Here is a 63353-nt window from a genome sequence, read left to right on the forward strand (position 1 = left end):
TTCTCTGTAGGTTTGGTGATGGTTCCATCAACAAACACAAATTTCCTCCTAGATCGAAGAGATAGTGTAATCGCCCTCGACCATGCCAAGTAGTTATCACCTGTGAAGATGACGTGTGTAATCAAATTACCCGGTTGATCACCGGAGCCAAGGTAAAACGGAGAAGCAGGATCAATCTTTCCGTCCTCCATTGTTGATGATTAAGCGTTGAAAAAAAAAAAAACAGTGTTTTAGGTTTTAGAGTTTTAGGCCTGATACCATGTCAAGAATGTGAATCCTTAGTCAGTGTATTACGTATAAGGGTATATTTATACAACCTATCGGGCTAAAACATAAGCCCAATATAAGCTAAATACATAAGCCTAGCTCAACAATGTTCAATTAATCAATCAATTAAACAATGTGTACACCAACTTGTACATTTCACTTTGATGCTGAAGTCGATGCTACTTGGCAATCTAATAGGAGTAACACGTATTCTTAATCATATTCAAGGCATTTCTATGAAAAAAAACATCAAATAAGGGAAACATTTATATCAAAAATAATATTAAAGTTTGAGTGATTAGGGAGAAAAGATCTAGGTTTTACGGATTACTTTGACTATTGTAATTTATAAGTATTGTTTAATCATATGTTATAGTTGATTGAAAGTGGACAGCCCCTAATTAATCTATCAGGTTGATGAGTATGTAAGGTCTACCAAAACCTTAATATACTATTATATTCCACGTTTGTTTATTTATTTCTTTCCTTTTAACTAAATTTCGCCTAACTACTTGGGATTTTGCAAGGACGTATATAGCGTCACATGTATATAAAATGTAAATTATTTTGAATCGATAGTATATAATTATCAATGAATGATTGAACTACGTTTTCTGTTTTATCGCAAAATAGTCAACTAATTTACGTACCTAAATTTATATTTTTCGAATTAATTCCACTTTGTAGGAGGGGTGGATGAGATTCGAACTCGAGACCTCTATGTGACATTGGCTACGATACCATGTTAGAGGACTAGGCCATCTCAACCAAAAGGTTAAGCTCATGGTTAAAGCTCAGGAATATGTTATATACTCTATCACTTTGTTTATATAATACGTGCATAAGTGCATTGGCAAGGATTTTCGTCCAACATTGTAGACCATTCTCTTCCAAGTTCCTAATTAAATTAAGGCATGATACAATTAAGCTCACCAATATTAGGGATACATATATAATCACTCTAATGCGTTGTCTCTTTGTATATAAGTACTCTATGCATTTCTCGCTTCGATGACTCCCAATTGCCTTGAGTAGTATATGGTGTAATTGGTAGGAGTTTCACCTTATGATGCATGCTTGGCTCAACTCCTACAATTTGTGGCTCTTGTGAGTGAGGATTCCTTATTCCCCCCCCCCCCCAAAAAAATTCTCAATGACTTGTATAACTAGGTTGAATCACTTGTGAGAGGTTTCGGTCTAGTAAGGTTGTTCTCCTTACCCACCATTTTTTTTTTTGTGTTGGTCAGCAATTCATTGTAAAACATACTCCCATAATATAGTGTTTATTTATGTTTGCACGATTTGCAATTAAGATGTTTCTTTAACCTAATTTCACAATAACAAAAATTACTAAAACTTTTTTTTTAAAAGAATAAAAATTATAAAAAATTAATATTGCACATTGAAACGAATTTAACAACATATAATATGATTACGTTTTGCATGTTTTGGTTTATGTTAATGAGAATTCTTGGTCATACTTTGTAAATTTTGGCCATGAAATTAAAATTAAAATTAAAATTGAAATTGAGCATTATATTATAAGACAAAGGGAGTGCTTTTCAGTTGCGAGTGGTATGATTAAGTTGGAGTAGACTCGGCCAATGTTTTCGGGCACTCACATGATTAGTTCCACAGATTTCACTTTAATGACCTTAATTAACTCCTTTCGTTGTACCAATTATCTTAAAATAAAATTATGTACCAAGTGCAAAGGTAAAGGAGGTCTTTATCGATCCAAATCATTTCATCAAGGAAAATTTACACTTTGGTGTCCCAACGTTTAAGTAAATTCCACTTTAGTGACCCATGGTTTCAATATTCCCATTTTAGTGTCCTGTCATTAGATAATTGTTCAATATTAGTGCCTAATAGTTAACGGTGTTAAATTCTCCATAAACAAAAAAAGAAAAGAAAAAAAAAAAAAACTAAAGTTGTATAAGCAATTAATTATATTAAGGTCTCTAAAATTTTCCCCAAAACCCATTTACCTCATCTCTCTCAAAATTTCCCTCTAACTTCTACGCCTCTAGGTTCTACACTACTACCCATTTCCATAATTCATCACAAACTAAGTATCTCCTCTAATAAAATAAAATTTGTCTCATTCATTGGTGAAGATAATGCCGCAATCGTAAAACTCAATCCAAGCGACAAGATCTTACAACAGTTGCATCAATGCAATACGCCAAGTTCCTCACTGAACAATAGTATTCTAGGGTTTTTATTTTTTTATTTTTATTTTATTAACATTACTTTTTGGGCATGCATGTAGTCATGAAATTTTTTAGGTTACAAAAAATGATGTTAAAAGTGCAGTACATTGACTTTTTAATTGTTTTTAATCAATTTATGCATGCCTAAGGATATATTTTTGTTTAATTAGCTGTAATCTTAGTTTCATGGCTCTTAGTTTCATGAGGAGAAAGAAGTTCCACTACTATTGACATATTTTACACGTAGTATATATATATATATATATATATATATATATATATATATATCATGGTCTGGTTATGTTTTAATGCTAATATTTAACTTTAGTACTTTAGTTTAATAAAAAAAATATTGATATTTTTCAAAAAAAAAAAAAAATAACGAAGAGTTTAACACCGTTAACTATTAGGCATTAATATTGAACAACTATCTAATGACAGGACACTAAAGTGGGAATATTAAAACCATGGATCACCAAAGTGGAATTTACTTAAACGTTGGGACACTAAAATGTAAATTTTCCTTTCATCATTATGAACATCAACGTCAAGCATAGGGACATAGGGAGGGGACAACTTTCTTGCCTTTCTCATCAAAATTAAATACTCCGTATCATGCAAGGCTAAGATAGGCCGTTATAAACTTATAAATTATAGTAATTGTTTAGATTATTTTAATTTTGAATTTTAGATCAATACTTTTCTTCCATGGGCAAGACTTTTTTTTTTTTTTTTTTTTTTTAATAGATGAGTAAGACTAACCTTCTTTTTTTTTGAAGCAGAGTAAGACTAAGCTAGATACTCGTATAGAGTAATTAACTGAAAATAATAAAATAGCTTATCATCCTGTCAAAAAATCAAAACTGAACTAAATAGAGCTGAAATGAAGATTTTGTGAGAGAAGGAAATTAGGAGCTAAATTGAAATGATTAGAGCTGAACTGAACTGATGAACTGATTATAGCTGAAGTGAACAGACCCTAAGTTATGTTAAAGTTGTAAATGGAGTATTGAATTGATTTAAGGACTTAGGGCCTGTTCTCATTTACTGAACTCAGCTGAGCTGAACTGAACTGAACTGAACTCAGCTGAACTGAACTGAATATTTTATAAAAGAAGGAAATTGGGAGCTGAATTGAACTGAACTGAACTGAATTGAGCTGAACTGAACTGAACTGAACTCAGCTGCACTGAACTGAATTTCAACGTGAGAGAACACATTTACTGAACTGAGCTCACCGAATTGAACTGAACTGATTGGAGCTGAATTGAACTGAATAGTGAAATTAATATTTTGAGAGGGAAATTAAGAGCTGAACTGAACTGATTGGAGCTGAATTGAACTGAACTGATTGGAGCTGAACTGAACTGAAATTAAGTAAATGTGAACATACCATTATCCTTCAATCTCTTTCACCCCAAAAAATAAAATAAAATAAAAAAAATTGAATTGATTTAGTCTAAGAAAGAAATTGCCAAATTAGAATCAGTTGTCCCCGGGGATTGAAAATATGGGGTGCAGTCAATTTTGAAGGAACGCAATAATCATTCCACTATAGATTATCACTAGTTTAAGTCCCGTGCAATGCACGGTTATTATTAAATTTTATAAAGAGTTATTGTATTGAATTTTATAAAAAAATTAAACTCATAATACTAATTCAAAAATAAATATAACTTTAATTTTATATGTAACTCTATCAATGTCAAGATTAGTAACACTTAGACTTGATTTAAAAAAAAGAGGTCTTTGAAGTTTTTATTTTTTGTAAAAAAATTCTAAGGATAGTACCCGCATATGTTGCGTTAGTATTGATACGACTTTTAAGAGTGGAAAATAAAGTATATATATATATATATATATATATATATCTTAACAAAATGATTTTATTTTTAATTGAATTAAACATTATTGCAAAAGTATCAAAATTGGAAGAAAAAAAAAGTTAATAATATTATCGAAGACTAAAATAATATATAGTAGTATTGTTTAATAATATTTACCTCATTTTTTTTACAAAAATAATACCAAATAAAAGACTACTTATATGTAAAAATATATTAGTTGGGTTTATATGGAGAATTATTATTGTTAAGAATTTTAATTGGAAGAAAGGTATTTTAAATTATTATAAAATGATTTTCTTAAAGAATTTTGCGTAAAAACGGAAAGTAAAATGGGCGGGAAAATTGTTAATGAGATTGTGACAAGTGTCATTTTTGATTCGCTTTTAGTATAGGTTAATTGATTTGCAAAATTTCCACAAGTATCATATTCATGTTAGGTATCTTAATACATAACATAAAATCATCTACTTTTATTGCATTGGTATATCCTAATCGAAATTTAAGCATATTCAAAACCATAGAATAAAGGGTGTACTCGAATATTTAACATATAATTTTTAGGGAATTTTGACTTTTACCACCTTCAAATAACCACTTAATTGAATTTACCACCTCAAAAAAAAAAAAAAGATTTACTTTACCACCAACAAAAATTCCAAAACTTTGATTTTACCACCAACTAACGGATTCCGTCCATGAATCCGTTAGTAGGGCCCACCTTTTTGATGTTTCTTCTTCATCTTCCCCGATTTCCATATCAACCCAGCCGGCAACGAAATTAACTCACCGTGGTTGGTCGGAATTTCGTGTAGGGGCAAGGGAGGGGTCGGAGTTTGGTGTAGACTGGGGAGGTGGTCGGAATTAGGTGGTAGTTAGGGTTTTAGGAATGCGGATTGGTGGTGGCTAGGGTTTTAAGAGTTGTTGGAATTAGGGAGGGGGGGCCTATATGGGTGGTCGGAATTTGGTGGCTAGGGTTTTGAGGTCGGAAATTGGTGGAGAGGGGGGTCGAAATCGATGCGGTGGTTGTGGCTGTGCGGTGCGGTTGGGGGGTTTCGGGGGTCCTTTGGCAGGTGCGGTGCGGTGGTAGTGGTTAGGTGGTGGGTTGGTCGTAGCGGTTAGGTGGTGGCTAGTGTTTTGAGGTCGGAAATTGGTGGAAAGGGGGTCGAAATTGGTGCGGTGGCTGTGGATGTGCGGTGCGGTGGTAGCTGTTAGGTGGTGGGGTTGGTCGTAGCGGCTAGGTGGTGGGGGCTGGTAGCGGCTAGGTGGTGGGGGCTGGTCGTAGCGGTTAGGTGGCGAGGCTGGTCGTAGCCGGTTTGGTGGTGGGGGTCCCGACGGTGGCAGCAACCACCGGTTGATGGATGAGGATTTTTTAATTTTTGTTTAAAACTTACCCAATAATATGGCGACACGTGTGCAAGGTAGGCCCCACTAACGGATTTATGGACGGAATCCGTTAGTTGGAGGTGGTTGGTGGGAAACTTGATGTTTTATTTTTTTATGAGGTGGTATTTTTTTTGGAGGTGGTAAATTCAATAAAGTCGTTATTTGAAGGTGGTAAAAATCAAAATTTCCTAATTTTTATATATACATCACAATCTATCGTAGATGATTAGAAGTGCTCTTAATTTTGTCAATAACCTTATTAGTATTTTTTTAATTGATACATAATATTAAGCTAGGGTAGGGTAGGTAGCGTTTATTAAATGAGCTTTCGCGTATGTCATATTACAATTTGTGATATTTCTAAGAGCCACCCTTTTACATATCCACCATTGAAGTTGTTATTGAATAGTAGGCTAGTATCTAACAGGCTAATACTACAAGTCTACAAGACCACAACTATTATCTGCCACTTTATTGGTGGTCACTCGTCACCAAACAAATTACTGTACATAGATACAAGCTAAGGGGCCGATTTTATTGGCCATATTTGCTAATTTATGTTCCATTTGACAAAATTCCGTGGACCGTGCTCATACTACAAGACACATTACAATTCTGAGCTTACAAATGCGATTGATAAAAATGCCAAATGTGTTCCTAATTAAGGACCATCAATTTGATTTGATGATTTGTGTTCTCACACAAGCCAATCCATCATAAACAGTCTTAGATGATATCGAGTATGCAATGGCTAACGTTTGTGTATCCGGCGATACTATTTAAAATAGTCCTTATAAAATTAACCTTGTATCTAGATTTGTATCCGTTGACAGTAAAGTAATCCATACAAAAACTATTTTCTTGTAATCAGATAAAGACGTTTTTATTTTGCTCATTATTTAATTCGTTCAAATGAATGAGTATAATATGGTTAACTAAGAAAAAAGAAAAAAATAACCCGAATTTAAGTGCACACTAGTACTATGGTACCTGAAGGGCGGATGGTATCTGATATAGCTAGTAATCTATTTTTCCATTAGCTTATTATTTACTTCCCCCGTCCCTGAAAGAACGACCCATTTGGCCTAATTTTAGTCCCAAAAAGAATGACCCATTTGCATTAAAACACCCACCAATTTGCAACAATGTTTGTGCAAAATTAGCTTTCCCATATAAAAATTTGATTTTTCATGTAATTTTATTACTTTCCCTCTCTATTTTTTTACAAACCTCATGTAAATTTATCTTTCCAACATGCTTTTACTTCTTTTTATTTAACTTTCTTAATACCCGCGTAATCAACCCAAATGGGTCGCTCTTTCTGGGACGGAGGGAGTAATAAATAGTACGATTAAATTAATAACTAGAATAAATAAGCTTCAATAATTTCCGAGTTTTGACAGAACATGAATGACAATAATCTAAATAGCATGGATATGTCCTTCCCATAACTCACAAGTAGTAACATATTTTTGGTTGAGAAAATGAAAAGCTGGTAATCCAGTTATCGATATGATTGGCTAGCAATTGCATCACCTCATACATTATATGGTGTCTCCGTGTATGTTTGTAATGATCTTTCCTACAATAAAATGGGTCATATTCAACTAAGACATGCAACTATGCAAGCACATGTACGTAGTTATCATTTATCAATAGTGATTGTGAAATAATTAAAAGATGGATTTGAGATTTTACTTCATTATTAAGGATTAAAACAATAAAGATAAATTGAGTAACAATCATGAATATTGTTCATAATAAAATATTAATCTGTTCACACTTAATTCAAATTTCAACTCTAAAGCTTTAACTATTATTCTTAATTCATTTTGAGACGGAAGAAGAGTACGTATATGTTATACATGTTCAAATACGGAAAAAAAAATAATCGAAAAATGCAAGTATCGATTTCGCCTTGTTTATTCGCGTCACCTACAGTAAACGATTGGCCATGCTCTTAGGGTAAAAACTAACAAGTGATAATAATGCCTCGTTCAACATAGAATTAAAAATGTCGGCTCTTTGGAGTTTGGACTGATCTGATATAAACAATTCAATCTTTCTGCTTGATCCAAAACAAATTATAAATATAGTCAAGCTTGCTTTCTGGACCGTAACATGCCACGCTCTACCGCATCTTCGTACTTACTAATTTAATCTAATTGCATTATCAAGTTAATTATTTAATTAAATGAACTAAATTTTATAACTCATCCTTTTCTCTCCTCCAATCAACAATAATACAAAATTTGTATAATATGATGGGGAGATGTGAGATCAAAACTAACTTAGATTATACTCATAATATCATTATATTGGTATATATAAAAATAAAATTAAGATAATGGTTTGACATCTAGGGTATTTAAATAGATTAGTGAGCTAAATTAATCAAATGGAATAATACATTAATGTTAGTTTTCTGTTTTTCGTGTTATAAACAAATTAGAAGCAAAATACGGAGTACAACATGCACAATTTTGACGAGCAAATCAGATATCGGAACTAGGGATGAGGGCAGCGTACTTCACAGTGTACGTGCTGTTACGGCCTCATGGGGGTTCAAGCACTGACTTATCCCAAACTTTTGCCTTATCTTATCCTTTTGGGCGATCCATTCATTACAAAATAATTTTACTACGGAGTTTTTTTTTTTTTTTTCATGATCATTATATTACTCGTAATAAATAGACAATAATTTTAAAAATTTAACAGTGTGAGAAAAATATTAGTAGCACAACATGATCAACACGCCAAAAAATAATGATGAATGAAATCTAGTCTAGGCACACAAGTACGATACAATGACACAGAGTTAAACATTATATACGTAGTTTCACTGTGGCATGAAGTGATCTTAAACATGAGCACGATTTGTATATGGGTATGATATCTCTTCTTTCCCTCTTAGGTTTTTGAATATACGTAGGAGATAATGTTTACTTATGGGGATAAATAGAGAATGGATAGAATAGAGATGATGTGATAAGGATGACATAAATGTAATTTTTGTTTAGAGGGATTGAATAATGGGGATTAGAGGTGATATGAGAATAAAGAGAGTATCCCCTCGTTATCTCATAGATCCTATACTTGTAGAGGGGTGAAGGATGATACATGGAGGGATATGGATTGTGAATACTTGCATCAAGACTAGATCATAGAGAAAAGGGAACCAAGTACGTTCAAATCAGTCTAACTTATAGTCCTTAAATAATTTAATTCTATTCAATTCAATAACAATAAGTCAATAACAATTTAAAGATTAAATTATCAACGAACAACCGTAGCAATAAAACCTTGATAAAAAACGCGTCTACTCCGTATAACACTATTACCATTTCCAAAACTTACAAGTAAAACAAAAGTGATTAGCATGAACACAACACATTATACATTAATTAATTAAATTAAACAATAGTTAAAAAGTTTTTTAAAAAAAATTGCCAAAAAAATGTTAACGAGAAGGGCCCACACCTTTGATGACCGTAGTACGTACCTGTCGTCCACCCTGTGAAAAAAAAAACCCAAACCCCCCTTTATAAATATCCTTCTTCATTTCTCCTCTAAATTCTCAAATCCTCTCAAAAAAACAAAAAAAGAAATAACAAAAAACTTCATCTTCAAGATTGTTTTCCGCCATTAATCGCCATTAATCCTTTCTTCAAGCTTGTTCACTTTCTCTCTCTTCTGTAGTGTATGGCAGTACAACTATTCTCTCATGAAATATCTGACCTGTGTCTCGGGAAGCCGCCGCTGAGGCCTCTCCCTGCCTCCGCCACCGTCGCCGACGCACTTTCACTTTTCCGGCGATCTTCCGGCGATCCTTCGCTCAGCGTTTGGTCTTCTCCGGTCGCCGGAGAAGCTTCCAAGTGCATTGGCAAGATTTCGATTGTTGATGTTTTGTGTTTTCTTTGTAAAGAAGAGAATATCTCGACTCCTTCTGTTGCTCTGATTTCTCCGGTTTCTCTCCTTCTTCCTGAAGGTCCTCCTCTCGTCAAGCAATTGGACCCTACCTCTAGGTATATTGATTTTCAATTTCCTTTTTTTTTTTTTTTAATTTTTTTTTTTTAATTTTTGAGATTTGTTATGAATTGAATTTGATGATGATTAATTTTTGTGATTACGATGTTAGATTTCATTGGATTTGATTTTTCGAAGTATTATGAATTAAGAATTATTAAATGCGTTGTACTTGTATATGACATTGATCGGCTCTTATTTTGTGTGATTTTGATATAAATTACTGTATACATAAAAATAAATTTTACTCCGTAATATATTTCTTAAATTAACACTTGTATTGATTTAGGAATGCATGACAAAATTATGATGGCTGATTAGTGATTTAATATTTGATCTAGCTACTGATTTTGATTTTACACTGATTTTGCATATCAAGACCTATGTTTTTATGTTAAAATTTGTTACAATTATAGATTCAAGCAGTCATGAATTTAGGCAAATTTTGTTGCTATTGATTGGTTAATTAGATATAGTGTGTCGATTGTTAAATGGATTAATTTTTTTTAATAGATTAAATGGATTAATTGATTAGGCTTTTTATGGACGTAATTATACTACCTCTGTTACAATATATATGACTGTTACAGTTTGTAGAGTTAATATGGTTACCAAAGTAGCTTTAGACCTAATTGATAGTGATTTGAGGTTATATAACTTTTTATGTGCAAACATGCAATGGATCAAGATTAGTTGTACTTGTTCAAAATAAATGTCATTTTTAGCTTTTGACAATACATTCCCTTTAGTGCAAGTTAGATTCATACTTCGTATATAAATGTACTTTCTAATTACAATGTACGAGTACTTGTTTTAATTTAATGATTTTAAAAAAAATTTAAGAGCTATTTAGATTCAAGTTATTACGACACTTATTTAGACTCAAATTTATTATGAAACTTATTTAGATTTATGATAGAGCGTACGCTCTAGGTACACCCACTTATTATTACGTACCTTCTTATAACTTGTGGTCTCAAGTTCAACCTTATATACTCTTATATCTTTTAATTGGCTTTTCAAGGCATTTTTGGGTCAAAATTATCACAATTCGAATTATTGTTGTCGCTTTTTGGTGACTTTTGGGTCAAATCAGTGATAAATATTGTAATTTTGGATGTGGTACCACAAATAATAAAGTTCACATGATGGAACAGAAAAGAAAAAAAAAAGAACATACAATCTCAAAAAAAATCAGTGACTTTGTCTTATGAACATGAATGCATCATGTTCCCTGTCAACTGTCTCCCAAGTTTCATATAAAGTCCATAATGACAGCTGTGTATCATACCAGAAGAAGACAATTCTTTGATGTATGATTTGAAATTTTGCAACATTTTTGACTCTGAGAAACAAAATTTCATTTCATCTGTGTATGGAAGTTTTATGCTAGCTTTAATGGGAGTTTTCCTCTTCATTTCCATCAGATAGTAACCAAATATGAGAGAAGCCATCAGGCTAGTTTATGAAAGTCTGGTGGTGCATCCTACATTGGTTCAAGTACGTCTTCTTTGCATACTTCTCGTACGTAGTACTTGAATTTCAATTACCCCATCTGTCCCGAAGTAATTGTCACTTGTACAGTTATCTAATTTCTTGAAAATTAAGGCGATATTTCATAGATTTATCACTAATCGGATCTTGGATTCCCATGACACCCGAACTTGGAATAAGTGAGGAGTATACTGTGGGAAGGGACACGCCGACACACAAATTGTATATTGAAACTTTTTAGGTAAACTTTTAAAATTATGATCAATTGGGACAATGTGACAATTATTTCGGATGGAGGGACCAGTTATCATCCTTTGAAATATTGTGCTAAATTATTCCGACCTTTAATTGTGAAGATAACATTCACCAAATTTATCCTGGATCACCATGTTTATACCTGTATACACGGAATTTTTATCCTGACATTTCTCTTGTTTATCCTTTGAACTTGCAGTATTCTCGATGCTGTAGATTACATCCTCGAAGGAGCTCAGAGTCTCATAGTTCCAAGGAAGAGCCGCAACTCCGGCAGCCCGAGGCAGAAGCTTTCTCAGAAACCTTCTGCAGGCCGCACATACTGCTGGATCAGCCAAGAAGATATAATTCGCTTCATCTTCAATTCCATCAACCACTTCTCTCCCATCCCATTTAACTCAATCCAATCTGTCAACATAATTGAGAAGAAAATCCCATCAGTACATTACGACGATCCAGCCTTGTCTGCCCTCAGAGCAATCAACAACTCACTCTCCGGTCAAACTGCTGTGGCAGTGGTAGATGACGAGGGTAGATTGGTTGGTGAGATTTCACTGTACACTCTCACTTGCTGTGACGAGACTGTTGCTCCTGCAGTTGCAACCCTTTCAGCTGGTGATCTGATGGCTTACATTGACTATGGCGGTGCGCCAGATGATCTGATTCAGTTGGTGAAGGCAAGGTTGGAAGAGAAGAAATTAGATGGATTCTTGGAGCTCTTAGAAGATGATCATTCGACATGGTCAGTTTCTTCCTGTTTAAGTTCAACGTCTTCTTCCTCATCTGATGATGAAGCTGTTGTAAAAAGCATGCGCTCCAGATCAAATTCAGCACGATTTGCTAGGGGTACTGAGCCCATTGTTTGCCATCCAGGGAGCTCTTTGATCGCAGTGATGATACAGGCTTTGTCACATCGGTTGAATCACGTATGGGTTGTCGAAGAAGATTATAGCCTGGTTGGCATTGTCACTTTTACTAGTATGTTAAAAGTTTTCCGGGATCGTGTTAATTCCTTTTCCTGATTTACATTATGACTTATCAACCGTTAATCCTGTCATATTATGACAACGAGATTTATTGTATTATTAATATGGTTTGATTATTATTTGTTCGAATTAAGGACGATATGATTGTAATATTGTGCTGTTGCTGTTGAAGAGTTCATCCGTAAAAGCTTTTGTCGTCATTTTAGAAGTAACTCAAAATGTCAATCTCGTTTCTAAATTCATCTTACTCTCGTTTTCTTTGTTAGGTTTCTGTCATACTCGTAACTGATTGACAATAGTACAAAACTGAATTGTCATCTTCAACAAAAAAAAAGCCCATTTTACGGCTACACAATAACACAACTACCCCAGAAAATTCGAGATATTCCTAGAGCATTTTACGAGAATATTCCTAAATACATCTCAGTCTTCTTAAAAATAGTGTATCCCGAGGCTTACATTCAGATATCAGATAGATACCATCTGCATCAAGACCCTTGGAGCTTAAGCTAAAAGAAAATGGTGTAATCGACATTTGATAGAACTACTCGGCTACTAAACAAGTAAATCGGAAAAGAGTGATTTAAATTGGATAATCTATAGTGTATCAAACCAATCTATGTATAATTTAAAAATAACAAGCAACTTATAACACACCAATGCAATGTTTACTTGCAAGATCAGGCAAGATGTGTACTCACTGTTCACCATTCAATTTGCTATAACAATATTTAACCAAAAAATTATTTCTGCACAAAAGAAATCCAATCTTGTTATGGAGTAATTAAATTATCTTGAGGCTCGAGCAGCAGCCAGAACTTGATTTGTCCAGCAGTAGTAGTGCTCAAGATATGTCCATCTTATTCTACAGTATACTTGTTACCTATGTTTATGTGTATATGATGTATATCTCTAGCTTCATACCATGCTAGTATGGAGATCTCGACAAATACTGACTGGAATTGAAGAATGGGAAAGAAGTTTGGAGGTCTTGGCAGACGGAGACTCATGGGAGAGTGGTAAAAGATATAGCTCAATACTAACTACGGGCTGGTGATCTGAACGAAGATCACTTGTCAGTAAAATTGATCTCGGATATGCATGAAGATAAGGCTTTTCTTACTTGGAGATTATTGGACCCCATATTGACAGCATCCTCATAAAGCCTCTTAGCTTGCTGTAATAGCTTCACCTTGTCTCTAATGTTGTCTGATCGCAAGCGAGACCTTTGCTGCAAGGCCATACCCCATCTGAACAGAGCTGCAGCGTTTTTGCAAATTAATTAGAAACTAAGAATTATTTGTAAATAAATGTTCTTGGTAATTTGAGACGAACATTCAACCAAACCTCACAGAATTTGAACGTAACATTATAAGCTTGTTTACAGAGGTTGCCTAATTAGTGTCAAAGCCCCACAGCAAACATTGTCATGAAAGTTTTCAAAATTATCTTCACGAGCAATCTTGAGACGAGACTAAAGGATTCAAATACCCCAGCAACAGAAGTACCCATCAGTCCATCACACTAAAGAGGTCATCTAGTTTTTTGACTGGTTGATTCTCACTTCTTGAGCGCCTATGAGCAATCGCAGCAGCATGTATATGCAGAATGCCAACACTACTAAAGACTCACAGAGATGCACAAAAGAGAACATGTTTTACTCAATCATAATCTAATTATTCAATAAGTAAGAAACGCTCTAATTTGTAGGTTATGACAATCATAGACATTATTATGATCTTTAAGTTAATGTACAAAACCAAACAGAGCACACATGTGTCACAAAAAAAAAAAAAAAAAAAAAAAAAGAAGTGGTAATTAGGAGCCCATCTAGATATCTAACCTGCATAATCCACACACATTGTGACTAATAACATATAGAACTCAAAAGATATACAGTAATAATAACATTGTGACTGAACAATAACAATAACAAAAAAGATGAAAGCTAATATATACATGCATGCGGCATGTAAATATATATGAACCACACAAACATGCAGACTCACACTTGAGAGGCTCCAAGATCTACTATAGGAAACAGAACCTTTACTTACCTTCTGGAGCATAGTCATTGCTTCTCGACATCATAGCATTAAATTTGTCAATAGCAGCCAAGAACAACTTGTCAGCATCAAGAGCTGCTTCCTGAATTTGGGGCAGAAAAGACAAACCCATTTTAAAATCTTAATAGAATACAAAAATCTATAATCAGTGATCTACCTAATAGCAAAATGCATGTTCAATTTCACATTTTTAGGACCTATTGCCCAATTGTTGAGAAGTTGTAATTCACACCTCAGCAAATAAGATAGGTTTTAGTTTGCATATGTTTAAATAAGGATTTCCAAGTTCATTCAATAGCCAAAATAAGTCCAGATATGTCATACTCTTGTTAGAATACAAAGTAGAGTATCTTGAGGTGAAATAAAAGGTGTGTATTATAGAGCAACAAACTTGTAGAAATAGATAGAGGAGTGAGATAAATGCACAAAAATGGTTGACTTATGAGAGAGTTCTTACTGGACCAACGTCAGCAATCAGTTGTGCGCGGAAGGAAAGAGCAAGCCCCCAATTATACAAGGCTCTCACATCATTTCCATCAATTGACAGAGCCATCCTGTATTTCCTTCCTGCTTCAACAAGAAGTGATTCACACTCTTCACATGCACTAATGAGACTATCTTCAATACGATCTTTGTTCTCCTCTAAAATGAATAAATTACTCCTTTGTACATCAAAATCATTGCTACTAGACAGATGCGCTCTCAATTCTCTGTTAATCTTCAATTTCAGCTCTCCATGAAGAAGGTAAGTATTTCCCAGCTGACCTATAGCCAGTAAACTCATAGGTTTCAATGCAATAGCTTGACCGAGCAACTTGGCAGACTCTTGAAGCATTTCCTCTGCGAGGATTTCATCATCTCTAGCCCTCAAACACTCCTTGGCTTGTTTCAAAAGATCTGTAGCTTTTCTGAGGCATTTATCAAACAACATATCGTCTGAAACTGCTGATGAAGAATAGGAACTCGTGTTATTCCGTGATTGAGAACGATATTTTCTCGAATAAAGTTCATCATCTACGTTCATCCTTTCTTCGTGCAACCTTTCTCTAAAACGGCCAAAGTTAATATCTTCCTTTCCTTCATAAGATTCATAAGCTCCATTTTGATTTTCGAAAATCTGTTGATTCTTCAAGGAACCCTCATTTTCTAGATGTTCTTTTGTGAAGTCAAATTCTGTGTTTCTACTCATACTATCCTCTGACACCCAATTTTGAAATTCTGACATATTAAAACTGAACTGCTGATTACTAGTGAACCTTACATTTTGGTAATTATACTCATTAGAATTGAGAAGATCTTTAGTATCCATATATGCATCCATTGTATTTGTCATCCCCCTTCGCAAATTTCTCTTTGTTTCTTGGTCTTTACCATCTAATCCATTCTTTCTACTATTACTAATTACAGTTGCCCTATATGGAATACTACCATCCACAGTAGGCACCACCGGGTCTGATGCTCCCTCAGCACCTCGCGAATCCTCTTTGCCTCGGCCAGCCACATCCTTGGCCAAATTATCTCTCTTAACAAAATTTGTTCTGCTAGACTGCAAAACACCAGCATTATTTTTAAATAAACCCCCCATAAATTCAAACAAATCAAACCCTTTACTGCTATTTTCTTTCTTCCTCCTGCTGTTCTTCTGATTCGGATTCTTTCCCACCTCCTGTCCCTCCACCAATATACCACCTATACAATCTTCAACCAAATTCCTGGCATTTACAATCAAACCATCCATTGTCTCAACTACATTCACATAATTCTCCAAATCAACCCTCTCATATTCAATTGCATTCTTCATCTCATTCTTCAAATCACTAATTTTAACATCAAACCCATCAAAAATCTCCATTAAACTTTTCAATTTTTCAGCATAAACCCTTATTTTAGACCCATTTAAACTCAAATTTTTGTGGGGTTTTCCATTAGCAAACCCAAAAGAAAACCCAATTGCAAAAACAATAGCAGCAGCAGGAAAAACAATGATCGACGAAACTCTTACCCTAGAAATGGCTAATGCACATACAAAACCCAGTATACACGTAAACACATACTTTTTATCATTAATACCAGATGAAATCAGAAATTTTTTGAAGTAATTGGACTCACCCAACTCGTCTGAATCAACCCAGATCCTGTAATCGTCCCACCCATTGTAAGAGGCAGCTGAATTTGTAGTACAAGAGGTTCTGATTGAGCTAAAGATGGTATTTTGAGGATTTGAGAGGCATCTATAATGTAGAATGAAGATGGGTTTTCTGTATTTCGGAAAAAATGAAGGAAATTTGGTGAAAAGTTGAGGTTCTGGGTGGTGGGAAATTAGAGTCCTCATTTGAAGGTGGTGGTGGTAGTGGACCGGTGGTAGAGTTCCTGTATTACATTGCGTAGGAATGTAGGATGGTATTATTCATTTTTCAGAGCAACAATCCTAGTCCTAGCACAACATAATCCGTATCAGTTATCACACCCTCTAATATTACAAGACAACACGATTAAAACTCGACATGAAAATAATGATTTATGACCATTTATCGAGTAATGTTAAAGGTTTACATAACCCTTCTGCATCAAAAAAAAAAAAAAAAAAGGTCTACATAACCCTTCGACCTAATAAGACATGAGTCACATGACTCAGGCCGTCTCAAATATTTTCGAGGCCCTATTCTAATCCCACAAAATTGGTCCTTAATAAAAAGATGCAATTTGGGTTTTAATTTTCAAAATACAATCTTATCCGAATTTTTCATCAAATCTAATCCGATTAAAATTCAACTATTTGGATTTGATCTGAAAATTTGAATTAAAAAGCATTACAAATTTTTACGGCCTAATACGATTACGAAAATATAGAATTGCAATTATAAAATTTCAAATCTTGAAAATATAGTTGTATGATTAACACAAATATTGAAAATATAATTTTACTTGATTAATAATTATATAAATAAAAACATAGCTTCATATGATTAATATAGACAATCTTAATTTTTTAAAATCATGTTTTCATATTTCAATTATTTCGGTTTTTTTGGATCCAAACAAGGCCAATCTAGTATAAGCTGAAAATTCGAATTTTCAAAACTTTTCAATATGATTCGAGTTAATAATTCAATTTTGCTTGGATAGATTTTTCGGTATTAATATGAATAATAGACACTCCTAATTTGGACTCTTAAAAATTTGGATTGAGCAAATTTCGCGACAAAAAGAATAGTTGCTCGCAAACACAAATACATTTTTTATACGTAAAATGAGACACTTTTGGCCTGTTCTCTTCATCTTAATTTCAGTTCAGTTCCTAATTTCCTTATCTCATAAACAATTCATATTAGCTCTATTCAGTTTAGTTCAGTTCAATTTAGTTCATTTCAGCTCAGTTCAGTAAATAAGAACAGACCCTTACATTATTTTTTTACCAATACCAAGCTCAATTTGGAAACTTAAGGAGTAAAATGACCCCTAAAAAGAACATTTTTTGGCATGCAAATCAAAGAAAAAAAAAATAATGATTAACCATTAACAGATTTCTAACTGAAACTGTTAAGTAATAGCAATTTTTTTTTTTAATTAAAATTTGATGCAACTGATTGAAGATGTAGAATTGACTTTTGTATTGCACAAATCCTTATAAGAAAAACCAATTTTTCTTGCAAATTTCATTGTCAAACAAAACCTTTTTACTCCCTCTATTTTTTTTATGCATCAGTTTGACCGGCACATTTGCCAAGACACTACTTTGACCATAAATATCTTTAATTGCGTATTAGTAAAATTGTAACAGAATTATATTATGAAACTAGACATTATGACGAATCTTATGATATATTATATAATAACATATATTCATTTTTTAGAGGTGAAAAAATTAAGTCAACCATGGCATGTGAATAGTGTAATTGTCAAAGTGATGCATATAAAAAAAAACGGAGGGAGTATTACATAAATCACTTTCTATATATGGATCTTTTAATTTAGATGCATTACTTTTATTTTTAGTTAATAAATTCTCTCTTTTTCTCTCCCTATCACTAGGGGGGTGTACATAAACAAGACCAGACCTGAAAACCGACCGGAACCGAACCTGGCCCAGAACTGTAGATTCAGGTCCGGTCTCGATCCTTGAAATTCAAGGATTCAGGTCCCGGTCCGAATCAGGTCTAAAACCGAGTTTTAAGGTCTGGACCTAAAACCCGATAAAATTGTGTTTTTTTTTTCAATAATCAAAATAAGTCCAAATTATGCAATAGGTCTAAAATCATCATAACAGTTCCAAAATGTTATTTATTAAAAAAAAAATCGAAAAAATCACAAAACAGGTCCGTTCAAGTCCAAACCTGGACCGAACCTGTTGCATCATGTCTGACCCAGAACTGGACCTGTTGAATCAAGTCCGGTCTTCGATCCTCAAAATTCTTTAATTCAGGTCCTGATCCCAACAGGTCCAGTCCAGTTTTGGGCTGGTATACAACCCTAACTGTCACATAGGGTGTTCCTTTTCCTTTATCTCCATCTATCCCATCTCCAAATATTATTTAGAAATCCGTGATTTTAAAGTGATGCACCTACAAAAATAAAGTATAAGCATAAAACAAAAACTAATGAAATAACAAGAAATTAGGGGGGCTTATCCTCAACCAAAAAGTTGGTAGCCTCTAGAACAACTAAGGGGCCTGTTATCTTCACATTATTTTCAATTCAGTTTAATTCTAATAAGTTCAGTTCAATTCAATTTTTAATTTCCTCCTCTCATAAAATATTCAGTTCAGTTCAGCTCCAATAAATTCAGTTCAGTTCAATCAATCATAACAGACCCTAAGTTGTTAAGTGTTTTAAAGGAGGAAGAGATAGAAGAGAGAATTATAAATGGAGGAGGTGATCAACTACATCCTGATCGAAATTTGATGCCTCTAATAATTTAGAGAATGATTAAATGAAGAAGATTAACAATTTAGTAGACCATTGTGCATTATATTAAGACAATTTGGGATATTTTTTTACAAAAATTTAGACACTGGAAAATTTTGAATATTTATTGAGGAAAGAATAAAGAAAATTGGAATTAATTAAGTGATTTAGTGACTTAATGTGCTTGTACTTAGTGCTGAGCTATCTACCACCCACAACTAAATTAATCCAAATATGTCCGATTTTATCTCATTACCTACTCTAATCCTAGATTAAACCAACTGCGGTCCAGGTTTCAAGTGTATAGAACTCCTGTTTTCGAATATTTATTGTTTTTTCGTCATTTTTTTCTTAAAAAAAATCCGTCTAAAATAATTTATTACTTTATTATGTCCAACAAGACGTCAGAAAATGAGGATTAAGGCATTTGGACACCTCTTAAAGTTGACAAAAACAACCGCAACATCTAGTATATTCTCGATCCTCCTTGTTTAATTGGACTTGCATTTATTAATCTTTGAATAAGATGCCATTCAAAAAAAAAAAAAGAAAAAACGTTGTAATTAAAGAATATTCAATATTTTGAATTTTGTATTTGAAATCAATCCGTCCTCTTATTTTAGCTCTTCCTCGATTAATCATTTACTTCATTTCACGTGTTTAAAAATATGAATTAAACAAGGTTTAAACTTAAAACCTCAAGTTTCAAATTTATATTGCTTGCCAATAATTAATCTATACCATATTATTTGTCATTTTGGTAAGTTTAAATATGATTAAGGATTATAATCATGGAATTAATATAGTAACTCGGGACATCACATGAGGCCTAACTCGAATTGGTGTTTTTGTATATTTTCATTATATCAACTTTTATACTTCTTACATATTAAATACTCGTATTATTATGACTATTGATCAAAGTAATACCTACACATGTGTCAATCAAACTTTTATATATACTACAGTAATTATTACGAAATAAAAAAAAAAAAATTAAAACTTTTTTATTTTTATTTTTACCCCTCATACCAAATCCGAACGGTTATGGCCACCTAACCGTGCCCCCAAGAAGAAATGTCAAAAAAAAAAAAAAAAAACGGAAGAAGAAATGAAGAAATGTCAACTTTAACTATCACTAAACAGGGATTAATATTTAATTTGCTTTTGATTAAGAAACATCAAACGTGCATGTGCTTCATTATGAATTATGATATGATTCCCTATAATTCTAATGGTGGTATAATGATGATAGAGTAATTTACAACCCAACTAATAAAAAAAATAATATAGTGCCTTGGAAATCAAATTAAATCGAGTGAATGAAAGAAGATTACTCCATTGTAAAACTAGCTAATATGAATGTAATTGTAGTCTAGTTTAATTTGGCGAATTGATGAGTTGTAGAATAAACGGTGCGGTGAAATTGAGTTGCGAGTGGTTGGTTGGGCAATTCATGGTTTTGGTGGATTCAAAGAATAGCTGCATGCATGCATGCATGACTCATGGTTTTGTAAGTTTGCCGACTTGCCGAGTGCAATATAATTGTGCTAGTATTAAGAAGATATATTGTAGTTTAATTTTGGGATTATACTGTATTATATTGATTCAATAATGACTTACCTAGTGTGTAAATATGTAATGTTAATATATGTTTATAATTTTGAGTGTAAAGGGATTGGCAAAATAAACATTTGTTACCCCTGTTTTTTTAAACAAGTATATCACTATAATCTGCGGCAATTTAGCACAAATAATGTTAATTAATGCGGGTTTTACCAATAATATTCTAAAGCGTGAGAGTACAATATTCGATGAATTTAGTTATACCTATAGAATTAGAAAGATAAAAGAGTGGAAATTGATGTAAATTATTGTTGATGAATTAATGAGTGGATTTATAAGAGGATTTATCTAGTTATTCTAGTGCTTGTATTACTCAGTATCTCTTACAAAATGATAACAACTCAACGTTCATTTATCTATGTCCATTATCAACATAATTATTTAAAATTGAAATCCTTTCACTTTCATTTAACACGGAGAGTGATAAAAGAAAAAGGGATAGAGATCAGATAATGACGATGGAATAAAACAAGTGTAATGTATATTATAAGGGAATAAGGATTAACGGAGGGATGGGAAAGGAAAAGATCCCATCCTTATCTATCAAATCCTGTAATTAGAGTCTTTAGAGAGGAGTGGTACGTAGTGAGGTATGGTATATATAAGTAGTGATAATAACGATTGTAAATGAAAGGTTGAGAGAAAGAAGGATTGTTAGGGCCTGCTCTAATTGAACGAACTGAACTAGATATTTTATGAGAGAAGGAAATTAAGAACTGAATTCTTCTGAACTGAACTAAACTAAACTGAACTGAAAATAATCTGAAATAAACAAACCCTTAACCTTGCTCCATATTACATTCTTAGGGCCTGTTCACATTTACTGAACTAAGCTGAACGGAACTGAACTGAACTGATTGAAGCTGAACTAAATTGAACTAAACTGAGCTGAAATGAATATTTTATGAGAGAGGGAAATTAAGAGCTGAACTGAACTGATTGGAGCTGAACTGAACTGAACTGAAATTAAGTAAATATGAATAGACCCTTATTCATAACTCATACTAAATATGAAAGTGAGGGATAGCTCAAGTGGTTAGAGGCTTAGAGCTCCTCTCCCGATTCCAAGAAACCTTGAGATTGATTCTCATCACCCGCCCTTGTGGCTCTCTAAACACCAAAAAAAAAAAAAGAGATAATACTTGTTTAACCATAATCACCCACCAATTTCCTTATATATTCACATTTTTATTCTTCTTATCCATATCCTCATGTCAAATGTACGTAAAATAAAAGTGTTCGGGGACTTTCTATTTCTCTAATGAACGAACTACAACTAAATTATTTTTTGTAAACAAATTTTTATAAGCTTCACACTTTAAATAGACCAGAATAAATTACTCTGTGCATAGTCATGATTAAGAATTTCAATGAAAGTATGATTACAAATTATGTTGACAGAATAACAAATTATACTGTATAAAACTATATGACATCTCACAACTTCACAAGTAATAAAAATAAGAAATATCCTAGTCACCACTTGTCTAAGATATTTCTCCAAAAGATAATTTATATTCTAGACATTAAAAATAGTACAAATAAAAGTCAACAATAGGAGCTCTTGAAAGCAAAAGATAAGCTAAAAATCAAGCCACTGAAATAGTGGGGTGGCTTGTTTTGACAAACCAAAAAGATTGGATAAGGCAATTCCACCATTTTATCATTATCCATCATTATTATTTTACTAATTTTTTAACCCTTCATCATTAATTTTTAATTACTATCATCATTATCAATTTTATCTTTATCAAATTTTTTAATGAAACAATCTTTTATCATTTTGTTGTTATTACATCAATACTTAATGTTATAACATTTATTATACCGATTTGCCCGTGATTCTGTCCTGAATTCTCAACTTAATTCCATTTTAGAAAGGATATAAATCTTTTGGTCACATATATCATTACCTTGTTTAAAATATTTTCTGGCAGGTGATTTTTATTTTTTCTTGAGTAAAACCTCACAATGACATTTATTGCATAGTTCCACTTGTCAATTTCTCACATCATCCACCTTTTCCCTAGAAAAGGAAAAAAAAATTAAAAAAAATCAAAATTAAAAAGAAGTTCAAAGAAGAACCCAGAAAAAGGGCTAAGATTTTCTTCTCTTTCAGAGAGAGAAACCTCATACAATTCTGGAGAGAGAAACAAAAAATTTTTATGTGTACTTTTTGTTAGGGTTTTTCTGGGTTTTTGAATTTGCAAATTCTTATTATTTTTTTTTTTAATTTCAAATTGAAAGATTTTTGGTTAAATATCATCAATTAGTTGATGGGTTTGATTCAAATTTAATTTAATTTGATGGTGAAATTCTGGGTTTTATTTAGTTCTTGTTTTTGATTATTATTATTCTGGGGTTAAATTTGAGGGTTTGAAAGAAGAAACAGAGGATATAGAAATTATTGGAAATGTATGTGGCTTCTCCCATGCGAAAGTCGTTCAAGGATTCTCTGAAAGTTCTAGAAGCTGATATTCAACATGCTAATACTCTGTAAGCTATCAACAATTACTTTTTTATTTTCTTTTTCATTATTTTTAAATTTTGAGAAGTTCATTTTATTTTGGGATATTATCTGAATTTTCTGGATGAAGTTTCCTTTTTGGATTCTTTGATGATTGATTCCCCATTTACCCTTATAAATCTTATGATTCTGGGTTGATGTTTATTTTTTTTTTTCAAGTGCAAAGAGAGTCGTAAAGGACAATGATGTAATTAAATAGATGAGATTCGATTCCAGGTCCTGTGGAACAGGCACCACTCCCGAGACTTAAACCAAAAGCTGTTATTCACTGGATTGTTGTTATCTTAGTGTACTGTAGTTTTATTTGTGGGTTTTAGATTGTTCTTATTAAGCTCTTATGATATTTATGGTTACAAAATTTTAGTACTTTTTGATCAACACTTTGCTGTGAATTGTATTTTCTTTGATTAAGCTCATTAATTTTCACAATTAACAATGAATTCAATCCCTGAAGGAAGATATTTGTGAGACGGTGCGGTCGGTGAGCTGTCGGTTTGATGAATTTTGAAGGATAATATGATGATGATGTTCATTGTTTTTGAGTTATTCATGCATACCCCACGTACCTAACTGTTTGAACTTTCAATGAAGTGGGGTTGTTAAGGATAATGACATGGGAGATTTGTTTGTGAAGTTTAATAATTATGGACTTATGGTGTTATCGCGGTGGAGCCGGAATTGTTTGGTGCTTTAAGTTAATTGTGCAATTATAATGCTGACTATTGTGGTATCTTTGTGGAGTTTAATCTGCATTTGCTTAGAGTTTTCGATTTGTAGTCCCATTGGAATGGAGTGGTAGAGTATGTGTTTTGTTGAGCAGATCAATATTACTGAATTTGAATACTACATACTGTGATTATGATCAATATCACTGAAACTGGTATGTGTATAAGATTAAGTTTTAAATTTTAATAATGGGTTTAGTTGGGGTTTTTGGTTTTGGACTTGGAAGTTATTATGGATTTATAGCTAGTAATGCTTGCTAATGCCTATTCAACTGTCGTATTATCTTCAGTAATCAGTATTATTATGCTATCTTTTTGTGGTCATTTACTGTTTCAAAGATAGTGAGAGGTGCAAATTCCTTAGTTGACCAAGTTCAAGTATTATCTTTTTGATTTTTGTTTTGTTTTGTTTTTTCGCAGGGCATCAGAATTCCCTAGACAATATGATGGGGCTTGCCTTCAAATGAGAATGTCATACGCTCCTGCTGCCCATTTCTTGCTTTTCTTGGTCCAGTGGACCGATTGCAACTTGGCTGGGGCACTTGGTCTGTTGAGAATTCTAATTTATAAGGTTGGCTATTAATCTTCTAAATTGGTTTTACGGAGTAGCTGTTTAATGCTATGTGCAATGTTTTAGCTTGTTGCTTAGCTGCCCTCTTTCTATGCAGGTTTATGTGGATGGCACCACTACCATGTCAACACATGAAAGAAAAGCAAGTATCCGAGAGTTTTATGGTAGGTGTGCTATTGTAGTTTAATGTAATGCAAACCTTGAGCCACATATATGGCTGCTTACCTCTTCTTTTGTATGATATATGTTCCTTCTTGTTGGCAGCGGTAATATATCCCTCATTATTACAACTTCAAAGTGGCGTTACTGATACCGAGGATAAAAAACAAAAAGTTGTTTGCATGGAGAGATATCGGAAAAGAGATGAAGAGGAATATAGGCAGTATACAGATATGGATATTGAAAGAGAGGAAGAGTGTGGTATTTGCATGGAGAATTACAGCAAAATTGTGCTGCCCAATTGCAACCATGTCATGTGCCTAAAGTGTTATCGAGAATGGTAAGTTCAAAGTTTTCTGTTGGAGGGTTTTGAGGAAAATTTGATTTCTTGAGAATCTCTTTTTCTTTGTATACACAATTTTGATAAGAGTCTAGCCAGCTAATCTAACAGCTGTGAAGCCTTCAATGTTAGTCCGTCTTTAAGACAGCTGCGGTTCTTGCTTCTCTTGAAGACAATCTCTCGGCCCAAACTTTTTTTTTTATAAAATTTTTTAACATATAGTTTGCAAATATTAGCACATCCTCTGATCCTCATGCTCTTTGCCAAAGCCATCAACGTTGCCCAAAAAGAGTCCTCTTTTTGCCTCCCCTATAGAAAAGGTTTATATGTGATGATGCTTTCTGCTACATCGGTCAAGGTCAGAACCTCTGCTGTCAATTTGTTATTGGGGGTTTGTTTTTTTTTAATTCTCTGTCTATTGATGGTTGAGGCTCATTTGGTGGATCTGTCATGTTACAGAAATGATGCATGTTCACTGTCCTGTGTTCACCCACAATAACACTGGAACATCTCTTGAGATAATCTCTATTTTCCTTGACCATATCTTTGTTGACCCCTTTTCTTTTTTCCTCTCACATTAGTCTATTTTAGTTCAGGGCATTGAGGTCCCCCAAAGCAACCTGGTCCTTCTTTTCTTCTGTTGGAAACAAGCCTGACTTGATGGTATGTCAAGGCTGTTCATATTATGTCTTCCCAGTTGTAATAGTGGTTAGCTGCTTTGGCATGCTGCCTTGCTGTGTTGGTCCTAGGGTGACAGTTTTGTCCTGGAGATTTTGTATAAGGATTTTGGATTCTTGTTGCATGCTTGTTCGATGTCAGCAAAAGATGCTTGTTGATAACTTGGATGCCAGCTTAAGTTATTGCATGCTAGATGTGAAGAGGGAAATTTAGAAGGAAATAAGAAAGAGATAAGGGTGGGCAGCAGGGCCAGCAGCTATTTTCAGGTGTTTTTTAAGCTTCTAAAGTTGGAGAATTTATCTTATTAGAGGTTGCTAACTGATCAAGTTGTAGAAGCCTTGAATTGTTGAACTTGATCTTGCTAAACACACATAAATAATCTGTAGCTGGGCCTTAAGAGTGGAGTTTGTCTTATTGATTCTGTTTCCAAGTTGGTTAATTGGGTCATGACATCATGTATTTACGAGAAAGAGTTTTTGCTGCTCTAGTTAGGTCATGGCTTTGACGACGCTGTGCTACTGCTACTAATGGGAAAGGGAAGAAGTGAAGGGAACTTGTTTTTTAGTGCAAATGGAGCACTAAAGCTATTGAGTTGAAAAATAGTGCCCATCAATGCTACTTGTTGGAAGTCTGACTGGCCTTTTTTTTTAATCCTTCCGTTTTTGTCCGACTTTATTAAATAGAGGTGTAGCTTTTCTTAGGTGATTTTTCAAAAAAAATTATTTTTCTGAGGCACCAACTCTGCATTTTGGTAATATAATATCGATAATAAAATTCGATTATAAATTTGTTTTTCTGAGGCACCAACTCTACCTTGCTGAGAAGGATATTTTTTTTAAATAAAAAATTTGGCCTGTCAAGAAATGGACAGATTTGCCTAGCCCATGATTCAATGCTGAGGTAACCTCTTTGCGTCTATAGTGGATTTTTTTTTTAATAACCTAGAGCTGTTTCTTGTATCCAGTTTTTAATATACTACGAGAAAGTGGTTAAATATGCGCTTGTAGTAGTAGGGAGCAGGGACTCTAGGCTAGGAAGCTCTAAAATTCTGTAGATGGAGATGGCTGCTCTTTTGTCCTCTACTTGGTTACTTCAGTGTTACCTACTTGCCTGATATTGGGGTATAAGTACATGAATTGGATTAGTGGCCTTTTCGCCCTTTTGATTATATTGGGGTTTGAAACTCCTCCAATTCTTTGTTATTATGAAAATTGTTTCCACTTTTAAAGGTTTGATTGTAGTGCTTTGGTATGTTACCTTCAAGTGCTTACATTAAATTAAGGGCACTGTTGTGATTCTTGTAAACTAAAAAAGGTGACTGCGCAGCAGCTTAGCTTTTGTAACATATTTTTTATTTTACTATCTCCTTTTCTTTGGAGCCCTGTTCAGTTGTTTGCCGTGACAAAACGCATGACGGCTGCACATCTGTGTAGTAATAGGCCTATACAGTTTTATGTTGAGGTATTATTGCAATTCAATGTGAGAAGCTAAGAGTTGACTTTAGAAGTAAGAGGCTGAAGCTGTGTAAATAAAAGATGTGCTTGATGTTTCAAAGATGTTAACCAAGATGAGGATGAAGTGAGGTACTAAAATCAGTATTTTTATGTCGAGCATATTACTTGTGCATCGCCAAATTACTTGTATAGACATAACTGACATAGGTACACCAGTCGCAGTTGCTGGTTGGTTTATAGGTATATTATCCTTTAAATGGTGTGGCCTTGAGCTTATTTTTTGGATCTTGGGTTTAACAATGCCTGTATACTGTTCTTGAGACCTAGAAATTTTTTAAGTTTTCAATTCAGCTTGTATGGCCAAAATGATTTATTTATTTATATATTTTTTTCTGGGGGAGTGGGGGTTGCTAGTCTGGTATTTATGTAATACTGTATCCAAAATACATTTCACAGGCCATTTTGTTGCAAAAAGGTCACCTAGAAGTTACAGAATAGAAATTTCATAGCATCATGCTTGAATAGCCATAAAGTGCCACTCTTAAGATATAACAAGCCTCCCTATGATATCCATGACTAGTTCCTTGATCTGTGGTATGCGACAGTGTGCCTTACATATACAATTATGTTGTGTATATCATATTCTATAGTAATGGTCAGAAGACTCAGAACTACAAGATCATCACGTTCTGATATTTTTTTTTTTTGCCACTCATTTTGAGTCACATTTTCCTTGTTGCTGTTGTCAATGGGTTAAAACTTAAAAGACTTGATTGGTATATGAAGGTTTTGTGAGTGAACTTATCAGTCTACTACAAAATGTAAGGCCATTTATGTAAATGACTTTTGGCAACCTTTGTATTTACATAAAAGGATAGACGAAATTTGGCAATAGAAATAATAATTTTAAGAAGAATGACCTTGTTATTTTATAATCTCTGCTGTGTGCTTCGATAGTTATTTCTCCCCTGATCACTTGAATTTTTCATCTGTGTTATCTTCAGAGCAGAATTGAGAGTGATTATTACATGTTGCAGGCGCTCAAGATCACAATCCTGCCCCTTTTGCCGAGATAGTCTGAAGAGGGTGAACTCTGGAGATCTTTGGGTGTTCACCGACAGTAGAGACGTGATTGACATGACAACATTGACGAAGGAGAATCTTAGGAGGCTTTTTATGTATATAGAGAAGTTGCCCCTGATTGTTCCGGAATCCCTATTCGATGCATATGATTCACACCTGAAATGAGGGAAAGGACTATGGTCTGTTTAGCCTACAGTATACTTGCTGTCGCAGCTGTGGTTAGCCTGCAGTATTCTTGCTGTCGCAACAGTTGCTTATAGACTATGGTCTGTTTAGATTAGTTAGAAGTGCAAATGTTCTTTTAAATGACTTTGCTGTCTATTCTGTGGTAAATTCTCGTGCCTTATTTATCACAGGCAAGAGAAGGAAGGGTGAGGTGGTTTCCTTTTATGGGTTCCGTAAATTTGTATGTAGGTAAATGTGTACATGCTTGTACAGCTCTGTTATTCAGAAAAAAAATGGGTAGAAAGAGAGGAGAACTCCTTTCTTTTGTTTATATTCAATGCGGGAACCCAAGGCACTCCTTTATATTATGCTGTGAATCACATGCCTCTCATCTCTTAGTTCTGCTGCCGCGGATGATGCTGTGCTCACCAGGATATCGTGTAAGGCTGTTAAAATTATTCGATCTGATAGGTGTTCTGGGCGGCGAATTGGGTATCAAAAAATTATACTGTAGATGTGTTGTACTGTATTGAAAGTTCCAATTTAGGAAATCTGAAAACTCCTGATTTTTAAAAATAGGATTCCTGATTAAATTTAGTAAAAGTTCTTTAATCAAAGATGGTCATTTGAAAAATAACTACCATTTTAATGATATATAATATGATCGGTTTATTTTTTTCAAGTTATAAAATGGCCACCATTAGTCTTACAGTTCTACAATGTAATTATAAATTTTGAAAATTTAAATCCAACATAAAATAATTATTTTTTGAGAAACTATAAAATAAGAATAAAAATTACATAAATGAAAATAAAAATTTGATAAATCAAAAAAATGTTGATAATACAATTTAATACCATTAATAAAGTAATATAATTAATTTACTTGGAAAAAATATGTCAATTATGAACTATATAATCATTAAAATATTATGGAAGTCGTATTTCAAAAGACTACTGTAAAATTTTCATTTAATCAAACTTTGAAAATTTTCCAAAATAGAGCCCTCTAAGAGATTCCATGTTAGATTTTTTATAAGGTGGTTTGGTGTAAGCAAGTAAGGTTTAGTAAAAAAAGTGTTTGATATGATTTTGTGGGACTCTTATCTAATTTGATGTTCTGATTTGACTAAACCATCGACTATATATATTTAAAAACATTCTCAAGTGAGATATTGTTAAGTGTAATTTAATGTATTTTTGTAATCTATAATTATTAACGAACCTTAGAAGATATTTAGTACTCCGTAATAAATAACGAACTATGATTCTAATTATTCCCTTGTAGCTTGTAGGGCTTGTAGTGAGTTAGTGACAATGACAAATTGTTAACTCTTAACACACACTAGAAGAGATGAGATGAGGATGTACACTTTGTAAGCAATCAATTTAGCAATCAATTGTAAGCAATCAATTTAGCAAAAGTGTATGGGATTAAAATAGATGTATGGGGTTAAGAGCAATGACACGCACCTCCTTTTAAAATGAACTTGATGGTGTCTTTATAAAGGGAATATCCATATCCAAATAGAATTTGAATACTTGGAATTGATTTGGGTTTTTATTTGTTTTTAGTGGATATTAAAAGTTGTAGATTCAAATTCCATAGTGATGGATTATTGATTTTGTGGTCAATAAACTGACATATATCTAGAGATCCAAAGTATAGGAATATAGATTTTGTGATTGATTGATTGACGAAATGTAGAAAGTTGTGTTTTGAGATAAATAATGTTTACAAATTTTGATAAACCCTACTAATCACTTTTTTTTTTTTTTTGAAACGAATAAACCCTACTAATCACTCAAATCAAATATAAAGGCTTTAATAGTGTTAGGATTTTTGAGAACTTGGGTTTTTATCAAATTGCTCTAAAAACTGAAGTGTAAGTTATGAATTATCAAATATTCCCTAAAAACTGAAGTAAGTTATGAATTATCAAATATTCCCTAAAAACTGAAGTAAGTTATGAATTATCAAATATTCTATCAAAATGATATACTTGTATTATTAGTATATATCAAATTGCTTCTAGTTCGTTCCTTCTAATTCTACTCTTTCAAGATGATATATAATATATTATTAGTATATTCTCCGTACTTGACTACTTGTATAATAACAAGCCTACAAGTTTTATTACAAAAGAAATTATTACTCCGCAGATATCACACTCGATTGCAGCTCTTATCTTATGACTTATGAGTTGTATAAACTTGTAACATATCAACATAGACCAATCTTTTCCCCAACTTATCATTACCATACAAAATAATCGAATCAAATAAGAATAAGAATTTTTTTTTAAAGGTGAAAAATAGCATAAAATCCCTAGCTTTAAAACCCAAGTTGAGAAGAGCAAACTGCAAACCACCTCACATGAGTGAAAGCGAAAGATGAACGTGATATCCTGCTCATTCTTCATACCAATACTTGTATTTTTTCGTCCATTTATAATAAACTTACGACGTTTTTCCCTCCTTTTTTATATCCAAATATAGTTTCACCACCCTTTTTTTTTTTTTGCCTTTTTGTAGGCTAAATATCAACAAATTTTCAAAAAATAAAATCCCAATTTCACCCAAAAAAAAAAAAAAAAAAAAAAGAAGGGGGGAGATGGGGGCAGGAAGAGAGGAGGAGAAAGAAGATACAATGGCGGATGATTTCTTCTGGTCATACACAGATGAACCGCATGCTTCTAGAAGGCGTCAGATCCTCTCTCAATACCCTCAAATTAAAGAGCTTTTTGGCCCTGATCCTTGGGCTTTTGCTAAGGTTATTAAAGATTCAATCTTTTTTATTTTTGGAATTATTTTTTTGGGTTTTTAATGGGTTTATTCAATCATATCTAGATCCAAGTTAATGGGTGTTGGTTACTTTTGTGATTTTGTATGATTTCATTGATGGGTATTTGTTAATTTTGTTGATTTTTGTGTATTTTTTGATGGGCATTGGTTAATTTTGTTGCTTGTAATGTAATGTAATGTGCATATTCCTTTTGGGCTAGTTTATGTGCATTAATCTGATTAAAAGGGTGAGATTTTCTCTGTTTTATTGGACATTATAAAGTTTATTATTCATCTTTGGTTTAGATCTTCATTGATGGAATTAAACATTGATTATGATTAATTTGTTAGTTATTTGGATTAGTTTAATTGATCATTGGTGATTGGGAAATTGAGATGTAACATCTTTGGATTTAATGGTGATTAATATAGTTGATTATATGATTAATTAGATTCATCTTTGTTTGTAAAGGAGTGCACTTGATTTAGCATTAAGATAGGAAATCTGCCTTGTGTATTATGTGGTGTTGCTCAATTTTGGCTGAATTTTGATGTTCAAATCACAATTTGCTGTTGAAATAAACGGTGTTGAGTGAATTTTATCGGATTGATTGCTTTTATGTCTATTCTTGTTAAAGTTTTGAGTAATGAAGTTGGTTGTCGAATCGATTTTTCCTATGCATCAATAAAGATCTTAATTTAGGGTTTTTTTTTTCCTAAGGACTTTCTACTAACAAGGTCAAATTAGTGTAATGTACTCAATAACAAGGTCAAACTAGTGTAATGTACTCAATCAAGTGTGCCAGGACTTCTCTTATTAACAAGGTCAATTAGTGTAATGTACTCATTACTTAACCTTCCATCCAAAGTTTGTCACATGGATGATAATATGATATAATGTAAATTATTAATGTGGAAATTTAATTTATGGGAGGGAGTTATATAATGAAAATTTCAGAAGGATTGAATTGAACCAAATTGATGACAATGTCATTCTTTAGTGTTGATCTTTGAATGCTTTACTCCAGTTTTAGGTCTATTTCATATTGAAGGTTGAAAGATGCAATCTTGAAAGTTTTTTTGTTTCTGTAATCACCAACCAATCTTAGTGTTTTGCTAAAGCAATTCAATTTTTGTTATGATCAATCTGCTCTGTATGCTTGAAGATTAATTTTTACTGAAATATGGAATTAGTTAGGTTTTAACCCTATAATGTTCTTTTTGGCATTTACAGATTACGATGGTTGTGTTGACTCAGCTTGCAACCGCTACTCTACTTCACGATGCAAGCTTTCTTAAAATACTAGTAGTAGCATACTTTTTTGGATCATTCCTTAACCACAACCTTTTCTTGGCAGTCCATGAGCTCAGCCATAACCTAGCTTTCTCTACCCCATCTTACAATCGTTGGCTTGGAATTTTTGCAAACCTACCTATTGGTGTGCCAATGTCTATCACATTCCAAAAATACCATCTTGAGCATCATAGATTTCAAGGTGTTGATGGCTTGGACATGGACATTCCAAGCAAAGCTGAGGCCTATATGGTCCGAAATGCCTTTACCAAATCCATTTGGGTAGTCTTACAACTCTTCTTCTATGCTCTCCGGCCTTTATTTCTCAAACCAAAGCCGCCTTGTTTGTGGGAATTCACTAATTTGACCATCCAAGTGGCACTTGATGCCTCCATGGTCTACTTATATGGCTGGAGATCGTTTGCTTATTTGATTGCCTCAACTTTCGTTGGGGGTGGGATGCATCCTATGGCCGGCCACTTCATCTCCGAGCATTATGTCTTCAATCCTGATCAAGAAACTTACTCTTACTACGGCCCTTTGAATCTTTTGACATGGCATGTTGGTTATCACAACGAGCACCATGACTTTCCGAGGATTCCAGGAACAAAGCTTCACAAGGTGAAAGAAATTGCACCCGAGTTCTATGAAGGTCTTGAGTCATACAAATCTTGGAGCCAGGTTATATACATGTATGTAATGGATAGAACAGTGGGGCCTTTTAGCCGGATGAAGAGAAAACCGAAGAAATCAGAGTAGTGATTGATTTGTTGATTTTTTGGTTCTGTTTTCTTGATTATCAAAATTGTATTCTCTTATTCTAGTCATGATTTATTGACATTTTTCCACACTTTTTGAGAATTGTAACATCTTGAGGGTTTGGCATATGCTGTATCTGTAGGTCAGAGAGGATGCTAATGTATTCATTATTTCATTCATACAGAGTAATATTTACTTGTATTTATTCTTTCAGCATGATTGCTCTGCTGGTTATGGGCTTTCAAATCGAACTACTCACTTTGTTTGTAATTAATAGTCATGTTGACAGTGTAAGTTTGAAATTGTACGTGATACCCTTAGTTCTTAAGTTATTTACAAATCTACTACATATTACCAGCTTATAGAAAAGAAGCACAAACTGTGTTAACAGCTTAACATAATCGCAACCAGAACCTCGTGTGCCTTCTGTGGTGGCTCCGTTTGAAAAACTTCAGTTTCAGGCATTCTGTTGATGGTCTGGAATCTGAGTTGAACATTCAAATATAAAAGATATTAACAACGTGTCGGTAGTATGTAGTACATGCCAATGTTGGTAATGAGGTAAGTGTGATTTTGCACAAGTAACTTATGCCAAAGTACGTGGTAATACAGTCTTTCACTTGTGTAGTGAAATGACACTAGATATTCAGTGGCGAATCCAGAATTTATCTTCAAGTTTGTGTTGGGTGGTTATTGGAAAATGTAGAGGATTTGCAAAGTACAAAAGAATTAAAGATCAAGTGTAATATGCCAATATCCGTGCACAATACAGACATACAGTAGTACTTGTGTATCATTGTTACCAGTATTTGTTAGAGAAATTATTAGTGCTGTGGTCCCTGCAAATTACGCCCACGTCCAAATATATTCGGTACCAAACATATGACCACATAATAATGAGCACATTATTATTGTTGAGACAACTAAAATGACAAACATCAAATGCAATTTTAATGACTAGAATCTTGACTAAGTTATACTAGTACTCCGTATTAGTTATTGTTATTGTATGACTACAACTAATTTAATGCGAGTGTGACACTAATATTGAATCAATTGTGAAATTGACATTCATTTTATGTGACTTTGCATGAGATAATTATAAAGATTGCATACAATAGTACAATACATCCGTTGCATACAAATTGTTGCCATTCTTGCCAATTATCAAATTGCAAAGGGTGTTGTTGTTCGAATACATCTAAAATCATATCTTTGCTTTGGAAATTTTAAAATTCATTAGCGATATTTAGGGCCTATTCTCATTGACTGAAATGAGCTGAACTAAACTGAATTGAACTGAACTTAAATGAATATTTTATAAGAGAAGGAAATTAGGAGCTGAACTGAACTGAGCTGAGCTGAGCTGAACTGAACTAAACTGAATTTCAATATATGAGAATAGGCCCTTAATTCATATATATAAAAGATATACGGAATATTATATAAGTAGATAAAATTTGTATAACAATAACCACAATAGTAATGTATATAACAATAGTAACTTCATTAGATTTTACAAAAATCACATATATATTAAATATCAATAAGCAGCCTTAGGAGCAGCTTGTACAGTAGCAGCTACGTACTCGCCCTTCTCACTTCCTGTTACATATGGGGCATAACCATAACCACCGTGCGTGTAGGGTGGTGGTGGATAATATTGTGGATCGGGGTGGCCGACGGCATACGGTAGAGGAGGAGATTGAATGTGATGATCTAAGAAAGGAAGGTTGGCTTCTTCATCTTCGTATTTCCGGTGTGATTTGGTTCGCATTGCTCGAATTACTATGGCTAGGAAGAATGAAAGAGCCTGTAACAATATTGAATACAAACCATACTTAACTTCAATGAACAATCAATATATGTAGTCATTTTGGCTATAATAATAAGCCAGTTTATTTTTTGTAGTAAGCTGGCAAAAGTTGACACGGTCAGAATAAATGGACCTTTTAGTGTGTTTTACTTGGCATGTTACCAACTTATCTTTCATCGGTTAATAACTCTAATTATCAAATGATCAACTTGTTAGCACACTCATATTATTGTTAAATGCTAACTTTTAATTAAGTTCTAATCAAATGAGTTAAATATCGAAATATAATTAACCTGAGAGAATGCTATCAACACGCCTAAACACTTGAAGTTATGGGAGTGGTCATCGACATAATCCACGAAGTGATCAAATCTTTTTGTGCGGTCCTTAGGGATGTCCTGTTGCACATCAAAACAATTATTTTTTAACAATTTGATGTAAAATAAATAAACAATTTAATTATAGTAACTTGAATGATCAATTCGGAAAAAGACAGAATCTTATATGAGACGGACTTACAATAATTTAATACAACATCAGAACAAATTTTCTATTTTAGCATACAAATATGAACTCATAGTGCTTAGTCAGCTTGCAATAAGTTATTGTAAGTCCGTCTCTACTATAACTTGATGGAAATAATAACAATTGAATGTCGCGTAATGATTTTGTACCTTATCCCATTTGTCATTTAGGCATATATCTGCTGTGATCAAACTCTCCACCAAAATAAGAACGAGCATAATCCCTATATACTGCAGTAATAATTTGAATTAAATATTAGATAACAACATACATGTATTGATTTTTGATTATGAAGAAGATTAAAATTACAAGTAGAATTAATAATGGTATTGTTTAAAAATGTACCAAGGTAAGTAGAAGATTATTCTTCTTCGTATCAGCTCCTACATGCCCTATGCATGCTGTGGAACAAAATATGATTCCGGTAAATATACAAGCCCACAAAAACCTGCAAATGTTTCAAAATAATTAGTAACTAACATCATTTAGGAGGTAATAAAAATTAATCGGGTCATTTTAAATTGTGGTAGTTGATAGTTGTACAACTAGTTTGAGGTACAGTTGCTAAAAGTGACTAGCAAGCGAGTGAAGAAGTTGTAGAAAAAATCAAATCGAACCAGACTAAATGAAAGTAGACCATTTAAAATTAAAAAAAGACAAGACTAGGCCATAAAATCCTTGTATTGAAGAAAAGATTTACCAAGAGAAAGGATATTTATAGTATTCTCTTAAGCAAACAACGATCATCCATACACAATACATAAGAATTGCGATCCCAGTCATTGCCATGACCGAATTGGCGAGTTTAAATGATACTTTGATGTAATTCATGGCAGCTTTGTCCCTAGAAATAAGGTTAGGGTATTTTTTACTTGACATTTGATGGATAAGCTAAGCTTAAAAGGGTTTATGTTGGTGTTGTATTTTACGTGAAGTGTGATGTGCAAGATTGTTACATGTTTGTATGCTATATATCATTTTCGATCGGTCTTTAATATATTATTTCACGTAGTTTTTGTTAGGTTGATGAATCAAATTAGTAAAATGATTGCATAAGTTAAAGTTTTCAATTTCTTAGAAATTTCCTTATTTTTATTATTTTTCGAAAATGTTAAAAGAGAGAAACTTCCTAGAAATTGGTCAAATAATGTCTTTTTATGTAGTCTATAATTTAGAATATATAACATATGCAATGGTTTTATGATAAGATGGGTTGCTGTGGTGTAGTGGTTATCACGTTAGTCTTACACACTAAAGGTCCCCAGTTCGATCCTGGGCAGCAACAGTTGCATAATTTTTTAATTTAATATTTTTAGTTGAAGATAGAAGAATGGGTCATGGCAAATTGGCAACTTAGGAATCACACTTTTATTACTTGAATCACATCAAAACCATGAAAGGGCTTGCATAAATTTGAACCCGGGCTCGAGTCAGCTCGTATCACCTTTAGATATATATTTTAGGATGTTTTGAACACAAAAATTACACATTTACAAACAAGCATCGTCCACAACAAAATACACTTGATACAAGCTCTTGGAACTGATTTGTTTCTCAAAAAAATCCATTTGCAGCAGAGTTTCCAGGGGGTAGGAAACTTTGGGATGATTTTGGCTGAAAGATGACAGCAGACTAGTTCATAATATTGGCGAAATGACTATCCTCCAGAAAGTCTCGTCTTCATGCACAATTATCTGCCTCTCCTTTTAGCATTGCATCACATCAGATCTAATCATCCCACCAATGTAATCAATAACAATAGGCCGCATCGGTGCAATCACCTTTTGCTTTGAGACAACCACGTCAAGTTTTTCTCTGACAACCTGGAATGTTTATGAGTGTTATTTTAGGCGTCGGAGATACTCTCGCATTTCAGCATGCAGTTCAGCCTTTACTACTAGCTGCATCTTCTTCGAATCATCCCACAATAGAGCTCCATATTCACGTGCAAAATCACAAGCGGACTCAAATAGATCCTAGACAACGAGGAACAGAAAATAGAACGTAAGGTCAGTCAAATAGATAAATTATACGAAAAGATGGCCAAATCATTTAAATGGGACCTCAGCCTTCACCTTAGACGGAAATTCATCATAAAGCTGAGCAGGTGTCATTTCAACTCTATTTAGATCTGATTCCCACAGCCTTATCTGTCAAACAGTACAAGTATCTAATTAAGAAATCCTTTTGATGCAGTCTAATATACAACACTGATGGCTCATTCATTATGAGAAAATATTAAGGGAATGGTGAGTACAATCAATCAATCAAAGCCTTAATCCCATGACATTGATGAGAATACATTGAAGAAAAAACATGTCGGCAAGTGGAGATACATAACTTTAGATATATAAGTAGGAAATTCCTGTGTGAATCAAACAAAAATTATTCCCTGAATTTACTAACTCATACCAACTAGGCTGCGAGAGCAAAGCACCTCACTATATGAACTTATGAATCATCCCCAATAGCAACAGAGTAAACATAGTAGGGGGTAAAAAAAACAATAGTGTAAAGCATTTATCAACATGTCCAACATCAAAGACAAGATATAAAAACCTGATCTGTGACATTTTCTGGAACAGTTGGTACTTTCTCAGCAATACGGGGATGTGCATTTTGTTGAAGAAATGAAACTATCTGCAAACAGAAACCAAACTTCAGGAATGCAATTAGAACCTATCAGAATTCCCTTAATTTTACGTCTATAATTCAAGTGTACAAGTGTCACATAACAAACTTTTGCTTCTAATTGTCTTACTGCTTTGCCCTCCCAAGGCATTTTTACATAAAAAATGATTTGAATGTGAGATTCCCTCCATCCCAAAAAAAAATGGTAGAACTTTGAAATCTTGAATTAATAAGGGGTTAATAAGGGGACTTCCTTTAACCACAGATTATGTTATAAAAAGCTTATATCAGTTCACTATCACAATCAAAATCTATATGGGCACTTAATTTCTAACACAGCATAAATACTGTCTTCTCATGCTAATACAGCATGAAGTATGACTTCTGATGCTAAATTCTTTCAAAAAAACAAAAAATAAGACTTAATATGGAACTGTTTGCCATCTGGGCCAGAAGAACACCCCATCCCACTTCCCACCCCCCCTCCCAAAGGGAAAAAAATAAAAAAATCTCAATAAGAGAACACAATGATATGTTCACCCAAATTTGCTTTTTTCTTTTTTTTTTGGTTAATGGGACCACCCAACTTTCAATATCAATGAAAGAACCCTCACATCTCTTAAGCACCTCTAACCCATGCCCAAAGATATGCAAGATACATGGTCCAAGCAAACAATAGGAAGAGATTCAGAGAGAAAAATCCTGGCCATCTTTCCAAACCATATACACCCAATAAAAAAAGCAGAGGCCATATGCTACCATCTACGCTGTACCAGAACCATCTCCTGCATGTGGTCCTAATAAAGGCTACATATTAACATAGCCAGGACAGCCAAGCAAATATTTGCTAAAAGCCTTAACTGCTGATTTCTAAAACCTCACTAGGAAAGTCCAAGATGCAATTATTTTTCCCAGCACCCTCCTTCGAAGGCACTCAAAATTGACAAAGGGGTTTAAAGAGTAGCTATATGTGATTGCTTACTGTAGCTTGAAAGTTTCAGGCGCACAACTCAGGCTACAACAATACCAAACATTTGTATCCAACCTTTACTAGATTCTGTTGGACCAAGCCAAATCTTTAAGAAAGAAACAAATCGGCTATATTGCAAAGTTTGGAGTTTATCCACATGTTAAGCAAAGCAATGGAATTTAGCTGTTAGAGTTCTGAGATTATACTCATACTAGCTCCTGAATTAAAGAGAAATCATGATGAAAGAATCATTGCCTGTTCTGATGTAATGCCATTTTCAAAGGCATTATACAAGCTTTCTTTAGTAATCGCCCCCACAATCAGATTAGGAAGTTGGTATTCTATCCTGCAAAAATGAGGTATATTTGCTGAGATTAGAGCAAAGAATCCAAATCTAACTGTACAAGCAAGCAATTTTCAGAGCAATGCTAAAGTAACAAGAAATATCTTAAGGTCAATATCAATAACCATGTAAAATATCATAAGGCAAGCACATAAACAAAATTATCGATAGCCAGAGAACAAATTGGACCACTACAACAAATATGTGAATATTGAAGTTCATTAGAAACATGCTTGCTAACCACTAGGCACTAGAGACTAGTAACAGAAAAGGGAGAACTGTTTAAACAAACAAATACTGCAAGTACCTTGCAAAAAGACGCATAATCTCACAATGTAATTTAGACGTAGAATAAGCATACATTCTGAAATTTGTCTCCACCACCACATAACCCTGGAAAAAGAAAACTTGTTAAAGCTAACTAGTAGGCCAAAGGTGAAGTCTTTGCTGTGTGAGAACATAGATCAGCACCTAGGGAAATAAGAATAACTGAAGAAATAAATTAATTGAGATGGATGAAATAAAAATAAATATAATAATAGAACTACATATGAAGTAAGATTTCACATCAAAAAAAAAAATATATATATATATATATATATATATATATATATATATATATATATATATATATATAAAGTAAGATTAAGAACCATCAGATTGAACATGGAACAATAAGTTCAGAGGTTGGGAATGGACATTACAGAGGTACAGATTATCCAAGAGCTTAAGATGAAATATATCAAGCATCTATGTCCAAAGAGGAGGGAGGGGCCAAAGTCTACAATTAAGTTTCAGCAAGATACCTGCTTCCTAGTTGCTGTATCTGATAGGCTGACTGAAAGAGTGGTAGCCAACTTTGTTGGAAGGAACCAACTCTCTTTCCTTCCCTAATAAATCACATGTATATCAAATCTCTGGAGCAGGTAATACCTAAACTATGCATTGGAAACGCAGATAAACAGAAACCTGCTGAAGTTTGACTAATCCCAAATCACTGAGGTCCTTGATTGTATTAAGCTGAACTTCATTCAATGTGTTGATATTATATGCCTGCCAAATATCAGCCCCAAGTGAGATGAACACCATACCAGCTTTATTATTGTAATAAATTTTAGATACTGGCAGAGTCTTGGAAATTTTAACTACAGTTTGAATTCACAAATACCTTACAAAAAGTACTCCAAAGCAAGTGCTAGGAAAAATTCTTCATTCAGACAACAATGCTTTCAAAAATTTGGAAATCTTACCTGCCCAGTCTCGTGAAAACTAAGCTCCAGCAGAAATGAAATTATTGTTGCTGGATCTACACCACGTTCCTACAGAATGCAGCAAATAGATTGATAATTACACTTGCTACCCTGTATGTGGCGAATTCTTCAATATCACGCATTGAAAAAAGCTACTCAGCCAGTAATTCAAGATGGAAATAATAATTCTCCTACATCAGCCCCACTCTCACCATCTGTATGCTATATTACTGTGGCTATATCATAAGTCCGGCTGTTAGAAAGGAACAGTAGCATATATATGCCTATAAGGGATACATTTGAATTATAAGTCGATCAGTGGAATGAATTAGACGGACCTAGATGGAAAGGCCCAAAAAAAAAAGGAATTCTTAGGCACTGTACAGAACACATTGTGTGCATATCAATTTTAGCCTAATGCCTCCAAAGAGGCTCCTGCATTGGGCAAGATATGCAGGGTTAGATCTATGCTGCCCCACACCTGTTCGTGAGAAAAACAAAGAAGTTGTTTGCAATCAACCTTAAAAATATGCAATGACTGTCAACTACTTCACAACATATAACAGCAGACATTTTTTGGCCATAGTGATTTAGTCCACTGTGATCAAGAAACCAAATGATAGTGGAAATTAGTGAGTAACAATATTCAAAATAATAGGGTAGTAACATGTCTTTAACTTTGGTTTTTACACGTGATCATCAAAATCAAAGATTCATATCATCGCCCTCCATAGAGTTGCAATGAAACACAACATATCTACAACGTGAACAGTGACATAGTCCCATACACCAATTTCTGAACTGTAAAACACTAGCTTTAGTCTTCCATAACTCATCCAACTCTGCTTTCCTACATGATACGAAAAATGAAACGAGCATTGCGATTGACAGTGATCTGTGAATGTATTTAGTAATCACAAATCTCTAAATAATATGCTTGACTGTTCATGAAAAGAAAGTCATAAATCTACTTCTGGAAAAGGTGCGTAAATTTTTATTTTTATTTATTTTTTTTTATTTTTTTTTTTTTTTTGGGGAAAAGGTGAGCGTACATCAGTCTATTAAACCAGTGAGCACAACAGGCAATGTAGTCCTTACCTCAGCATTGGCAATATATTCCCTGATGATATACCAGAGTTGTGCATTTGTGTCCATCAACTGTTCAAATATAGACTATATATTAATGCAATATCCTAAGAACAATCGGGAGAAGAAAAAAAAAACTTCGTGAACATACCAGGAACTGGAAGCCATACTCAGTTAACCTTGAGCCTTCTTTCTCTCTGTGATTATAACAAAAAATGTAGAAGTACGGTGATATAGCATATGAGTCAAGCATCCCCTTCATCTAATAGTAGGGTTACAAACTAAGATCCGAGGATACAGGTCTTTTGCATGCAATAAAAATTAAACAAAAACAGCATCCAAGTCAGCAAACAGTTTACTCTTAATACACAAATCAAAAGATATTCATAGTCAGCATAAGAGAGGTGAACTAACCTTTGACTTAAGAGACCACGTTGGAAAACTTTCATCATAGAAGAACTGAAGTTTGTCAACTTTTCTGCTTCTTTGGAGCTGATAAGATGCAGCAGGAATCGCTGATATGAAACCAAGCATTGTTAACACAACCAAGGATCTTAATAACACACAATAGGAACATCTAAAAAATTATTAGGAGCAGACCTAAATTAAATTATAATATCGCCTACAAGTAGGATCGTCAGAAAGCAAATTGCAAAATCAACTCCGAAAAGTTGAAAATTTGCGTCATAGTAGGAATTTGAGGCACAAAAACAACACACCTCCCACTGTTCAAGAGCATAGATCTCTAATTCCTCCGAGCTTGGGAGCCTCACAGCATTTGAAGGCATTGGTTCCCTTGCTAATTTTCCGCTGCAACAGCCAATTTAATTAACACAAAGTTCGATCAGAATTTTACTAGATATATAAGCATCCCGGAATCAAGTGGGGATATACATGGACCACATAAGCTTTTTTTTCCTAAAACCACATAGAAGCCTATTATTAAAGACACATAGGACAGCAAAAAACATATCTTCACTCAGTGATCCAACAAGAAAAACATATTGGCATTAATGCATTTAAAAATAGCAAGACAGGTATTTTAAATAGAGCCATGACCAGTGCTTATAAGTGATAAAGCTCAAGAGATTTGCACTGCTGAGCAACAACTGACACAGGATTAAGCTAATAACTTAAAGCCTACTGAAGCCCATTGAATTTAAATCTGTGAGTAAACTAACGTATATCCTCAATTTAAAAATATAAAAGTTAAAGATTAAAAATTTGCAGTAGCTGTTATATTTCATAGCAATATGACCACCTTTTTTACCGATCTTATCCCATCCATCCCCATTTAATTAAGCATACACACAGATTGTAATTATAGGACTAACTTTAATTATTGAAAAAAACTTCAATTACCCATATATTAGCTGCTTCTGAAGGTTAATCTGAAATTTTTTATTCATTTCATAACTGGTCTCCTTTTTCCTGCAAACAGAATATGTAGAAAGCTAACATCATAAGCCAATTTTCATAACTACAAGTCTACAACCATGTACAACAAAAACTATTAGTGTAAAATATTTGCAAGAATTATAGATAAAGAGCAGCTTAAGGTTCCAAAGCTCACTTATTCTCAAATGAAAAGACCAAAATTTACAGTCTAAAGATACTTTATAAAATACATCCTATAACTTCAGGCACACTACCTATCGACAGTTTCAGAAAGAACTCTTAGTTGAATCAATCGATCAATAGCAACTCTGTGTTTTGAAAGTCCATCTGGAAGAACCCACTCTTCCAAGGACTTGGCAGGTATCGGAGCATCAATGTACAGCATCTGCAATACATACTTCTTGGCCAAAGGCGGCAAGGACCTGATTCACAAACCACATCAGCCATGCGTAAGTATAACTAAATCATCCATGATTCCATCACAGCCACGTTTTCACGTATGCTCTAACATGAAATCTTTCCCATTTCACTTGGAAATGTTGGCATTACTTCTTTGATGACCTTGGAAAGGATATATTAAGGAATTTCAATGTGATTTCAGTAATGCTTCCTCGGATTACAAGCTTTCCCCAATGAAATGCTAGTGATGTTATATTTTTGTTAGATAAAGTTGTACTATTTGAATAGATTTGAAAAGGTTGCACTATTGGAATACATTCACTTGATATATTTCCCAAAGACATACATGCCTTTCTTGGTCGGACCAACCCCACCGATGATAACCAATCCAGCCAAAATCCCTGCCTTTACCATCATGACAGCAAGGACTCCTTCAGATTTGGCAAACCTTTCTAGGTAGAGTAGCCAAAGGGCTTTCAGGGGTAAGAATAACTCAAGCTAAAAGCAAGAAAGGTAGGAAACTAGCAAGTACTAACTTGCACCTTACTCGGAACATGGGAATATCACTAATTCACTATGGTCAAACAAATATCTACGAAGTACGAGTACAAACTTATTCAAACTTCATTTTTCAAACAACTCAAACTTCCCTAGACCCCTCAAAATGCAAAGCATATATCGAATTCGATAACGAATGCGAAAGTGTAAATCTTTACCAATGTTTCCATACTGAGAGACCATAATATATTCACTGATAAAATACAATGCATAACAATTACTTCTAAGCAAGTTTCTGCAATATAGGGCATTTTCATAACTATAACAATTGACTATAATTTCATACAATTCATCAAAAAAGTTCAAACAAATCATATAATAACTTCAAACCCACTAAAAATACAGAACATAAAAGAAAGAAATTAGGGAATACCTAAGAATGGCTTCACAAATAAAGGGGTTAGCGTAAAGCAAATCGAGCTTAACAGCAGGCAAAGATGCAACCATGTCAATGAAATTCTTGGCTATAATTCTAACTTGCGGCATTGTAAATTAACAATAATTTCTGCAAAATTAGGGGAAATTTTGTCAGTGATCTTAGGTTTTAGTGACAAAAGTCTAAAATTAAGTGTAATTGTATGAAAAATAATTTTTTTTTTTTTAAAAAAAAAGCTTTAATAAATTTCATAAGAACAATTAATGGTATTAATTAAGAATTAAAATTACAGAACCTGGATTATTATGGTGTAGTGATACCGATGATGCGCAGGTTGGGACTTGGGAGGGAGGTAGGCCTGGCAGCAAGAGTAGAAAGAGGAAGCTAAGCCTAAAATCACCCAATTGCGTTTCTTTTTACAAAATTTTGCATATTGTCTATATCAGCAAGTAAATCGATTTATTTTGAGGGCGTGTTCGGCAAAATAAGTTATAGTCATAGTAGAGGTGTCATAACTACACCCGATCCGACCTGAATCGAAACCGACCTATAAAAATATCCGATTCTGATTTGGACTCGCATGAACATAACAATTTTAGCATGACTTAATTTTAAAAATTAACCCGACCCGATCCGATCATTTGAAATGGCACCTCTAGCTAATAGGTTAGTAACTATGTAAAATTTTTTGACAGTGGTGAAAACAAGTTTTATTAACGAAGACACTTACATACCCACTACATTTGGTATATACTTTGTGGATATGGACACGACACTGGCAGACTTACAATACTTAAATACAAGTTCATGACACTGACTCAAAGACGTGTAACTAGAAATACACGTGTAATTGCTAACATTGGAAGCAAACTTTTTTAGGTAGGGTGGGGGGATCAGATTCAGGGGTTTAACATTCTTCCTATTCTTGCCAATATGGGACCTGCAACTAGAAATCATGTTAGTAGAAATGGTTGGGACATCATTGCTTGGGATTGTCCTTCTTCTCTTTCCTTCCTTCCATTGCTGAGGATCCTTCCTTCTAACTGAATGTCAACTTATCCTCAAATTGATGTTAGCTACAAAGTATAATCTTGAAGTGATGTATAAGATATAAGTGTGTAGTGGTGTAAATATATGTTGATGGTAACAAACTTAATGAATTCGCATATAAGTTTGAAAGATGACAAATTCAAAGGTAAATTTCATAATCAATAGGTTTTTACTAATGATACTGCAAAAGCTAAAGGTTTTTACTTACTCAAATGTTATTAAGGCACTAAAGGCCCAAGGGTCCGATTCTAGTCCAATTGCCTTCGTTTTTATAAGGATGTTTTATGTTGCCCACGAATTGGTGAATTGTTTATACCAAAATTAGAACGTCTTTTTTTTTTTTTTTTTTTTGACAAGGACATACCAAAATTAGATTTTTTTCGTTTTCTTCACTTGTAGATTCACAGACACATTCTATAGTTCCATCACCAAAGAATAAGAATTGTATCAGATTCATAAGCATTTTAGCACTCCGAGCAGTTGAAAACCCGAAGAACCTGCATTTCTTAGAGAGAAAGCTCCAAGAAAAACCAATAGCTAGCTTTACTAAGGCCCCTCTGGGGGGGACTCAGCCACTTGACTAAGAATATATCAGAAACACAATTACATACTCCTCAGTTTCTTTCAAAACGCATTTAATGGAACAATGGCACAATCCAAGCATACAACTTTTAGGAGTTGAGGATCAGCTAAGGTTTCTATGTATAAATGCTAAACGTCTCGGAGTTTGCAAAATTTCCATCAAAAAAAATTTCAACCAGATGAAGAAAATTAGAACCTGCTGCAGCTGGCCAAAGCATGATCAGTTGGAAAAAAGGATTGATCCCTTCTCCCGCCACAAAAATGAAGACATGGAAGAAGAGGAAATAATTACTGAAAGGCCGTACCGAAAACCTTTCTGTCAAAAATTAAATGTCTGCCTATTTTTGTAAGTATTCTAAATCTAATTTACCAAAATGGGTTCCCTATAAGTATGACTCCAGATAAGAGGTTAAGCAGAAGTGCCAGGCACATTATCCTCAACAGGTGCTTGTGATTCAGCAAATTTTTTGGCCGGCTTTGGCACTGCAGGAGGTTTACATGGCCTGTTTGGGTGGCACTCTTTAACCTTCTCAGCGGGCACCTCAAACTGCAAGACAGATAAACAAGGGATAAACCCATAAAAAAAAAATTAAAATCAAATCCTTTCATGTACATATTATTCAACATATCACTTATCAATGCAGAGTGGAAAAGGCATTGTTTCAGAAAGCTCAGGGATGTCAACTGACCTTGTAACCACAACCGGCGACACAAGCATGGAAACACTCCTGTAAACAGACAATAAGAACGCAAAAGAGAGATTTTAGTTAACGATGAAATCACATTTCAATTTGGAGCACCACTTATATAATCATAATTCAAGGTTGATAGTTCCCTTCCCCCAATAATATCCATTTTTAAATGGCCTTCAGATGTAATTACAGATAATTTTTTGAGAATCTAAAGGCCTTTAATTGCAAACACAAAATTGGATTATTGAGTTACCAGGTAACACAGTTTAACATAAAGATCAGTAGCATCTGAGGAGGGAGTTGTTTTATCAACAGAAGCAAATAATGGGATTAGAAGTTGCAGTTAGTAAAAATAGAAACCTCAGAGTAACTTGCATCCCCAGGAGAACGATCAATATAAGCACTCCACTGCTGGTCCTTTAAGACTGGGTCCTTGTAGCATATCTGGTCACATTCACTCACACCTAAATGCCATTAAAAGTAGATCATACACCTTGTAAAATTTACTAACAATAATAATAATAAAAATTAAAACTGATGCAGTGATTCAACATAAGGGTTAACATCAATAGCCGTTTTCTCCCAGGGCTCTTGGAGTTGCAAATGAAGTTGCTTACTCAGCATGATTTCAAAAGGCAATAGATGACAGCAAATTTCTATCAGAAAATATCAATCAGAGGACAAGTACAAAAGAATGTGATAGTGATACTACCAACAATATGTAAGCATTTGCACTCTTTTTGCCGAAACAGGAGAGACAAACAAAAAGGGTCCAAAACAAATATAGAAATAAGTGCATTGTTGCAGCACTAGCAATGGTTGCTGACTTGCTTATACTGCCTTTTTAAACGATTGCATGAATAGCCTATACATGGGATTTTTTTTTAAAAAAAAAAAAGCCCGCTATATAATCCCCTTAATAGACGTAAGACATTCATGACTCATCAAGCTTTTTAGCCAGTTACTATAGAGAGCTTCTGTTATATAAATAAAAATTTTACGTATACACAAGTCCAACCCTTCATATAAGTGCTATATTAGTGTATAACGTGCTTTTTTCCATTCTACTCGCCTGATCAAGTGATGTCTCAATCTTCCAATAATTATCCTTTCAATACAAGAGCAAATATGCAACAGCAATCAATTCTGGACTTTCGGTAACCTGAAATTTTTATAACAGTTACCTAAGTTTGTTATTTAATGATATTCCAATGCTTCACCATCACATATTAAATAGGAGTATAGGACATGTTATTGGGTTTGAGATTCTTTCACAGCAACTAAAGGGAAGACAGTTCGCCCACGGCTTTATACTGTCAAAATTATGTCTGTCCAAGAATCCAAGGTACGACAAAGAACACAGAACATCAAAATTGAAGGATGCCTTTATTGCAAAACTGCAGGATCTTGGGAAGACTTAGCATTGAGAAGGAACCCAGGTATTTTACAAACAAGCACTTTCCAGGGTTGAAGCCTTGGCCGCGCCTCAAACCTCAATAAGGAATCCTTAAGTCATATGATGACTTCTGTCCAGGGGTCCAGAGGACAACATATACTAAAAAATCAGTTGAGTTAGTTAGGCAACGTTAATCCAATCTTTTATAGCACTTCCCCATATATGTCTAAGTTTAATCTTATAAATCATGGTGGTGAAATTAAACAGTTACAGAAATGGAATTTCTGAGTGCTGATATGTACTGATGTAATTAAATCGATAAGGCTGGACATCATTCATGACTTGGTTAACACAAAGATATTACTGCTTCCCCTAAATATGTACATATACATACCGCATTTAGCACGAAGACAATGTTAACAACTGCTCAAATGAGTTTTATAAAAAATTTCTACGAACCAGTCTAGACCTCCTTTGGTGTTCACCTACTGTAGAAGATATCCTAAGGGAAGGATATGAATTGCATAAATAGTTGGATATTGTCAGAAGTTGGTCAGAGGGAATGCCCGGAAGGGTAATAGTGGTAAGTGGTAACCAGCAGAGTAGTTTGTTAGAGGGAAAATTAGGAAGCAGGTCAGCTGTGGCCGCTGATGTAATATATATATTAGGGAATCTTGTATGGAATATTACGATTGTAATGAGAGAAAGTCTACTGGGAGAAACTATGCCCCTCAGTGTGGTTGAGTTGTAAAAAGTGCTCTGATCATCTAATACAAATTTTTATCAAGCGTTCCCTAATTTCTTCGTTTCATCTTTCTAATTATTACATACTTCATAAGCTTGTTAATCAATTTAGCTGGGAAAACCAGATTCTTATCAGAAATAGATTATATTTAAAAGATAAAAAAAAAAAATACTAACTGAATATGATACTTCACTAAATCACAAATTTTAACTTTCTAATTCCCCATAGCCATAAATAAAATTAATAACAATGAAGCTCAGTCAAACAACAAAGCCTCTGGCCTGGAAGACCAATTTGATCTATCTCACCGAGCCAGGGGAAATGCAATCAATTTAATTGCAAATATGTGTTTGGTTATGGCCAATCCTCTAATAAATTGTGATTCAGACTTCAGAGTGCCTTGTGTCCAGCTGAGAGATGTAAACCAAATCAATTATAGAAGGTAAAAATTTCACTCCTTTTGTCCTTAGATAAAAGCCCCATTTTCCTAGGCATGCAAATTCAAGAAAGGAGAAGTAGTGGGAGTATTGTTGACTGAGGTTAATAAATAAGAAGTTAATGTGAAATAATTTATTGTTTTAGAAGAAGCGAGAGAAAATATAGTTGTTAATGGGGTTTTTTTTATTATAAGTAAATAAAAAAGAAGTTAGGCCTTGTACCTCGAAACAATAACATAGAGTAAAAGTAATTTAAGTTTAGTAAAATAAATTTAGTTCAATAAAAATAAACAACCTTCAGCAAAAATAATGTTAGTACAGTAAAAATAAGTTAAGTTTAGCACAAATAAGTTCTATTCTTCTATTCCGTAAACATTCATGACTTTAACTAACAAATATAATAGTGAATCGGTAAAATAACTTAAGTTCAACCAAAGTAATTTAAGCACAACAAAAGTAATTTAATTTTTAGCAAAAATAATTCAAGTTCTGCAAAATAATTAAGTGCAATACATATCAAGAGAAGAGAACGGGGCGGTTTTTTTTTTTTTTTTTGAATTTCATTTTAGTACAAGAATTTTGGAGGAATATAAGCATTTATTAAGGGATGTAGGGAGTAACATAAAATGAGTACAGATTTTCACACCCCTTATAGGACCATGTTCTGTAGAGTTGAAAGAGGTATGACAAAAAAAAAATGTCAAAAGACTCAAAACTATACATTTGGTTCCCATACTCATGAACACAATGACAAATTATATTACACATACAATCCTTCGCATCTAATTACTACCTCTGTTTGGAAAGTTCTTAACACTTGCTACTTGCACACAAATTAATGTAATTGAAAATGGAGCGTTGATGTGGTGAGTGGATGTAAAAATAAGGTAGATAACGTAAAATAGTATAAAAGTGCAACATTATGGGGTATGAGGGGTAAAGCAATAGAAAAAAAAATTGGAATAAAGTGAAAGTGTTAAAGAACTTCAAGAACGAACGACATCAGAAATGAGGAAGTATGTTATAGAATTTATTACAAGTAGATTTTATATACAATTTACTGTAAGTGAACAATTTTGTTAGCCCTTTCTTCTTTGCTTTTGTCTTTTTGACTATCCAGGTAGCACATTCACATCATAACCTTAATCTTAAGTTATTTGCTCTATTACCAATTTGTTATAGAAGATAAAAGATAGTACATTGCAATTTGACACAATTAATCTATCCAATACAGCAAACAATTCTAGGCTTCGAAGTGTCAAATGCCAAACAAAGGGAAAATTAAATTATCATTCTATTTCCTATCTCGCCAATGTGATGTGCTACTATTCCTTCTAATTCAGTCAATTATCTTCCTCTTTAAGATACTAGTCATTACCTATAATGCTTTCTTACCATAAGCCTGAAGCATTACTTAATCTTTTTACTATAACTAGACAGCCTGTTTAAGACAAGCAAACTATTGTTAAACCAGAAGAATTAGAAAACATAACAGTTATTCATCACTTCATCAGTTGTTCAATAGTTACCATTACCCATAGTCAGATGTGGCTAAACACTGTTGCATTACATCCATATATATAAATATATTAAGCAATAAGCTAACTTCCAACTCACTAAAGCATGGAGTTTACCTCATACCCAGACTCCACCATGACAACAAGAACTATATAAAAAAAACAAATTTTTTTTGATTCACATGTAGTATAAAATACAACAACTAAATTAGATCAAAAATCAAGCAAAGGAAAGGTGCTAAAACATATAAAAGTACATTTGAACATGACATTACTTAAATTCACCCAAGATTATTGAAGAGTAATACTCACACTCAGCCCATGTGTCCCCATCTGCACCACATCCCTTTTTGCAAAATACTCTCCCTACAAAATACACAAAGTAACACGGAAAATTATGGTCACAAAACTAGTCTAGGTAGCATTAATCATTAATAAGAACTTTAACAAGATTAACTACTCTTATCAGTCAAAAGTAAAATGAAGCAACTAGAAAGATGTCAGATATCAAATTACTAGTAGCATATAAATGAAATACCCCAAAACTATTAAGCTCGTTAACAAGAATTTAAAGTTGCTTGACACATTTTCTGCAGCTACGAGTCTACGACTACTTCCTCAGATATAATATATATTAAACCACAAACCTATAAGAGGTTTTAAGTGTTAAAATTTTCCTATGAAGACATATAGAAGCAAAAGTATGTTAGAAGTGAACACCTTATCTAATTCTTGGAGACATGGAGTAGTGTAGGTTTTTTAACAGACAATCACTCGAGCCGTTCTCAAATTCAATGAAACATTAAATTAAATGTTGAATATGTGTAGAAAAGACAAAAAGGTAAATAAAGAATAAATAATGTGTTGCACAAGAGGGCAAAAGAATAACAACCCGACAAAAAAAAGACCTCTCTTAAAGACAAACTTAAGTCAAATCTCTACCAAAAGACTATCATGATAAATATCAAGCCATCTAACATCAACTATACTTCGCATACTATAGGACTAAGGCTTTGTTTGGTTCATTTGATTTTGCCTTAAATGATTTTATCTAAATCTATTAAATTTTTTCTAAACTTTTTTCATTTTGTCTAAACTTATCTGAACTTTTTTTTTTATTTAAAATTATTTATTTGAATTTTTCTGAATTTATCTTGGCTGAACTTATTTGTGCTTATTTTGTCAGAATTGTGTTTGAAATTATTTGTAATAATATAAGTTTAAATCAAATGAAACAAACAGACCCTAATACACAAGACACAAGAATGTACTTATTAAAAGAATGGATTAAAGAACATGGACTTCATGCATTGAACTTTAAGTGATGAGTAAAATAAGTTAAGTGTTCCCTCAAAAAAAAAAAAAAAAAGTTAAGTTATTTAGCAAAATGAGTCTAGTTAAGCAAGAGTTCAACAGAAACTGGTTCTTTTCAGCAAAATTAGTTTGATTCAACATAAGTTAGTTGAGGTGTGCATAACGTGTAACTTCTACTTTGTGAACCTAAAATCATAAATGCCAAGTGCATTTGTATGTGATAGTATCACACTCTAACAATGTTTAAATTTCTAACTGAGCCTCCTCATCATAAACTTATATGTGCTTCAGCAATCCCACATTGGTTTGGTTTTTTTCAAATGGAAATTTTCAAATGCATAATAATATTCCAGAATCTTTAGAAAAATATATAATTTTTAAATGGAAACACATAATAACTATATTATTTTCAAAGTGAATAAATGAGAGGATTCTAGTTTTACAATGTTTGGTTGTTGATAAGGAAAGTGTGGAAAAGTATAAATGAGCAGATGTAGGTAAATCTACAAGTTATATATTCCTTGTTTTGTTTTCCATAGTTTTCCTTCAAAAGAAGTGATGCAGAAATTAAGGAAAACTAAGAAGTGATGCAGAAATTAAGGAAAACTAAGGAATTCAGTATTTTAACTTAATAACACCCTATCGGCCTATACCAAACAAATAATACTTTTACTCAGTTTTCCTTATTAGTGTCTAATTATCTTCTATAGATTCCTGAGGTTCTTCTTTTCTAAAAATTTCCATATATTTACTTTTCCCCATATTTCCTCATTTAATTCCCAAACCCATCCCTGAATTAGGTGTTTTTGGTGTTCTCGTTGAAACATGCAAGTGTGTAACACTATAATTCAACTCTGACCATAGAGCAGGAACAAAGAAAAGCCTTAACTAACACATTGCATTATTACATAATAATTTAAGTTCAAATTTTACATGAACATACTTTAACAATCACAGGATTAAGTCTGAGTTGCATCTCAGTTTTTATGTTACCATTTCCGAAAAAAATAGAGAATCTTCAATCTTAATACACTGAAGCTCCTATATAATAATCAGCACTACCAGCAATAAACCAGTAAAATTCATGTACTCATCATGACCAATAACAATATCTTTGTCTGGAAATGGATAAAAATCCAAATTTTCCAGCACAAAGATTTTGATAGAAATGCAAGCACTAAAAAAGATAAAGATCATACATTGCTGATGAGGATGGTTATAGCAACTAAGAAGAAAAGGTAAACAATGACTGGGAAGACACACGGGTTTACATATGACAACATATCTATCATCCAAGTAAAAACATTCTAAGTTCTTCCACCATGACTAGCGAAACCATAATATTCAAGGAAGAATAACTCTGTATTAGACAGGATAATTTTCTCATATAGGGCTCATGAGGAAGCATAATGGCACATAAGCATTAGCCTGCAGATGGTACAACATCCTAAAACAAAACCAATACTTCGTACCTCGCATCCCCATTATGTTACTCGGATACTCAATTTACCTCAAATACATGGACATTTCGACACTTCATATTCGATCAATAAAATCATACGTTCTCAAGTCTAGCACTTGGACACAAACCCATGTCTAATGTGAGTTTCCACGTTCGAGTAACATAGCACACACATGTTCGACAAAGGATTACCTATCTTCGATTTTTCAATATTGATCATTCAAGATCATTTATTCTCATTACATGTAATTCAACCAAATAAGCTAACCAGAACAAAAACTAAGCTGCTTCCAGCTAATAATTGATAATGTGGATACAAAATTAACCCAATTCCAATAGATTAGCAATAACATTTATAATCACCAAAGCATGACTATTATAAGTTATAACAGAACATGAAAAGTTAATCTCAGTTTTGTCATGATAACCTAAAACCCACAAAAAACTATTCCACCAAACAACAAAAAGATTTAATAATCCATCTCAAAAACTAACAAAACCCCAGAAAAAAAAATAAAAAAAAAAAAAAATTCAAGTAATTAAACAAAACAAAGAACAAGAATACAAAAAATAATCAAAAATTAAAATAAAATAACTAAATTGAAGAGAAAAAAAACAAAAGGAGAAATGGAATTACAGGGAATCTGGGTAAGAGCAGCAAATTTGTGGGTGCATTGGGTGGAGCAAGGTGATGTCCATTGCTGAGGAATTATGTCTCCAATCTCTTTCATTTTTAATTTATTTTTTTTTTTTTTTTTATTTGGTCTCAATTCAAGAAATAAATTTGTGTATAATTCTCAATAATAAAATCAATCACTCAAAATCAAAATTAAGGTTTTTTTTTTTTCTCTTTCCTGCTACAATATTTTGACTAGCCCTAGAGGAATTGAAAGAGGGGCGAAAGAGGGGAATTAGTGGGAGGGTGGTCCGAGGAACAATGGAGGCAAACAAGGGCATTTTTGTCATTTTTCTTAATGAGCTTCACCAACGAGTTAGGAGTTACGCCTTTCCTTTTTCGGTTTCTCCACGAAATAGAGTAAATGGTGGATTTTATTTATTTTTTTTTCATATGATTAACCAACAAATTAAAATTTTTTTTTTTTTTTGGTGCGAACGAATAAAAAATTATAGACTATAGAGTAAGTTTGGTAAACTAATCAAATAAGTCTTACTAGTCCCTATGATACAAGAGAAGGTTTTGTGTGAGACCGTTTCACGTAAGTCCGGATTATATTGCACACACCAATCCCCTCCCATTTCATGGTCGTCTCCGCCGATCTCCGGCGTCTCGACCACCACCACCTCCTTCGCCCCCATCGTTTCTTGCCGTTTTCCGTCATCAAGAAACCCAGCAACCCGAATTCAAACCCGAACAACCCATCAGTGAAAGACCCGAATTCCTACCTCTAAGGCTCAGTTCTTTGAGGGAAATAACCAAGGATATTCTCAGTGTTGTTGCGTCGCTTCTCAGTGTTTCATTCCTTTCTCTTTTGTTGCTGGGCTAAAAATTTGTTCATTTCAAGTCTCGAGGCTTGTTGTTGGAGTACTAATTTGTCTTTTGAAATTACAATTGCTTTATATTTGCATCATGTTTGAGGGCTACTGTATGTATAATGTTATACAAGTACTTAGTTTACTGGGATGATTTTAATTTGTGTGGTAATTATGTATATTGTCATTGAAATTGGTGTGGTAATGGGTTCCATTAGCTGTTTTTTTCCTTCCTGCAAGTTCCGTGCTCAGTGCTCATTTCTAGTTTTGTTCTCCAGCTATTGTTTTCATCTTTTTAGTATGATCAATATTGTCTAATATCTGATACTTATATATCAATATCTTACTATTATAATCTAATTTCTAACACATTTAAACTAATACCTGATAAATATAATCTAATTTCTAACACATTTAAACTAATACCTGATAAATATAATCTAATTTCTAATTATTACAATCTAAAATCTGATAATTATAATCTAATATCTGACTATTATAATCTAATTTCTGACAATTATAACCCGAAAAGAACATTAAGTAATTTTTTTATTTTTTATTTTTTTAATCAGAAATAAGATTTTGTTAGTCAGGAATAAGTTAATTTTCGTCATGAATTAGATATTTTTAGTCATGAATAAAAATCATTTTATTCAGGAATAAGTTAACTTTCGTTAAGAATTAGATATTTTTCTGTTTCATAATCGGACTCACATGAGTCCGTTCTACATAATACTTTTACATGATACAAACATTATAAATAAATAAAACTACTCGTGCATAGCATTCTTGCAAGAAACATCCGGTTTAATAAAACGAGTTATCGTCGAACGTGCTTCATCAAAAAATACCCAAATTTACCAATCGCTAGCTTTGTATCGCACATGCCATTGAACTTGGAGAATGAAAGGAAGAGCATAGAACACACAATTATTGGCTAACAAAAACAAGATTCAAAAGGACACCAGTAGTCTTAAACATTAGGCAATTGGGGTAGGAAAATCAGACAACCTAGGCTTGACAGCACACTATGAGTCACTTTTAAAAACAACTCGCTACCCTTAACTGTGGGTATCTTTGGCCTTTTTTCTCGAAAGAAATGACCATTACCATACTAAAGACTCCCAAAAGAACCTTAAGGGAGCCCCCATGTTGGAGATCGAGCAAGGTTAAGATAAAGGTTTTTCAAAGCAATAGAATGACAATCCATTGCTAAGCTGAAATGAAGGTCACCAAGAGATTACCTTCCAATAATCTTTTGATTGAAGAAATCAAAAGATGTAACAGCACACAAACAAGCCAAGATCAATTATTAGAACCTACACAGACCACTAAAGGACCATCATCCCCAAATATACTCGAACCCGAACACCAAGACACTGCAAGAGGAGCTACCACGCACACCCTTCTAGCTCACCTAAAATCGTGCAAAATCACCTGAAGATACACGAACAAACCCAAACAAACAAAAACTAGAGCATCTACAAGCATGATAGTAAAGTAAATGATGGTTGGCGCAATGAAAACATTGGTACTTCTGAAGTCTCAAAATAAATAAAATAGTCAAAATTTACGCACAGTGTTGATGTACTAATTTGACCTTATTTTTATATACTTAAATACAATAAAAATTATAAAAATAGTTATATTATGCATCTTAGTATTAATATATATATATATATATATATATATATATATATATATATATATATATATATATATATATATATATATATATATATATATATAATGATAAAAACATGTGTTTCTTTTGTTAGTAAAAAATTATACCCAAAGTTAATATATGAATACTGAAAAAAAATCTAATATCTTAGTTGTTCTGTAACAGAAAGAGTAGTCAATAAGTCATTGATCCATTTTGATAATATTGTTATGCCATGTTCTTTTGTACTTATTTCCAACTCTATTCAGATGGGCTTCGTATTTACTACATAGTTTAGTTTAAAATAACAAGGTTTTTCCATTTGTAGGGCGTTTTGATTTGTACAATGGATGAATGACGAGAATGAAATTCATGATGATTTAGCAGTGTTCAAACTTTGTTTTTAACATTATGTATTTGGTTTTGTTTCAACTCTTGAGTGTTTTATTTTGGAAAAATTGGACGCTATAACACCAATTATGACAAAGGTGCGTATAACAACACAACCTTTCAAAGGTGCACTCAACATCACAAATAATGCACTTGGGTGCACATAACAACATAAATGACATTGGCAAAATTTAGATTTCTTCAGAAAGTGAAATCTTAATATTTTTAATGTTTTTTTGTTTAAATATATTTTTGTTTAATTTCATTCTACTTAATATTCCATCTCATGTAATTAAGTAGTCTATTCTTTCATTAATTATTTTACTTAAAACACTATTCAACTTCTACCATCAAATCAAATTATTTCAAAAAAAGTTTACCATTAATTTGTACCGTCTGTTTCTTCAATCACTTTTCTTTTACATCTCATATGATGATTTTAGTTTCATCTTCCATTATAATTAATTTTTTCCCTTTAAATTATTCTCTCTCAACCTCCACAATTTAAGTGTTGTACATTAAAATAAAACAAAAAAAAAAGTCAAATTGGCTTATCTTAAAATCCAATTCTAAAATTGTTTTTTTTTTTTTTTTTTTGAAACAAATCAATTCATTAATAAAAATCCATCCCACATCTACAATGAAATCTACGTTAACAAATACATAATATTAAATCAAACTAGGGTTTCCTTTATCAGAGCAACAATCGTTGAAAAGATCTTGCACTGTGGCACATCTCTTGCACACATCGCTGGAATATACAGCCTTTAGGAGAGATGGATTAACGATTTGTTGTAGTTGTAACTTGTAATAAGGATGATTTTCATCTGGTTCACTTGAACGCACTTGAAAACTTGACAACCATTACAATCCTAAACAAATATCTACCAACAAACTGACAAGAGGGCAAAAGATGATTACCTTTTTGATAAACCACAACACACAAACAAACCCTAAACGTAAACAAACAACTAAACTAACAAAAAGTACGTAACGACTCCAACATATGGAGACAGACAAATATCTACACTACTAGTGTAGATTCATTGATACCTAAATTGTAAAACTAAAGAAAATTAAGGGAAAAGGGTAAGGCCTAAACGACCAAGATTTTAGAGAAACCCTAGAAGAGAGGAGGAGAGAAGAATTGTTTTTAAATTTGAATTAAGTATTTTGAATCATTTTGTGGGGTTTGGTATTAGAAAATTATTTATGGGGGTTGTTAAATATCGCCCTCAAATATCTAACTAACGCCCGCAAAATAAAATAAAATTACGTATTTATCCTTATAATAACGATTATAAAAATTATTAATTTTACCTCAATTTCACACTTTTACTGTACACAAAACTTTTTACCGTTCTCTCAGTGGTCAACAGCCACCAGCGGTCATCGAACAACTACTCCAACCACCGTGAGTTTCAAAATCAAACAAATTTTTTAAATTTTGCAAAATCAATTTCGTTAGATCTTATGGACAACGACGAAGTACAAGAAACACAACCTTAGACGCTCATAGAAGGCTCGTTGAACCGTATGGAATTGATACGTCGCGCTAAATTTTTTTAAAAAATTTGAAATCCAGGAAACGCCTAGTTTTTTAGAATACCGTAGGCTGAAACGCCTAGTTTTTTATAATACCCTAGGCTGAAACGCCTAGTTTTTTCGAATAGCCTAGGATGTTTCGAAAAAACTAGGCGTTTCAGCCTAGGGTAATATAAAAAACTAGGCGTTTCAACCTAGGGTATTCTAAAAAACTAGGCGTTTCACCTCAAACGCCCAAATTTTTCATACAACCACACGGTTGTTCACAGGAAGTAGGCGTTTGAGCCTAGGACGTGCGAAAAATCAAGGCGCTTTAGAAAAAAAAAAAATTTCTCCGTCGGCAACCGACTTTCCTATGTCCTTACTTGTCATTACCGCGGCTGTGTAGATCGTGAAACCGGAGGTAAGGAGTTGGTGGTTAAAAGAGGAGGAGGAGGTGGTGGTGGTGGTGGGTAGTATGAAGAGGGGGTAAATTGAGGGGGAACTTTTTTGATAAAAAAGGGTAAATTTGTATTTATAGTTTATTTTGCGGGCGTTAGTTAGATATTCGAGGGCGCCGTTTAGCTTTCCACGTATCTTGAAACCTGGTAGAATAAGGTATTCGAATGATTTTTATTTATTTATCACTTAATATCTGAATAAGTAAAAAGGGAAAGGAAACTAAGTCAATCATGTGTGATCGATATTAGGAAAAAATTATTTAAAGAAGCGAACAAAGGAAACTAATAGCACAATTTTTTTTTGAAGTAATCTGCTTAATTAAATGGTGAAGGTTAAGAAATGCTTAAAATCTTAAATGTAAAAAAATAAATAGAGGATAAGGCTAATTTAGTCATGCCAGATGGAAATTCATATGAGTTTAAATAATGTTTAAACAATTATATAAAATAATAAACATTTCACTTTTTTTCATGGAACTTTAGTTCACTAGTTGATGTCATTTATGTTAATATGTGCACCCAATAACAGTATATAGTTTGTGTTGTACACTACACTCTTAGAAGGTTGTGCTGCTACACACATCTTTATGTTGTTTCGGCCAATTTTTCCGTTTATTTTTAATTATCATTGTTGATATATGACTATACATATGGGCTCAACATTGTTGTCAAAAAATTTAAAAATTATTTTTAATTATAATTGTTGTCAAAATTGCACTTGGGTCAGTTGGTTGTGGCCAAAAAAGAACAAACAAAAAGTGCTTTAGCAAATCCCATTTCCAATGGAAAAAAAGAAATAATAATAAATGATTAAAAACAACAACAAAAATGGAAAAGAGATTCAACTAGCAAACGTCTCTCATTGGTCATTTGGTCCATTGCATGATGGAGTGTTTTGATTCCTTTCTATTTTTTCCACTATCAGTCATGATACGCCGTATCCTAAATATTCCAGAGGATTCTAGGCCCATCACATTTTCCACCAATAATACATTCGTCTGCATGATTTTGCATATGATGTTACATTATTATTACGTATATACTTGTAACTAAACGATAAATGTTGAAAAATAAAAGTGCTTTCCAACAATTAGAATTGTTAAGAGATTGTTGACGGTGAGGAATAACTCAGGTGTGTAGAGTTTCCCTATCGATTTCAGGGGATCATGGGATCGACTTTTACCTCTGTCCTTGTGGCTTTCTAAATACTAAAAAAAAAAAAAATGTTTAGAGATTGAGAATGAGGAATAGGTAGCTCGAGTGATTATAGTTTTCTCTCGATTCTAAGAGATATTAGGATCGATTCATTATCCGCTCTTGTGGCTCTCTAAACACCAATTTTTGTGTTTTTTTTTTTTTGCTTTTTTTTTTTTTTTTTTTTTTTTTTGAGATTTTAATATATACATAGATAATTAATTTTTTTTTTTACTAATTTTTTTTAATAAGATCTTTTCACTAATTTCTTGAGCATATATAAAAATATTTCTGATTTATTCCAAATCTATAAGCATAATTAGTGACAATAGAGAACACTATTAATGTTACAATCTTATCCAATATGAAGTTTATTTATACTATTTACTCTAAAAAAAAGTTTATTTATACTCTGATCCACGTATAAGCAAGGATTGGAATGATGACCACTATCAGCTTATTTTCTTAGCTCATTTAATTTGACTGAAGGAGAATAATTAAAAACAGTTTTGATTGTACAAGAAATAAACATTTATATTATTTTAAGATATACACACTTCCTGCATTTTTAATGTTTCCAACTTCATATTAAAATAATTATATAATACAAGTGTATGGTGTATTCAAGGATATTTTTTGCATTTGATGATTAAATGAGAAGTAATCGTCAAAATGAGTAAACAAGCAATATCAGAAGATGTACCATCCACCGGTTGTATATAACAACATCTGATCTAGTGTAGTACAAATATTTTTTTACTAAAAATTAGATAATACGGGTGCAAACAAACAAATTCATTACAATATTTTATTTCTAATAGATAAAGTAAATTAGCTTGTAACAATGTTTTTAGATATTTCACTAAGAATACTCTGACATTTTCAACCTCAAAAAATTCAACCTCAAAGAAATTTAACCGCAAGTTTATATCAAAAAGCATACGAAAGTAATATGCAAGGTTGTAATTTACTTTCTAGATTTTAATTTTTTTTTTTGAATATCATTTACTTTCTAGATCATAGAGCGTAAAATTCATAGAGCGTAAAATTGTATTTATATGATTCATATAGTACTATTTACAAGTATTATTAGATTGCACGTATAAGAATGTAAATAATTATCAAATTTTACTGCTCCTAATTTTTTTTCCTCAATCATATGCTACAAATAGATATAATATAAAATCAATTTTTTGGGACTTTAGTCAAAATCATAGGCTTTTGGTTAATCTGATCATTTGACATAATCGTTATAAATCAATTAGTAGCTAGATAACAAGGTTATGAGTTCAAATCTGACCCACCTTTATTTTCCAAATTAAAATATTTATTGCTAGATATAAGCATCTTATTTCTTTTTTTATTACGATATGTATCTGATGTGCGTCAAGTCACTTGTGCTACATTTGTATTGTTTGTTTGTAATTACATAAATTTTAAAGTAATATTGTATTTAAAAATCTCAAATTGAGACAAATCTAGTCGAATCTCATATACAGTATTATTTTATAGATTTTAAATTAGATGATAAAATAATAAATATTGAGTGGAGTAAAATGTATCGCATTTATAATGTGCAAAAAGTGAAATGGCACCAATAAAAGGGAGTATCACTAGAACTTTAGAAAAAAAAAATAGTAAAAACACTATATACTATACGAATAATTCTCTATGTAAAAAAAATGTGTTATTCTTTTTTAAAAAATAGATATACTCCCTTCGTGTTATTTTACTTTGACCACATAAATAATAAGTGAATCAAAATTTCAAAATCAGAGGTAATATATATTATTAAAGTAACCTAATTTATGTTTTCAAAAAAAAAAAAAAAAAAAAGTAACCTAATTTAAAGTCAAGTGGGCTTTATTTAAAAGGAAAAAAAATATTCTTAATAATATTGTATTAGCCAAGTGGTTGTCTAGTGTATACATGTAGGGCTATCTTTCTCATTCTTTAATAATTATGATCTTGTGCATAAATATATCATCATTATTATTGATACATAACATTCACTCATTCATTCATCTAGAGAGAGAAAGAGTGAGTTTGCTAGAGAGAGAATAAGTAATGGAGTTTCATAAACGAAGCTTATTCTCTTTGCTTCCTGTTATTGCTTCCATTCTCTTCTTCTTTCTTAAGTTCTCTATTAAGGTTTGTTCTTTTTTCCCCTTTCCTTTTTTTTTCTATTTTTTTTTATTTGGATTTTTTTCTACATATTTCATGTTTTACTTTGAAAAAGTTATTATTCCCCGATAATTGCACCATCTACTCGTCTAGTTACTAGAGAAAATCAATCCCGACTTATTCCATTTGTATTACATCCTTGCATTATATGGTTGACGGATTATTATTAGTATTGTTATTATCATCGCGACTAATTTTATATTAAAATAAAAGTTGGAATATTATACGAGTATTATTTTATAGGTTACTACTCCGTATGAACTTATGGAGTACGTACGTATGTATTTTT

At 33.0% G+C, this 63353-nt stretch overlaps 7 protein-coding genes and 1 non-coding gene across 10 annotated transcripts; 4 read left to right on the top strand and 4 right to left on the bottom strand.

The window, feature by feature from the left end:
* The first annotated feature begins 9282 nt into the window (after positions 1 to 9282).
* Positions 9283 to 12514, top strand: LOC145611228 (CBS domain-containing protein CBSX5-like). Its single transcript, XM_081666528.1, has 2 exons — positions 9283 to 9738; positions 11688 to 12514. Exons 1-2 carry the CDS (start codon positions 9416 to 9418, stop codon positions 12508 to 12510), a joined length of 1146 nt encoding a protein of 381 aa, XP_081522654.1. The 5' UTR covers positions 9283 to 9415; the 3' UTR covers positions 12511 to 12514.
* Positions 12515 to 13077: 563 nt separating this feature from the next.
* On the bottom strand, positions 13078 to 17085 carry LOC145611450 (uncharacterized). Of its 2 annotated transcripts, XM_081666782.1 has the most exons (4): positions 16650 to 16822; positions 14998 to 16086; positions 14532 to 14622; positions 13078 to 13734 (listed from the first exon to the last, which is right to left on the bottom strand). In XM_081666782.1, the coding sequence occupies exons 1-4, from the start codon at positions 16692 to 16694 to the stop codon at positions 13544 to 13546; spliced, it is 1416 nt and encodes a 471-aa protein (XP_081522908.1). In that variant the 5' UTR covers positions 16695 to 16822; the 3' UTR covers positions 13078 to 13543. The 2 variants fall into 2 exon arrangements, with proteins under 2 accessions (XP_081522908.1, XP_081522907.1); XM_081666781.1 differs by having other exon boundaries at positions 14998 to 17085.
* A 6054-nt stretch (positions 17086 to 23139) lies between these two features.
* On the top strand, positions 23140 to 29150 carry LOC145610139 (E3 ubiquitin-protein ligase AIRP2-like). The gene is made up of 5 exons (XM_081665406.1): positions 23140 to 23567; positions 24744 to 24894; positions 24992 to 25058; positions 25159 to 25393; positions 28563 to 29150. Exons 1-5 carry the CDS (start codon positions 23485 to 23487, stop codon positions 28771 to 28773), a joined length of 747 nt encoding a protein of 248 aa, XP_081521532.1. The 5' UTR covers positions 23140 to 23484; the 3' UTR covers positions 28774 to 29150.
* A 1980-nt stretch (positions 29151 to 31130) lies between these two features.
* Positions 31131 to 33823, top strand: LOC145612027 (sphingolipid delta(4)-desaturase DES1-like). Its single transcript, XM_081667405.1, has 2 exons — positions 31131 to 31546; positions 32792 to 33823. Exons 1-2 carry the CDS (start codon positions 31388 to 31390, stop codon positions 33608 to 33610), a joined length of 978 nt encoding a protein of 325 aa, XP_081523531.1. The 5' UTR covers positions 31131 to 31387; the 3' UTR covers positions 33611 to 33823.
* Positions 33824 to 35051: 1228 nt separating this feature from the next.
* Positions 35052 to 36929, bottom strand: LOC145612207 (tetraspanin-19-like). Its single transcript, XM_081667587.1, has 5 exons — positions 36652 to 36929; positions 36297 to 36399; positions 36101 to 36181; positions 35720 to 35824; positions 35052 to 35423 (listed from the first exon to the last, which is right to left on the bottom strand). Exons 1-5 carry the CDS (start codon positions 36828 to 36830, stop codon positions 35154 to 35156), a joined length of 738 nt encoding a protein of 245 aa, XP_081523713.1. The 5' UTR covers positions 36831 to 36929; the 3' UTR covers positions 35052 to 35153.
* Positions 36930 to 37163: 234 nt separating this feature from the next.
* TRNAV-UAC (transfer RNA valine (anticodon UAC)) lies at positions 37164 to 37236 on the top strand. The gene has a single exon. It is a non-coding gene; the product is annotated as a tRNA-Val (tRNA).
* A 105-nt stretch (positions 37237 to 37341) lies between these two features.
* On the bottom strand, positions 37342 to 45372 carry LOC145610177 (general transcription and DNA repair factor IIH subunit TFB2-like). 2 transcript variants are annotated; one of them, XM_081665456.1, is made up of 16 exons: positions 45258 to 45372; positions 44960 to 45091; positions 43884 to 44051; positions 43594 to 43662; positions 42951 to 43041; positions 42646 to 42746; positions 42383 to 42428; positions 42244 to 42303; positions 41146 to 41214; positions 40865 to 40948; positions 40702 to 40785; positions 40203 to 40288; positions 39808 to 39898; positions 38511 to 38591; positions 38027 to 38101; positions 37342 to 37927 (listed from the first exon to the last, which is right to left on the bottom strand). In XM_081665456.1, the coding sequence occupies exons 2-16, from the start codon at positions 45070 to 45072 to the stop codon at positions 37793 to 37795; spliced, it is 1353 nt and encodes a 450-aa protein (XP_081521582.1). In that variant the 5' UTR covers positions 45073 to 45091; positions 45258 to 45372; the 3' UTR covers positions 37342 to 37792. The 2 variants fall into 2 exon arrangements, with proteins under 2 accessions (XP_081521582.1, XP_081521583.1); XM_081665457.1 differs by lacking the exon at positions 45258 to 45372 and having other exon boundaries at positions 44960 to 45192.
* Positions 45373 to 46658: 1286 nt separating this feature from the next.
* Positions 46659 to 55069, bottom strand: LOC145612127 (uncharacterized). The gene is made up of 5 exons (XM_081667498.1): positions 54795 to 55069; positions 51694 to 51747; positions 47647 to 47750; positions 47284 to 47322; positions 46659 to 47141 (listed from the first exon to the last, which is right to left on the bottom strand). The coding sequence occupies exons 1-5, from the start codon at positions 54886 to 54888 to the stop codon at positions 47004 to 47006; spliced, it is 429 nt and encodes a 142-aa protein (XP_081523624.1). The 5' UTR covers positions 54889 to 55069; the 3' UTR covers positions 46659 to 47003.
* Between the last annotated feature and the right edge of the window lie 8284 nt (positions 55070 to 63353).

The sequence above is a fragment of the Chenopodium album genome, chromosome 24 (genome assembly GCF_948465745.1).
Source record: "Chenopodium album chromosome 24, dcCheAlbu1.1, whole genome shotgun sequence".
NCBI classification, from domain to species: Eukaryota; Viridiplantae; Streptophyta; class Magnoliopsida; order Caryophyllales; family Amaranthaceae; genus Chenopodium; species Chenopodium album.

Excerpts from the sequence above, each read along its gene's own strand:
- LOC145612127 (XM_081667498.1), bottom strand. The coding sequence starts at position 54,888 with ATGAAAGAGATTGGAGACATAATTCCTCAGCAATGGACATCACCTTGC. Across the intron at positions 47,751-51,693 it reads TGGGGACACATGGGCTGAGT|GTGTGAGTGAATGTGACCAG; the intron begins GTGAGTATTACT and ends AATGGCATTTAG. Across the intron at positions 47,142-47,283 it reads TCGCCGGTTGTGGTTACAAG|TTTGAGGTGCCCGCTGAGAA; the intron begins GTCAGTTGACAT and ends TCTGTCTTGCAG.
- LOC145610177 (XM_081665456.1), bottom strand. The coding sequence starts at position 45,072 with ATGCCGCAAGTTAGAATTATAGCCAAGAATTTCATTGACATGGTTGCA. Across the intron at positions 43,663-43,883 it reads CTTTCTGAAACTGTCGATAG|GAAAAAGGAGACCAGTTATG; the intron begins GTAGTGTGCCTG and ends TTCTGTTTGCAG. Across the intron at positions 42,747-42,950 it reads ATGCTCTTGAACAGTGGGAG|CGATTCCTGCTGCATCTTAT; the intron begins GTGTGTTGTTTT and ends GTTTCATATCAG.
- LOC145611450 (XM_081666781.1), bottom strand. The coding sequence starts at position 16,872 with ATGAGGACTCTAATTTCCCACCACCCAGAACCTCAACTTTTCACCAAA. Across the intron at positions 14,623-14,997 it reads TGATTGCTGACGTTGGTCCA|GAAGCAGCTCTTGATGCTGA; the intron begins GTAAGAACTCTC and ends CCCCAAATTCAG. Across the intron at positions 13,735-14,531 it reads CAATGACTATGCTCCAGAAG|CTCTGTTCAGATGGGGTATG; the intron begins GTAAGTAAAGGT and ends AAAACGCTGCAG.
- LOC145611228 (XM_081666528.1), top strand. The coding sequence starts at position 9,416 with ATGGCAGTACAACTATTCTCTCATGAAATATCTGACCTGTGTCTCGGG. Across the intron at positions 9,739-11,687 it reads CAATTGGACCCTACCTCTAG|TATTCTCGATGCTGTAGATT; the intron begins GTATATTGATTT and ends TTGAACTTGCAG.
- LOC145612027 (XM_081667405.1), top strand. The coding sequence starts at position 31,388 with ATGGGGGCAGGAAGAGAGGAGGAGAAAGAAGATACAATGGCGGATGAT. Across the intron at positions 31,547-32,791 it reads ATCCTTGGGCTTTTGCTAAG|ATTACGATGGTTGTGTTGAC; the intron begins GTTATTAAAGAT and ends TGGCATTTACAG.
- LOC145612207 (XM_081667587.1), bottom strand. The coding sequence starts at position 36,830 with ATGTCAAGTAAAAAATACCCTAACCTTATTTCTAGGGACAAAGCTGCC. Across the intron at positions 36,400-36,651 it reads TATAAATATCCTTTCTCTTG|GTTTTTGTGGGCTTGTATAT; the intron begins GTAAATCTTTTC and ends AAACATTTGCAG. Across the intron at positions 35,424-35,719 it reads TGTTGATAGCATTCTCTCAG|GCTCTTTCATTCTTCCTAGC; the intron begins GTTAATTATATT and ends ATATTGTTACAG.
- LOC145610139 (XM_081665406.1), top strand. The coding sequence starts at position 23,485 with ATGTATGTGGCTTCTCCCATGCGAAAGTCGTTCAAGGATTCTCTGAAA. Across the intron at positions 23,568-24,743 it reads ATTCAACATGCTAATACTCT|GGCATCAGAATTCCCTAGAC; the intron begins GTAAGCTATCAA and ends GTTTTTTCGCAG. Across the intron at positions 25,059-25,158 it reads AAGTATCCGAGAGTTTTATG|CGGTAATATATCCCTCATTA; the intron begins GTAGGTGTGCTA and ends TCTTGTTGGCAG.